Raw genomic sequence first — 72,089 nt, forward strand, 5'->3', positions numbered from 1 at the left:
ATAAGATTATATATAGGCGAAAGAAGTAGGTCGGTGGAGCTGCGACCAACGAGGGTGGGGGGTGCACCAGCCCCCCCTGGGAATGCCGCCCTACCTTGTGGCTACCTCGCTGCTTCCTTGACGTCCATTTCGAGTCTCCTGGATCACGTTTGTTCCAAAGAAGATCCTCGCGAAGGATTCATTCCGTTTGGATTCCGTTTGATATTCCTTTTCTATGAAACACTGAAATAGGAAAAAATAGCAATTTGCATGAGGCTTTCGATTAATAGGTTAGTCCCAAAATAATATAAAAGTTTATAATAAAGCCCATAAACATACAAAACAGATAATATAATAGCATGGAACAATTAAAAATTATAGATACGCTGGAGACGTATCACGCCACACCCCTCCCGATCAACAGGACCCCGTTTCGACCGTAGGAGGTCCAAGAGAAGTCCGTTTCTTCCGTTTTGCGGTACGCCAGACCCCTCGTGATGAACAGGATCCCGTTTCGACCGTGGCCGGTCGAACACAAGGCCGTTTCCTCCGTTCTGCGGTATGCCAGGCCTCGTTTCCATCGGCTATTCCATCCAAGCTGGTTGGCTCCCGATGAAAAGCACGCGTTCCGTTGCCTCCTGATGAACACGACGCATTCTGTTGCCTCCCCTTGAACATGACGACGACGCAGTTTCTCCGTTCCGACCCAGCCATGTACACGATCCCTGGCCGTATGTATGCGTGAGTAGGCGTTCGAGACCCCGCCCGTATGTACGTACGTGGCCGTATTTTTTGGCGTGTGGTTGTATGCACGTGTACACAGTTTAGACGGGACGACCTGAACTGCTACCTAGGGGGGGGGCTCTACTATGACATGTGCCGCTACTTACTCGGCCACGGTTCATCGTTGGAAAGCGACCGATCGACCAGTATGTACGTACATGTTCGCGACCAGAATGACAACGCTACGTACGCTTCGACCAGGTAGGTCCCGACTGCCAGGCACTTACTTGCGTGCGAAGATGTAGCTGGTGGGTCCTAGCAGTCATGGGGCGAATCATTTTTTTGCCCGTAATATGGACGCACTTCCTTGCATGCGAAGATGTAGCTGGTGGGTCCCAGCAGTCAGGGGAAACGTTTTTTTCGCGAAATACGGTGGCCCATCCGGTGGGTCCCTGCTGTCAGGTGGAGGAATCATTATTTTTTGCATAATAAGGAGGCACTTCCTTGATGCGGCCGTGGACCCAGCTGTCAGCCTCTCTATGTACAGTACTATTTCGATGGAAGCCGTTCCTTGACCACGTTGACCACACCGCGTCGAGAGCACCAGGGCAGTGGATTATGGCGAGGCCTAGGAAGGGGCCACGCGGAGCCGGGGAAGGCGCGACAGTGGATGCCCATGCGGAGAGGAGTATGAGGGTTCACTAGTTCAGCTGCGGTGTGAGGCTGCCGTCGCCGCAGGGCCTGGCCAGTGGTGGGAGTAGTAGGGGCGGTGAGGCCTCAACGACAGCATAGCCGGTCACTGGAGGCAGGAGCAGGCGGTCTCGCCGGCGCTAGTTTGGGCGGCTGGTGCAAGAAGAGCAATGATTAAAGAAGTAGCAGGACCGTTCAATTCAAATCCAACGGTCACTGCTGCTAGAATCATTTGTTGACTAAGTTGTCAAGCCTTGCGTACGCGTCAACTTAGTAGGCCCACAGGTCAGCCTCCCAACCAGTGCGCCCTAGATGTCAGTGGGAGGAATCATTTTTTCGCGTAATAAGGAGGGAGTTGATTGCGTGTGGCCAGGCCAGCAGAGGGAGTAGGGTGGGCCGGTGAAGCCTGCGCGACATCATAGCGGGCCATAAGAGGAGGGAGCAGGCAGTCCCGCCGACACTAGTTTAGGTGGCTGGAGCAGGAAGATCAGAGATTGAAGAAGCACGTCGGCCGTTGGATGGACATCCAACAGTCACTGCCGCTAGAATCATGTGTTGACTGACAAAGCCTTACATAAACAAGCCAGCCTCGAAATCTGTGGCGTGTACATCCCATTTGCTATTATTTTTATAATTTTTACTCATTTTGTAATTCATATGGAATTTATTGCAGCCCATTTTCCATTTTTAGAATTGCTGCCCATTTTCTGGTCAGTACTAGGGTTAAAAAATAGAAGTAAATATGTGCGAAATTTTGAAAATTCGCAAATTTCTGCAGGGGAACAAAATATTCTCAATCCCAAAATTAGTAGCCATACTAAAACAAAATTAAAAATAAATTAGTACTATGTCATGTTAAATCCAATGAAATATAAACTATCAGTGAAGAACAAAAACAAAAAAAGAAAGTAATTTCCCATTTACTATTATTTTTTTTGGAATTTTCAACCCCTTTGATATTACTTCCCTCCTCGTCCTGAAAGATTTGCAGCCCAGTAAGTCGGAGAAAACAAATAGGCCTAGCTTGGGTATTCTTCAAAAAGAAATATTGGGCTACCTATTTTCCCGAAGAAAAAACTACTAGGCTGGTGTCGGATTTCGGGTTCCAGCAAAACCCTTGAGGTTCGAACACTGGGGTGCACACGAAGATCTTTCCTCCCTCTAGCTCACGCCCTCACCGTGATCTCAACGCTCAGCACGTCAAACTCGCAGAACAAAGGGACACAAGATTTATACTAGTTCGGGCTACCGATGTGGTGTAATACCCTACACCAGTGTGGTGTGGTGGATTGCCTCTTGGGCTGAGGGTGAACAGTTACAAGGGAAGAACAGCCTCCTGAGGAGAGGTGCTCTTGTGCTTGGTGAGTTTGTGTGGTTGCCTTGGTGGAATGGAGCCAGTCTAAGATGAGATCCCCCTTCTATGGTGGTGGCTAGTCCTATATATAGAGGCTCGGGTCCTCTTCCCAAATGTTAGGCAGGAAGGGATCCCATAACGGCCAATTTGAAGAGGGACAACTAGTACAAGCTATCCTGACAAAAGATGGTCTTCGCCTGCCAAAGGCTCTGGTGGTGACGCCATCCTGCGCTCCACGGTGACCTCTGTCCTACCGTCCTACTAGTCTTGGTCTCATTGCACCAATATGGAAGCCTTTGCTTGACGCCTCGGGACACCGTGCCTGCGCTTGCCTCTTTAGCACCAAAGAGGAAACAAGGACACTGCACGAGCTGGCGCCTGCCTGGCCCTGGTCGTCATGGCTTGCGTCACAGGAACCTCGTGAGGTGCCCCTTGCCTTGATCTCTCTTCCCCTCGCGAGCCATCCTGGTGAGGCCGCCCCCGAGGAGGCCTTGCATCGTCCGCCTCGTGAGGCTTGGCCCCTCACGAGGGTCTTGAGTGTTTTGCTGGTGAAGATGGGCCAGACAGGGCCGCTGGTGGAGCCACGCCGTGGGCTGCAGATAGGCAAGTCTGGGGACACCCGTTCCCAGGACGCCGACAGTAACCCCCGAGCCCAAGGCACGCTCAGACTTGGCTTCGAGGCGAAGCTAAGGGGCAACTATGGAGCGCCGCCGGCCCCAACAACCTGTGGCCTCGCTTGACGCGTGGCGATTGATTGGAAGTAGGCATCTCCGCTTCCCCATGCCGCCTCGACAAGTACCCGACTTGACGAGTCCCTACTACATGTAGAAAAAAGGTCATTATTACCTTAGACCATGGAGGCCGGCGGTTGGCCTCCTCTTGGCTATAAAGGTGAAGGGAGGAGCGGAGCCCCCGCCACCCATCCCTTCCTTCACTCCTCCTGCTTCTTCCTCTTCCCTACTTCCTTGCTAGCAGCATGCTCATGGTGCTGACAAAGAGGTTCTCGGCCGCAGAGAAGGGGAAGGCCCGCTAGGAGGGGCCAGCGAAGAGGTTCTCAGTCGCAGAATAGGGCAAGGCCCACCAGGAGGGCCCCGGCTCTCCGCCACCCAAGAGGAGGCGTGGTCGCCACGCAAGCACGCCGCGACCCCCACCATGGCCCGCTCGCGACAGCGGTGGCGCCTCCCCGCATGGCTGGAGTCACCCAGGTCGTGGCAGTCCCGTCGATGAAGTGAGGTGTGCCATGGTTGCATGGCCTTCTCGGCCGCGCTTCCATTCGGCGGAGGTGATGCCGGAGTTCATCGTGTGGTCGGAGAACCCAGCTGGCACCTGGCTTCAGCTCCCACGCTTCTTCGCCGGTGAATTGCCGGCCACGGGTCCAGGCGGTCTCTGGCTGCAAGCGGATGACTATTGCAGCAAGGCTTCGTGGGTCACGGTGGAAGTCTCCGGCGCAGGCAACGCGGCCCTGGCCCGTGGCTGGCAGATGTTTGCCTGCGCGCGCGGCCTTGGCAGGCGGTGTGCCCTCCACTTCAAGTACGACGGCGACGCGACCCTCTACGTGCAGGCATTATGGGGAGATGGTTGACGCGTCGGGTGCTACCCCAAGGACAACAACGGCGACGAGGTGCTCGGCCTTGGTGATGGTCGTGACGAGGATGAAGGTGGACTCGTCCTCGGCGCTGGCCGCGGCTTGTCCAGCTACGACATCTCCTCCTCTAGCTCCAACTCCAGCAGCGGCTATTATGACCAGCTGCCACGCCCGTTTCAAGGGTGGCGGCGGGTCATCTCGTCGCAGCGCTCCAGTGAAGCGCGAGAAGGGGTCTGGCTGATCTCAGGAGAGCGCCATGGGCCCGTCATCGCGAAATGTTACGGGGGCACGCACCACTTTTGTTTTGTTCTTTCCTTCATGCATTTAAGAACAAACAAGTATGGGCCCTGGAGGGGCGTGTAATGAACCATGATTTCCAAGTCGCTATGTTATGTTTATCGTCCCTGCGTCGTGTTGTGGTACCAGCGTTTTATGTAGGCGTGTAGAGATAACTTAGCTTAATGTGTCTGAAGTAGTTTCCGCCTCATGAGGCATGCATTTCCTAGTGCCTGGCGAGGCCTCCTTTCCTCGGGAGGCATCTAGTAACTGCAAAAATTCATTAGGAAACTCTTATTCTTCCGAATCCTGGTCGCAAGCGCCACCGGCCACGACCCAGCGCTTCATATCGTAGTACCCGAGGGGCACGAAATGAGAGAGGTGCGCAAGCTTGCGGGCTCGGGCGAGGGTGCCTCGTGAAGAACATGAAAAACGCTCACGAGGGCACCTGTCCAGCCCCCTCGCGAGGCACGCGAAGGAGAGCATGGGCCAAAACAAAGATCCAAGGAAGAATAGAGGAAAAGGCGATCGAACCAAGAGGACAAGAAAAACCAGAATGCGAACTTCCATTAAGAAAAAGGGGCAAGCGAACTACGTAAAGCAAATGAAAAGCCATGTCCGGCACCTAGTCTAGTCTTCTCACCAGCGCAGAGCTAAGTGTTGTCACTAGGACGTGGGAGGGAGCCCGTGAGGCCCGAGGGCGGCACTCTTGAGAGTCTGGGGCGTGTACAGCCCCACTCATTATTACATGAGAGTGTCACGACTGGAGACCTTCACAGGCATGGGGCCTTGCTTCATGGGTAGAACTTCCAGAGGTGCTGGATGTTCCAGGCGTTCTGGATGGGGATCCCGTCCTGCATCTGCAGGCGTGCGACACCAGGCCTAGAGACACGGGCGATCCTAAACAGGCCCTCCCACATGGGCGAGAGCTTGTGCAGCCCTTCCCTGGAGAGCACCTGCCTCAGGACGAGATCACCCACCTCGAGCGTCCAGGAGCGGACGCTGCGACCGTGGTACCATCGCAACGCCTGCTAGTACCTTGCCGCTCGGAGCAAGGCTTCGCGGCAGCATTCCTTCCCCAGCACAAGGTACATCCTCCTCATGGCGTCCTGCTGCACCTTATCAAACGCCAGGACCCGCGCGGAGCGATGCTTGACCTCGTGACGGAGAACCGCTTCTACTCCGTAGATGATGAAGAACAGGGTCTCACATGTTGGCTTGGTGGCAGTGGTGCAGATGGACCACAACACTGACTGGAGCTGGTCGTGCCAGCCGTAGCCACAGGCCTCGAGCTTCTTCTTGAAGGTCCTGGTCTTGAGGCCTCTGAGGACCTCCACGTTGGCGCGTTTGGCTTGGCCATTGCTCCTGGGGTGTGCCACTGAAGCATAGCAGATATACGTTCCAAGGTTAGCATGGTGTGCCTTGAAAAGATTGCTAGTGAATTGCGAGCTGTAGTCAGTGATGATGCGATTAGGGACCCCGAACCGGCTCACGAGACCCTTGATGAACTTGACCGCAGATCCGGCCGGGATGGTGCGGACGGCTTTTACCTCCGCCCATTTGGTGAACTTGTCGATGGCGAGTAGAGGTAGCCGTAGCCCCCCAAGCGCTCGAGGGAACGGGCCTAAGATATCCAGCCCCCAGACTACAGACGGCCACAAGAGCATGATGGTCTGGAGGGCCTGAGCTGGCTGATGGATCTGCTTGGCATGGAATTGGCAGGCCTCGTAGGACTTCACCAGCCCGGTTGTGTCGCTGAGTGTTGTAGGCCAGTAGAACCCGCTGCGGAACGCCTTGCGGACGAGGGTTCGTGATGACGAGTGGTGCTCGTAGTCTCCGACGTGTATGTCAACCAACAGCTCGTTCCCTTATTCCGTGGAGATGCATCATAAGGAAACATCATTTGGCCGCTTCCTGTATAACTCACCATCCTGGATGCAGTATGCAGTAGCTTGTCGGGCCACGCGCTCCGCGTCCTCCTCCTTCTCCGGCAGTGTCCCTTTCGTCATGTATTCCTCGAGTTCCTTGGTCTAGCTCCCCTCCTGAGGCTCGAGTGCCAGGAGTAGGCGTGCTCCCGAGGTTGGGCCGTAGGCCGGGGTTCCTGAGGCTGGTGGTTGGGGGAGCTCATCTCGAGGTGGCGCCGGCACCAAAAGCAGAGGTGCTGCCGAAGAGCCGCTCTTCAAAGACGCCAGGCTCTTGGGGTTGTCGCTTGGACACCCTTTTGGCGATGTCGTCAGCCTCCTCGTTGGTGCCGCGGGGCACATGCTGCAACTCTAGTCCCAGGAAATGCTTTTGCATTTTGCGTACCTCCACAAGGTATGCCTCCATGTGCTCGTCCTTTGGCTCGTATACCTTGTTGGAGAAGTTGACGAGGAGTTGCGAGTCGCCCCTAATGGTGAGGCGCTTCACCCCTAGGGCCACCGCGGTATTGAGGCCAGCGATGAGGCCTTCGTACTCAGTGATGTTGACCTTCTCGCCCTGCTGGAAGCAAAGTGCACGACGTAGTAGAGGTTGTCCTGAGTAGGAGAGATGAGAACTGCTCCAGCACCTGCAGCCTGGTGCGCGAACGCGCTGTCAGGACCCCGATTCCATGTCACATCGATTTAGCCGGTAACACCTCATATCACATTGCGGCCTCACGCACGGTATCCCACGGGTGTCGCCTTACCATGGCCGGGGACCGTTTGCACCTTTTGGCACATGTATATGATAGTGTCGCTAGCATCCATATGACAAAGAACCCGGGCCGACATGGCTAGTCGTGAACCCAAAGCGACACAGACCTATGGAGACAGGCATACATGAATCACATCGAGCATGTCGGTCATCAGTGAGTGAATCCTGGCTGTAGCACTGGGCTAACAGGACTCCGGGGAACCCGAGCTGTAGCAGGCTAGGCAGGACTCCGGATGTCACCGCGTGACATTTCCCCGAAGGGACAGACATAGGAACGAAATGAAACACATGCTGGCCAGTCAAGTGTCCTGAACAGTAGTGCTGGGCTAGCAGGACTCCGGTGAACCGGGCTGTAGCGGAGTACTATGGCTCAAGGAACACTAGACTACATTTCCCCATAAGAAAGGCTGCCAAGGATAAATAGCTAGATTGTCGGATCCCACTCATACCAAGCATTTCAATCATACACACAATATGCCCGATATGAGTACATACAACATGGCATCACAACAAAACTCTACAACTCAAGTACTTTATTTAAAGGCTCCAGAGAGCCATACATAACATGTTCATACAGGTAGGGGTCACATGACCCGACACTCAAGTCATACAAGCATACAAGCACAAGCGGAAGTAAGTAGTCTGAGTACAGTCACTAGAAAGCAAGAAGGCTTCCGAAGCCTGTCTATCTACACAGGGCCCTCCATGGCCAGGATCGCCACCTGGGTGGCTAGTCACTCGTCGACATCAAGGTCTACGTAGAACCCATCGGAGGGGGCGGTGTTGTCGTCTGAAAACAGTAATTAAGCAAACATGAGTAAAAAGGTACTCAGCAAGTCTTACAACAGAACCTACTATACATGCTCATTCTCAAGAAGGTGGTGGGGTTATTGCAGCAAGCCAGCTTTGACTCTTGGCTAAGCTATCCTACGGAACTCCACTAGTAAAATAGTTTTCGCACAAGAGTCCACTACTCACCAACACAATACTCCACCAGGGATCCTCCCTCGTCATCCTACGAGAGGGCCATCCTCGGTACTCACACTTATCTTGAGTCTTTTAGTAGTAACCATTAACTTGTCTATGAACTATATAGGCAACCAAGTAGTCCTTACCGCGGACGCGGCTATTCAAATAGTTTATACCCTGCAGGGGTGTACTTCGTCACACATGTTTCCACCACTTAGCATCTACACACGACATGTGCTCGGCAGACTTCAAGCGAAAACCGACGTGGGTGTAGACCACGACCTGACTAACCGCACAAGTCTCTAGTCTAGGTTTATCGCCTATTCAGGTTCCATCCGCAAGGAAATCCGGCCGGGGTGTCCTCAACGGCCCCAAACGATGTGTACAGGGTCCCGAGACGCCAAACGGGCGCCCGGCATACCCGGCCACAGTGTATCTACCGCATCATAGCCCACCCCTAGGGTCAGCGCTACGCACGGCCGCCAACACATAACCTAGAAACACCAGAAACTAGTTGCAACTCCTGGACAGAGGGCGAGAGAGGTCAGTAAGTCGAGCGGGATCATATTTCAGTGCCTAATGTGTGGTAGTAGCTGAATCTTAAATCACGCATGCAGATCTCAGTTCTTATGGACGGCCTCAATGAAACAACCCACCATGTACTCCTACATGGCCTCTCATCGATACCTTTACCAACACATGTTCAACACATCCCTCATATTACCGACACAATCATCTCACTCTAGCCCATCACCCAGATGAACCAGACCTGACACAACTCTAAGCATAGCAGGCATAGCAAGGTAGGAATCACATACATGGCTCAATCAACTCCTACACATGCTAGTGGGTTTCATCTAATTACTGTGGCAATGACAGGGCATGCGGAGGATAAGGGTTCAACTACCGTAGCACACAGCAGTTTGAATCGCGTTGTCTTAATGTAGTAAACAAGAGCAGAAGCGAGAACATGGGTTTGTATCGGAATGATCAATGGGTTGCTTGCCTGTTGTAGTTGTAGTAGGGTACTGCCCTTCGGACGGATACTCGGGGTTATCCTCGGAGGCAGAACCTACCACAAAAGACACACCGGACATAATCAACACATGACAATATGCAACAATATGATGCATGCTATGACATGGCAAAATGAATGTGTCTTGGCCTAATGCAAGCTAAAACAGGATGGAATGAACTCATTTGAATCAAAGATTCAAATCTTAGCTCATTTAACATGGCCTTATTAGTACAGTACCTTATTCTACTTAAACAGCAACGTTAACTTGTTTTGTCATGCATGAAACCATTACAGATGGATAGATTGAATTTCTCTGATCATTTTCATATATAAATCTTTGCATTTGGAGCTATGGTTGATTTTCTATGATTTTTAGAAGTTTTGGCTATTTTCTGGAATTTCCTATTAAAGAATAAATCCAATAATTGAATTAATGTGTCAGCATGACATAGGTGTGACGTCAGCGGGTCAACTGGGTCGGCCAGGTCAAACCTGACTAGTGGGCCCTGTTTGTCAGTGACTCAGCTAATTAACAGAATTAAATTAACACTAATTAGCTGTCAGTGGGGCCTGGGCCCACATGTCAGTGACTAAACTAATTAAAATTAGTTAAAACTAATCCTAAACTAATTAGCAGACCGGCCCCACCGGTCCTAGACTCAGGAGGGGTCAACCTGGGCCCACATAGGGTCAAACAAGGTCAACTCGCCGGCGTCTAGCCGCCGGCGAGGCCAGACGTAGCGGAGCGGCACGGGATTTGCACTCTGGCGACCAAAAGGATGGCGGAGACTATCTACGTGATGCGGGGAGGAAACCGCGTCGAGTGGTGGCAGTGGGTGGAGCTGGGGTGGCCGGAAACATCGCCGACGACGAGTTTGGCGGTGGCCGGAGCTCGGGTGAAGATGAACTAGTCGCTAGGGGGCGCGAGGTTTGGTGCGTTAGCTCCTGGAGGTGCGGTAGGACTAGTGGACAGGGTGGCATGGCCATTGGGTGGCCGGAGTCTCGTCGGCGATGAGCTCCGCGGCGGTGCGTGCGGGTGATCTACATACAGTCGCTACGGCGCTCGAGAGAGAGAACGGAGAGGGTGGGGAGGTGGCTGAGCTCACGAGGGTCTCGTCGAGGTAGTCGGAGAGGTCGGGCATGAGCTGATGCAGCGGGAACGGCGAAGGGGATCTCCGGTGGCCGGAGTTGAGGACAAGCTCGGTGCAGCGTCTCCGGGGCAAGCGAGCACTTGGGGCTCGGCCTACTCGATGTAGTCGACGACGGCGAAGCTCATGGACATGATGGCGCGGCGCGAGGACGACGGAGGGCACGGCTATGACGACGGCGCGGGGACAGGAGTGTCGGCCATGGTGGAGAACGGCGAGGGGACAGAGACAGGGGGGACTGGCGTGTCCAGGGGCTTCGGGGTGCGACGTGGAGGCGTCCAGGGGCGTGGGTGTCAAGCAATTGACGCCATGGCCGCCTAGTGGGGAAGAAGCAACTGGCTGGCGCGGGCCAGCACAGTGCTGGGCCGCCAGGTGGGCCGGCGGGTGAGTTAGCTGGGCTGCACCAGGTAAGTTTCTCTCTCTCTCTCTTTTTTTTGATTTGTTTTCTTTTTCTGTTTTTCTGCAACTGTTGGGCTTTATTAAAAATAGCTAGGCATCTTTAAAAATCCTGAAAATAATCAGGGCTCTGTTTAGATTATTTCCAATAGCCCACACTTATTTCCAGAATTATTTGAGCATTTAAATTATTTTATAGCATTTAAATGCCCAAATTCAAATACTTATGATTTAATTCAAAAAATCCAGAATGTCCTAGAAAAGAGTGCACCATTTTTGCCAGGGTTTTAGCCCAATCCAGAAATGATGAACATTTTGTGAAGGGCATTTTGGGTTCATTGAAAATAATTTTAGTAAACCCTAGTTGTTTCCAGGGGGGTGCTGGGGGTTCTGCCATCCCCATTTCAAGTTTCTGTAGAAGTAGACATGATGCAACACTCTAATGCATGAACTAGCTAGGATGTGACAACTCACCCCCACTCAAAATAATCTCGTCCTGAGATTTAGGATCCTCCGGGACGAAGGTGGGGTACTCGAGTCGAAGACGATCCTCCCTTTCCCATGTGGCTTCTTTCTCGGGATGGTGTGACCATTGAACCTTGAGAAACTTGATGTTATGGCGTCGAGTGGTACGCTCGGCTTGATCAAGGATACGAATGGGATATTCCCGATATGAGAGGTTATCTTGTAGATCAAGTGTTTTGTGGTCCACTCTACGGATAGGATCTGCGAAGCAACGCGTGAGTTGAGAAACGTGGAATACATCGTGAACTCTGGAAAGTTGCGAAGGTAGTTCCAATTGGTAGGCAACTTCTCCTGGTTTGGCGAGAATGCGAAAGGGTCCAATGTAACAAGGAGCCAATTTGCCTTTGATACCGAAACAATGGGTTCCCTTTAACGGAGTAACCCGAAGGTAAGCCTTCTCGCCGACTTCATAAGTCATAAGCTTATGTCTATGATCATATTGGCTCTTTTGACGAGATTGAGCTATTTTCAATTTCATACGAATAACGCGAACCTGCTCTTCTGCTTCCTGAATCATATCCGGGCCAAAGAGTTGTCTTTCCCCGGTTTCTGACCAGTTAAGAGGCGTTCGACATTTTCGTCCATAGAGAACTTCGAAAGGAGCCTTGCCCAAGCTAGCTTGATAACTATTGTTGTAAGCAAACTCCGCGAATGGAAGGCATTTCTCCCAACCCATTCTGAACAAGATGACAGAGGCTCGGAGCATATCTTCCAGAATTGGATTGACTCGTTCTACTTGATTGAGGATGGAAGGCGGTGCTAAAAGAGAGACGAGTTCCCATAGCATTTTGGAAACTTTCGCAAAATCGAGAGGTGAAGAGACTCCCACGGGCTGAGTTAATTTCCAATGCAACACCATGAAGAGGCACTATTCATGAGATGTACAAGTCAGCTAGCTAGCTAGCGGTGATACTCTCACGAACAGGTAGGAAATGGGCTACCTTGGAAAGACGGTCGATCATGACGAATATGGCATTATTCCCTCTCTTGGTCCTGGGAAACCCAGTGATGAAATCCATACCGATTTTATCCCATTTCCACTCGGGAATAGCCAAAGGTTGAAGGGTGCCAGCAGGCCGTTGATGCTCTGCTTTAACACGACGACAGACATCGCAGCTAGCAATGTATTGAGCAATTTCTCTCTTCATCCTAGTCCACCAAAACCTCTGGCGTAGGTCTTGATACATCTTGGTACTACCAGGATGAATGGTGAGAGAAGAGTCATGAGCTTCCTTGAGAATCAACTGGCGTAGATGTTGTTTCTTGGGAACCACCAAGCGGTTCTCGAAGAAGACAACACCTCGCTCATCCATGGAAAAACATTTAGCAACTCCGCTAGCAATGTTTTCCTTAATCCGGAATATGCCCTTATCATGCTTCTGGGCAGCTATGATATGATCCATAAGATTAGGCTTCGCCACCAGGGTGGATAGGAATCCACGAGGAACAATGTGAAGATTAAGCTTACGAAATTCCTCATGGAGAAGTGGTTGACTTTGTTGTAACATCAGGTTGTTACAATAGGACTTACGACTTAGTGCATCAGCCATGACATTGGCTTTGCCCGGGGTGTAAGTTATTCCTAAGTCGTAATCCGAGATCAACTCGACCCAACGTCTTTGCCTGAGATTCAAATCTGGTTGGGTGAAGATATATTTCAAACTTTGGTGATCGGTGAAGATCTCGCAACGATTACCGAGGAGGTAATGTCGCCAAGTTTTAAGTGCATGGACTACAGCTGCAAGCTCTAGATCATGTGTGGGATAATTTTCACATGTGGGTGTAATTACCGTGAAGCATAGGCAATTACCTAACGATCTTGCATGAGTATGCAACCTAGTCCTTGTCATGAGGCGTCACAATAGATAATAAAGTGCTTGGAGAAATCTGATGGTACCAGCACGGGAGCAGATGTCAGGCGTCTTTTCAGTTCCTGAAAGCTGAACTCGCACTGTGGAGTCCACTCGAACTTTTTATCTTTCTTGAGGAGTTCAGTTAGAGGTTTAGCAACCTTGGAGAAATTCTCGACGAAGCGATGGCCTCAATGTCTGGCAGTAACTGAATCTTAAATCACGCATACAGATCTCAGTTCTTATGGACGGCCTCAATGAAACAACCCACCATGTACTCCTACATGGCCTCTCATCGATACCTTTACCAACACATGTTCAACACATCCCTCATATTACCGACATAATCATTTCACTCTAGCCCATCACCAAGATGAACTAGACCTGACACAACTCTAAGCATAGCAGGCATAGCAAGGTAGGAATCACATACATGGCTCAATCAACTCCTACACATGCTAGTGGGTTTCATCTAATTACTGTGGCAATGACAGGTCATGCAGAGGATAAGGGTTCAACTACCGTAGCACACAGCAGTTTGAATCCCGTTGTCTTAATGCAGTAAACAAGAGCAGAAGCGAGAACATGGGTTTGTATCGGAATGATCAACGGGTTGCTTGCCTGTTGTAGTGGTAGTAGGGTACTGCCCTTCAGACGGATACTCGGGGTTATCCTCGGAGGCAGAACCTACCACGAAAGACACACCGAACATAATCAACACATGACAATATGCAACAATATGATGCATGCTATGACATGGCAAAATGAATGTGTCTTGGCCTAATGCAAGCTAAAACAGGATGGAATGAACTCATTTGAATCAAAGATTCAAATGTTAGCTCATTTAACATGGCCTTATTAGTGCATTACCTTATTCTGCTTAAGCAGCAAGGTTAACTTGTTTTGTCATGCATGAAACCATTACAGATGGATAGACTGAATTTTTCTGATCATTTTTCATATATAAATCTTTGCATTTGGAGCTATGGTTGATTTTCTATGATTTTTAGAAGTTTTGGCTATTTTCTGGAATTTCCTATTAAAGAATAAATCCAGTAATTGAATTAATGCGTCAGCATGACATAGGTGTGACGTCAGTGGGTTAACTGGGTCGGCCAGGTAAAACCTGACTGGTGGGCCCTGTCTGTTAGTGACTCAGCTAATTAACAGAATTAAATTAACACTAATTAGCTGTCAGTGGGGCCTGGGACCACATGTCAGTGACTAAACTAATTAAAATTAGTTAAAACTAATCCTAAACTAATTAGCAGACCGACCCACCGGTCATAGACTCAGGGGGTTCAACCTAGGCCCACACAGGGTCAAACAGGGTCAACTCGCCGGCGTCTAGCCGCCGGCGAGGCCAGACGCGGCGGAGCGGCGCGGGATTTGCACTCCGGCGACCAAAAGGACGGCGGAGACTATCTACGTGATGCGGGGAGGAAACCGCGTCGAGTGGTGGCAGTGGGTTTAGCTGGGGTGGCCGGAAACGTCGCCGGCGACGAGTTTGGCGGCGGCCGGAGCTCAGGTGAAGATGAACTAGTCGCTACAGGGCACGTGGAGGCGCGAGGTTTGGTGCGTTGAACTCCTGGAGGTACGGTAGGACTAGTGGAGAGGGTGGCGTGGCCATTGGGTGGCCGGAGTCTCGTCGGCGACGAGCTCCGCGGCAGTGCGTGCGGGTGATCTACATGCAGTCGCTACGGGGCTCGAGAGATAGAACGGAGAGGGTGGGGAGGTGGCTGAGCTCATGGGGGTCTCATCGAGGCAGTCGGAGAGGTCGGGGATGAGCTGATGCAGCTGGGATGGCAAAGGAGATTTCCGGTGGCCGGAGTTGAGGACGAGCTCGGTGCAGCGTCTCCGGGGCGAGCGAAAGCTCGGGGCTCGGCCTACTCGATGTAGTCGACGACGGCGGAGCTCATGGACACGATGGGGCGACGCGAGGACGATGGAGGGCACGGCTACGATGACGGTGCGGCGATAGGAGCGTCAGCCATGGTGGAGAACAGCGAGGGGAGAGAGACAGGGGGAATGGCGTGTCCAGGGGCTTCGGGGTGCGACGTGGAGGCGTCTAGGCGCGCAGGGGCGTGGGCGGCAAGCAGGTGACGCCGTGGCGAGCTCGGGCACGCTGGCGTCTCCTCCCTGTCTGCCTGGCGGGGAAGAAGCAGCTGGCTGGCGCGGGCCAGCACAGTGCTGGGCCGCCAAGTGGGCCGGCGGGTGAGTTAGCTGGGCTGCGCCAGGTAAGTTTCTCTCTCTCTCTCTTTTTTTCTGATTTGTTTTCTTTTTCTATTTTTCTGCAACTGTTGGGCTTTATTAAAAATATCTAGGCATCTTTAAAAATCCTGAAAATAATCAGGGGCTCTGTTTAGATTATTTCCAACAGCCCACACTTATTTCAAGAATTATTTGAGCATTTAAATTTTTTTAGAGCATTTAAATGCCCAAATTCAAATACTTATGATTTAATTCAAAAAATCCAGAATGTCCTAGAAAAGAGTGCACCATTTTTGGGAGGGATTTTAGCCCAATCTTGAAATGATGAACATTTTGTGAAGGGCATTTTGGGTTCATTGAAAATAATTTTAGTAAACCCTAGTTGTTTCCAGGGGGGTGCTGGGGGTTCTGTCATCCCCATTTCAAGTTTCTGTAGAAGTAGACATGATGCAACACTCTAATGCATGAACTAGCTAGGATGTGACATGCGCCATCAAAATACATCATCCAGACATCTGGTGCTTCACTTCCTGGTGAGAGGGATCGGTCCTCGCCTGCTTCAAACCCTGGGGCATCAGTCCATTTTGCCACGAAGTCCGCGAACGCGGCCCCCTTGATGACCCTAGATGTGCTGAACTCCAGCAGGAATGCTTGCAGCTTGATGTTCCATTTGGCGACTCTTCCAGCAGAGTTGGGGCTCCTAAGTACCCTCTCCAGTGGGTAGGCCGAGATGACCATGATTGGGTGACCTTGGAATTAGTGTCATAGCTTTCGCGAGGCCACCAGAAGCGCGAGCAGGAGCTTCTGAGGCATGGGGTACCGTGCCCTTGCATCCCGCAGTATCGTGCTGACGAAATATACTGAGTGCTCGATGAGGGTGGGAACATCAAGCGAGCTTGTGCCTGCCGGTAGTTGGGGCGTCTCCTGAGATGATGGGACCTCAGGAGCCTGATCGCCTGCTGGGACCTCTGCTGGCCCGCGAACGCCGCCTTGCTGGGCCTGGTCACTCATCGGCATTGTTGCAGCCCTTGCAGTGCCCTCTAGGTCTTGTATCGCCTCGGCTTGTGGTGCGGCGCGGCGCGTCAGCCCCTTGGCCTGGCGCTCTTCCCGAACCGCCACTAGGGCTGCGCTAGCGGAGTAGGGGGTGGCGGCAAGGTAAAGCACTAGGGGCTTGAGAGGGCGAGGCGCCACCATCACCGAAGGACTGGTTAGGTATCTCTTGAGGTCTTGGAAGGCTTGGTCTGCTTCTGGGGTCCACTCGAATGGGCCCTTCTTCTTCATCAGCTTGAAGAATGGCAGGGCACGCTCTCCCAGCTTGGAGATGAAGCGCCCCAGCGAGGACACGCAGCCTGCAAGCTTCTGCATCTCCTCAAGAGTTTGTGGTGGGCTCATGTCTTCTATCGCCTTGACCTTCTTCGGGTTGGCCTCGATCCCCCTGTGGGACACTAGGAAGCCTAGCAACTTGCCGGAAGGGACACCAAACATGCACTTCTCCGCGTTGTGCTCCAAGTCCACCTGGCGCAGGCTCGCGAAGGTCTCCTCCAGGTCCTGAATCAAAGTTCTCGCCTCCCGAGGTTTTACCACAATGTCGTCGACATAGGCTTCAGCATTCCTCCCAAGCTGTTGACCCAGGGCGATGTGCATCAGCCGTTGGAAGGTCGCGCCTGCGTTGCGCAACCCGAACGGCATGTAGTGTAGAAGTACACCCCACACGGGGTCAGGAAGGCCGTCTTCTCCCCATCTTCCACTCCCATCTTGATCTGGTGATAACCTGAAAACGCGCCAAGGAAGCACAGCAGGTCGCATTCGGAAGTGGAGTCGACAATCTGAGCGATGCGCGGGAGCAGGAACGGGTCTTGGGGACAAGCCTTGTTAAGGTTGGTAAAGTCAACACACATGCACTCCTTCCCGCCTTTCTTCGATACGACGACGTGGTTCGCCAGCCACTCGGGGTACCGAACCTCGTGAATGACACACGCCGCCTCCAACTTGCGCGTTTCCTGGACGATGAAGGACTACTTCTCCATGGATTGTCGTTGTGTCGTCTACTTCACAGGGCGCACATTGGGGCACACCCTCAAGTGGTGCTCGATCACCCCTCTTGGGACCCCTACTAGCTGCTTGGGTTCCGAGGCAAACACATCCTTGTTCACGCACAAGAACCTCACTAGTGCCTCCATTTGATTTGGTTCGAGGTTGGTGCCTATGGTGAAGGTGGCTCCTGAGGACCCATCTTCCTCGACCAGCACCTGCTTGGTTTCGGCCTGATCTTGAGTGAACAACTACTTCTTCTTTGCTCGTGCGGCCTCCTTAGCCCCTGGGGTGGCCTCCTTGGCCAGTCGTGCCACCGCGGCGGTTTTGAGGGTGCACTTGAGCGCCGCTAGAGCCTCCTTGGTATCTCGAACTACGGCAAGGACGTCCTTGCTCCCGGGCATCTTCATGAGATTGTAGGCCGGATGGGTCGCCGCCATGAACTGAGCTAGGGCTGGGCATCCGAGGATGGCGTTGTACGGGAGGCCGATGCAGGCGATGTCAAAGTCGATCAGCTTGGTGCGGTAGTTATCGCAGGTGCCGAAGGTCACATGAAGGTGATCTTACCCAAGGGGCTGGTGGAGCCACCGCTGACCCCGGAGAAGGGCTTGCTGGGTCGGAGCCGTTGGAGTGGTACATGAAGAAGGCTGAAAGCCTCCGCTGAGAGCATGTTGAGACCGGCGCCGCCATCGATGAGGGTCTTGGTGACAGCTACGCTGCAGATTGTGGGCGTGCACATCATTGGGAGCACGCCCGAGCCGACGGTGGTGGCGGGGTGATCCCCCATGTCGAAGGTAAGGTCGTCCTTGGGCACCACCCAACCCGGGGGAGCTCCTTGCCGCGCAGATGCGGCGCCAATCTGGCGAAAGAACAGCTTGGTGTGACGGTTCGAGGGTGGTGTTTGCGAGCCACCAAGGAGGGCCGCGACGGCTAGGGGCGCCGGTGCCGTGAAGAGCGCGATGAAGAGACCGCACAGCTCCTCCCAGGAGGTCACCGAAGATCCTGGCAAGCTGAGCAGCCAGGCTTGTGGCACACTGGCCAGGGCCAAGGGGAACCAACTGGCCATGACCTGGTCGTCGCCTCCGGCTTCGAGGACGGCCTTCTCATACGCCTGCAGGAAGGTCGCCGGATCTGCCGCCCCATCATAGCGGGGTGGCATCTCTGGCTTGAACTTTTGCGGCCACCGCACCTGCTGCAGGGTGTGGGTAAAGGCCCGGACGCCCGTGGCGCACCTGCAGGCACCCGCCGACCTAACCAGAGGGGTGGCATCTGCCATGGAGCTGGACGAAGCAAGCGGAGAGGCGGAGATTCGGTGCACCGCCTACCTGGCGTGCCCAATGTCGGATTTAGGGTTCCGGCAGAACCCATGAGGTTCGAACACTCGGGTCCTCACCGCGATCTCAAGACTCAGCGCGTCGAACTCGCAGAACAAAGGGACACAAGATTTATACTGGTTCGGGACACCGATGTGGTGTAATACCCTACTCTAGTGTGGTGTGGTGGATTGCCTCTTGGGCTGAGGGTGAATAGTTACAAGGGAAGAACAACCTCCTGAAGAGAGGTGCTCTTGTGCTTGGTGAGTTTGTGTGGTTGCCTTGGTGGAATGGATCCGGTCCAAGAAGAGATCCCCCTTCTACGGTGGTGGCTAGTCCTATATATAGAGGCCCGGGTCCTCTTCCCAAATATTAGGCGGGAAGGGATCCCACAATGGCCAATTTGAAGGGGGACAGCTAATACAACCTATCCTGACAAAAGATGGTCTTCGCCTGCCAAAGGCTCTGGTGGTGACGCCGTCCTGGGTTCCACGGTGACCTCCGTCCTGCCGTCCTGCTGGTCTTGGTCCCATTGCACCGATATGGAAACCTTTGCTTGAAGCCTCGGGACACCGCGCCTGCGCTTGCCTCTTTAGCACCAAAGAGGAAACGAGGACACTGCCTGGGCTGGCGCCCGCCTGGCCCTGGTCGTCATGGCTTGCATCAGAGGAACCTCGCGGGGCGCCCCTTGCCTTGATCTCTCCGCCCCTCGCGAGCCAGCCTGGTGAGGCCACCACTGAGGAGGTCTTGCGTCATCCGCCTCGTGAGGCTTGGACCCTCGCAAGGGTCTTGAGTGTTTTGCTGGTGAAGATGGGCCATACAGGGTTGTTGGTGGAGCCACACCGTGGGCCGCAGGCAGGCAAGTCTGCGGACCCTCATTCCCAGGACGCCGACAGCTGGTCATGTTGTTAGACGGGCCACAAAGACCGCACAACCCAGTTTATAGCATGCTCCTCGAATTACTACTCAAAAAAAGTTGTGCAATTCTATCGTTAATTGGGCTATACGTTGAATATGATGAGGGTCCTAGATATTAGCAGGGCGGATTAGAGTAAAATATGAGTGGTGCATCTAAGTAGTAAAAGAGGCGCTTGCTTGTGTTCGGGAGTGGACCTGGTGGGTCTGTACTGTCATACTCACAACTACAGTCCTCTCCCAATTCACTATGTTAACAGGGCCGGATGGCGGCGCCGCGGCGAGCGCACCAAGGCGGTGGATAAAGTATTGTCGCCAATGTGCTGGGTTGGGTTGGACATTCTTATTGAAATATAAAAATGGTTTGGAACTATTTATGACGTTGACTACGATTTGCATGGGTGCGCTGGTTGCAGGAAGAAAATGGTGGGAGAAATAAGACTGGTCGCTATCTTTGCCTAAGAATAATATCGACTGAATGTAATGACACTATCATAGGAAATAATATCCTCCTGGTAAATCGTGAATTTAAAGAACTCGTGCATGAACATTTAGCTTTATTTATTTAGTTAGTTATTTAAATTTAGGGGACCATGAGCATGTACCTGGGCCGGATTCATGTGAGAGCCTCCCTTCCAGTTAATTATGGGCTCCTCTATTGGGCCTTCATCAGTGGGCCGCATGTTATCAACAAGTGGAAAATGTGTTTCGTACCAAAAATAGTATGCGGTATGTATGGTACAGGGCACTATAGGATCGGACCATGCAACGACTTCCAAAACATTGTGTTTGTCGTTCTAACAACACATTTATTCAACCAACAGATGAAATATACTACTGATTGTACATTGAAAACGGCAGCAGCGGCAACTAGGGCTGGGGGTGCAACAGAAGCAGTAAGCAGGCTAGAAGAGTAAAGACACGACTCTCTCTTCCAAACCAAACATCAGCTATCATTACAAAACGGTTACCAAAAAAGAACAAGTGTATGCATCAAACTAAATAAAGATCCTATGACACCAAGTGTACGCATCTAACTAACTGGCTCAGTTAGACATTACTATTTATTAAGATGTGGAGATTGGCTGACGGCTTGAACCAGATGGGTGCCTGACAGGGGAAACTCCAGCCAGCAGGTTGAAGTCTGATACTTGCGACCCTCTCTCCTACTTTGGGCTGCAGAGCATGACGACACATATCAGGGTATGGTGCATGTAGAGACGCATGGTATGATGTGTACACACAGTTTTGCCCGATGAACGAAACAGCGCTGCCATCATGATCCTCACCGTCGGTTATCTCCTGGTTAATCGGATAATTCAGTCCGAGAAACAGAGAGCATGTACCAAGGCTACTTACCAGCCTCTAGTTGAAAATTCTTGAAGGCACACAGAAGCTGGGATCCTGCTCAAAGACCTTGCAGTGACTGTGATTGTATTCCGTGAAACAACATGTCCAGTACGGGCAAACGGTCATCAATCGCTCGCCGTCGTCTGATCGAGCCAGGAACCACCTGCAACTGCCATGCCGCTTTTCTTTGAAAGGTTCTGGGATTAGGAAGGGTAGGGACACCAGGCGGCCTACAACATCATATCAAGTTGGTGTCAAATAAGAAAGGGCTCTGAATGTAGTCAATCTTAAGAACATCATGTTATGAGCATGAATATTTTTTCAATAAATGTGGACAGTAATATAAGCAAGCCATCATGATATCATAGGAAAGTAGCATATTGTTGTAACATCCGTTTGTAGCGATGACTGGAGTAGGCCAGCTATACGTCCAGCCATAGAAGGAGTCGATAGCGTAAATGAAGCCCTTGTGTTCAATGGAGGGTGTATGATCCTATGATGGACGTGCAGATTTATCCACTTACCGCAGTGACCTGTCAGATAGGCGAGACCGCAGTTGAAGAACGCAATTAGCTTAAAGTCTTTATAATTCGCAGATCTTGTGGGCACTTGGCAGATTACAACCTTGAGAAAATCAAACTAGGTATCATGTTGGCTACTGTATGATTCCAAGTATTTTGGGCCGTGGTGCCAAAGCATTGCAATGTTAATCGAAGGAAGGGGGATCAATCACCTGGTGTAGACATCCACGAGCATCCATCTGCCGCGACCGTCGACGAGCACCATCCAAGACGTGTAGGGGACCGCCGACCCAGTATATACCGTTAATGTAGTTGAGGGTGAAGGGGATCGGATCGCCGTCAAGGAGGTTGATGCTCGCCACCCTATTATTGTTATGCTGCATGACATGCCGTTTCTGATGATCAGGGGACATCAGCAAGCAAGGAGCTGGCTTGAAAAGCTCCGGCCTGAGGGCTTCGAGTAAATGGTACAGCCCCAAGAAGAATGCGGCGAGCGGCATGGTACTGAGATTGACCACACGCGAAACAATGAGATTGATTACCTCTGTGGGGAGCGAATTCCAGCCACTCTTTCGTCGGACACTGCTCGGTTCTGCCATTGTTACTGCTTGGGTTTTGGAGGAGGGGGAGGCGCCTTAGAGGGGTGGAAGATTGGATGAGATTATGTGCGGACAAAGATGGAGAAGCGAATATGTGTTGCGGGAAGTGGACAGGTGATGATGACTACAACATGCCGCTTGACTTACAAGACACATACCAGTAGCATAGGGTCATATCGATGCCAGACAACTTACTTGAGTGATCACAGTATGTAGGGTCATATCGATGCCAGACAACTTGCTTGAGTGATCACAATACTGGTACTCCGTACAGTACCTACGACTATGCCCTAACTTGCTTGAGTAGAGTAGTAGTGGAGTAGGACTCTGCTCTACTACTAGCACCGGAGGAGTAGTATATTCTATTCTAAAATAGTTACAAACTTCAATGCCTAACTGTGGAACGACTATGAACCGCCATCGACGCTAACTCCAATCCCCAGTTGTCGATGTACAAAAGTAGGGGTCCCTTTTTGCACCCCTTTACTTGTGTGCGGGCAGTCGTAGCCCCAAGCCCGTGGCCACACTTGGCGGGCCAGAAGAAGCCAAGGTTACTAGAGCCCTGCCCAAGACCAGGAGCATGACAAACTGAGGGGCGAGGTGAAACTCCCCTGGCGAGGTCCTTGCCGGGCGCGGCCTTCATGGCCCCGGCAAGAACCTTGCCGGGGTAACTTGCCCAACACCAGCAGAGCTGCCACCCTTGAGCCTAAGAGTTACGATGCCCTCAACCACATTGGAACCAAAGCTCAGGAGGTGCCTCCATGGTGGCATGCAGATCTATGTGAAGACCAACAACATACAAGACTAGATGAGAATCAGAAGACGAAGATCCTCGGCAAGATACTTGCTGAGGATACCCACGAGACCCCCCTGGCATGACCCTTGCCGGGGAGGCCCAGGACGCCGCGGCAAGACCATTGCCGAAGACATGCGCGGGGCCACGGCCAGGCCCATGCCTGCCAAGACTCCACCGTCATTCCCACACAACTGCCAGCCCACCAACTAGGCGAGCACCTGCGTGGCGACGTGTGGCTTCCAGGCCAACTCAGAAGCACCTGTGTGGTGGCATGCAGATCTTCGTGAAGACTCTGCCACCGCACGAACTCAGCAGCCAGCCAGCGTGGCACTACACGCCCCGTCAGTTCGGACGCGCGTCGAATCCAAGCGAGGCGGTGACAGCTGGGACGAGCTTCCTTGCCGTCCTCGATAAAGCAAGAAGGGCACGTCGGCAGCGGATTAAATGCATTTTACCTACGGTGCCAGGAGATAGTCTCAACTACTATACAACTTTCCACCTCTTGTGTGCCACTTTGGCAGCCCCTTTGACTATAGAAGGAGGCCTGCGGTGTATTGAGGAAGGATTCAGACTTTTTGGACCCTACACGCTTTGTAGCTAGTCCATGAACACCAGATAAACATAAACCAGCAAGAGTTCGGTATTACGCATCACTTGCAGCCTGAACCTGGATAATCCCCCCGTGTTGATCCCTCAAACCCGCTCTTTCCACAGCCCCGCGCCCGCCAACCATAGCAAAAGGGATTCTTCGTGATCCCGTAGGTGTCGTTTCCTCTGACATCTCTAGCGCGCTAGGTAGGGGGCGCATGGTGTGAAAATCTGGTTTGGAGGTTAGCACACCGACTTCTTCATCACCATGTCCCCCAAGAGAAAGGGGATCACAGCGATCGGCTCATCCGGGGCCGGCCCATCTGCGCCAACATGAGCAGGCGGCTGGGTGGTCACGGATGGGGCCGGAGACATGGCCCGCGAGCATCCACGACATTCTGGCGATCGGAGCCAGGCGAGCGGCGTCGTCCGAATCCGAGACGACGAGCCACACGCAGCTCGGTCCAGGGGCAGGGCCGTGCTGCCCACGGGCGGCGTGGCAGCCTCTGCGGCACCCTAGTTGGCACCCGCGCCGCACACTTCCTAGGCCGGGCGTGATGAGCAACACCATGATGCCGGAGCCCTTGGGCACCGCCGTGGAAAGAGCCCTATGCGCCACTCGCAGGACGAAACAGGCCGGCGTGCGAGCTCAGACGCCAGTGCAGGAGGCGTGCGACCGCGAGACCGCGACAGAGCCCCTTCTAACCTGGTTAGAAGTCGGAGCGCGTCACGGTCTACGCAGATTTCGTCGCCGCCTACGCCAGCAGAAGAGTTGGCGCGCGTGCAGCTGCTCCTCGACTTCCCCCATGCTGCGAAGAAGCTCGACGAGTGGAGGGCCATCATCCGAAGCCTTGTCGGCTTCGGAAACAAAGACGGGCTGCTCCCAACGGGACCCTCACACCAGCGTCTAGACGAGCCGGTGCATGCCGGCGGTGGGGGGCCAGAGATGCTGCGACCATGATAAACTCTCCCCCCCCCCCCCGCGTCCGTGTCAGCAGCCACCGGACCATCGAGCCGACGTCGGTGACAATGTTTCCACAGTGTCGTTTGACCCACGAACCCACCATGACCAACGTCAAGTCCTTCGGTAACGGGCCCAAGAAGACGCTCAAACTACCATTGAACGACGCCAGGAGACGCACCATTAGTTAGATCAGCGTGCGGGGCCTACCATGGACCACCCGACGCCAGGGGCCCTGGCGACATGCCTTATGAGGTGGGTTGTCCGGCCTTTACCCGAGAGCTACGACAATTTTAGTGGCCCTCCCACCGCACGTTCAAGCCCAATGTTGGCGAGAGGTACAATGGCAAAACCCACCCGTCGGAGTTCCTCAACATCTACACCATCGCGATGCAAGCTGCTGGAGCTCGCGATGACAAGGTGCTTGCCAATTACTTCCCGTTGGCACTCAAACCCAACATCATGTCATGGTTGATGCACTTTCCAGTGGATTCCATTTCTTCTTGGTCGGATTTGTGCCATGAGTTTGTTGGCACCTTCACTGGAGGCCACCAAGCTCATGGCCAGGCAAACAATTCGCATATCATCCCCCAAAAAGAAGGTGAAAACCTGCGCAAGTACATACAGAGGTTCAGCCGGGTGCAATACAACATCCCAGATTTTCATCCCGCTGCTGTCATCAGCGCATTCCATCAGAATGTGTGAAACCACAAGATGCGTGAAGAGTTGGTGATGAACATGGTCAAGGATGTGGCTGAACTTTACGTTCTGGTCGATAGATGTGCTCGAGCTGAAGAGGGGAGGAAGTACCCCGGCTAAGACGCCAGTGGGGAAACCGACTCCATAGACGAAGACAACGCCGCCCGACAAAGAAGGGCCGACGCTGCAACAGGAAATGTAAGGGCAAAACTATGCTTGCCGTTGAGGGATCTGGCGAGCCCGGCGCCGCCAAAAAGGCCAAAGCTGACGACCCCGGCAAGGAGGTTGCCGGGTGTGCCGACTATTTGGCCCTGGCGGCCTCTGGCAAGCCAGGAGGCTCCGACAAGCAGTACTGCAAGATCCACCCGACGCTCATTTGTTTTGGACTGAATCGTTTCACAAGCTTGACTACTGTTGTTTTTCTACTTTTACAAAAACGGCATCGTAATGTTAAAACGTGCATTTGCACGTACATAAGTAATAGTAGTACTCCCTCTGTATAGGTGTATAAGTCTACCCTCCTTCTTGGTCGCGGTGCACAACCAAAGATGACTTATTCACGTGGACGGAGAGAGTAGCACAGTCTGCAAGCATATATAGAGAGAGACGTGCAGTGCGATAGTATATAGTAAAGATTCTGCTATATGCACATACTTACAAAATGCGTACGGATACACAAGGTTTTCAAACATTCCCTTTTACATAATTAATTAAGGATGCTAATAACTCCTGAACGTTCAGGATTTATCATTTGCATCCCAAAACTAATGACATCGCCTTATGATACTAAATTATACTTCTACTAAAAGCCACAACGCTCGCAGGAGCGCTTGCGGTGCGCCACAAGTGCCCTCGTGCGCGGCCATTTCCCAGCGCGCCGACACAATGCCTCTTCCTCAGCCTTGCAACTCGCGAGGTGCTGATTGGCAGCTTGCCGGTGGGCGAGCGCGATCTCACCGGTGTGGTGATCCGGCGCCAATAGGTACTCCTCCTCGCTGGAAGCGTGCACCCGATCCATGTACCGCCAAGCGTAGATGAGGCTCTTGGGCCCGACTACACTCGGGGCTTTGGCATGGGCCAGAAGCATAGCAAGCATCATTAAAAAGGGATATTTCCAAAGAATCAATGGGATCATAACAATAATCATTGCATTCATCCTTCGGTAAATTCGAAAGGAAATTAAACAATGTATGAGTTGAAGAGTTACTCTCATTAGAAAGTGGGCATGGGTAGCTAATCCGCTCTTCGTCCTTTTGTTCTTCGCTCTCCTCACCATCTTTTTCATCCAATGAGCCCATAGTTTCATCAATCCCTTCTTCCATAGACACCTGCAGAATATTAGTCTCTTCTTGGACAGCGGAGGAGTCCTCAATATATGGTTTAACATAGGCATTAGAAGCATAATTATCATAACAATACTTAAGTATGGCAAAATTTTCAGATTTGTAAAGAGTAGCATCATACTTTCCAATCAATGAAGCAATTTCAGAAGCACCCTTAAAAGCAACAAATTGTTCAATTTGTTGAACATCATAGTAATTATAAACACCCTTAGCATACGTAGATACGATTCCATTATCACTAAACTCACATTGGTAGGGAAGGTGTTTCTTAGGGTCTTCAGAACAACAAGTAAAATCATATATTTCACATAAATTCCAAGCATAGCATTGCAAACGATGAATTTGATCCAGTAAAAGTTTCCCTTTTTGAGATAAGCAGTGTCGCACATAACAAGCATGCTCATCTAAAGATTCGCCCTCAACTAAGCTAGTTGGTGTTTCAAGACGAGCACATAGGGATCGAAGATGATCCAAGTAAAAAGCTTCAGAAGTGTGATAGATTTTGAGTGGTTCTTCAACCATTGGTTCAGTAGGTACCACTGATTTTTTTTGGTATTTTCGTTTCCTACCCATAACTAAAGATAGAAAACAAGAGCACAAAATAAAAACTACTTAGTGATAAAGCAAACAAGCACACACGAGAATATTCACCGCACGCTATAACTCCCCGACAATGGCGCCAGAAAAAGGTCTTGATAACCCACAAGTATAGGGGATCAATTGTAGCCTCTTTCGATAAGTAAGAGTGTCGAACCCAACGAGGAGCTAAAGTTAGAAGAAATATTCCCCCAAGTTCTATCGACCACTGATACAACTCTACGCACACTTAACGTTCGCTTTACCTAGAACAAGTATGAAACTAGAAGTACTTTGTAGGTGTAACGGGATAGGTTTGCAAAATATAAGGTGCACGTAAATAAAAACTAGGGGCTGTTTTAGGTAAATAAGAAATAAAGTTAGTATAGAGAGTGTGGAAAAGTGGTGGTAGGAGTTGCGACATTCTCCCTAAGCAATTGACTACTTTACTAGACCGATAGCAAGTTTTATGTGGGAGAGGCCACTTCTAGCATGTCATCCCTGACTTGGAATTCTATGCACTTATGATTGGAACTATTAGCAAGCATCCACAACTACTAACGTTCATTAAGGTAAAGCCCAACCATAGCATTAAGATATATTGGTCCCCCTTCAATCCCGTATGCATCAATTTCTATGATAGGTTGAAGCTTCTGTCACTCTTGCCCTCCAATACATTGTACTATCAACATACAACTAACCCTATGGTGTGATCCACGTGCACGCTCATATGATGGGCACCAAAGACAGCAACATAACCACAAGCAAATTAAACCAATCATAGCAATTCACCAATTACCGATAGGACAACAAAAATCTACTCAGACATCATAGGATGGCAACACCTCATTGGATAATTATATGAAGCATAAAGCACCATGTTCAAGTAGAGGGTACAGGGGGTTGCGGGACAGCGGACCGCTGTAGATAGATGGGGGAAGGTGATGAAGATGTTGGTGAATATGACAGAGGTGTTGGTGCAGATCGTTGTCGCGATGATGGCGCCGACGGTGTTCCGGTGCCACCGGGAGAGAGGGGGAGACAGCCCTGTTCTTCTACTTCTTCCTTGACCTTCTCCCTAGATGGGAGAAGGGTTTCCCCTCTGGTCCATGGCCTCCATGGCGGCGGACGGCCGAGAGACCCTCCGAGATTGGATCTGTCTCTCTGTCTCTCTCTGTTTCTGCGTTCCTGATTCCGGCCTTTCACCGTTTCTTATATTCCCGAAGATCCGTAACTCCGATTGGGCTGAAATTTTAATACGATTTGTATCTCAATATTGGATTTCTTGTGGCGAAAGAAGGGCACCAACCGCCTTACGGGGTGGCCTCGAGGGTTAGAGGCGCGTGCCCTGCCTCGTGGCCCCTTCGGGCATTGTCTTGCGTTGATTCTTCTTCCCAAAAGTCACATATATTCCAAAAAAATCTTCGTAAGTTTTTATCCCGTTTGGACTCCGTTTGATATGGATTTTCTACGAAACAAAAAACATGCAACAAACAGGAACTGGCACTAGGCATTGGATCAATATGTTAGTCCCACAAATAGTATAAAAAGTTGCCAAAAGTATATGAAAGTTGTATAATATTGGCATGCAACAATCAAAAATTATAGATACGACGGAGACATATCAATGAGTTCATCGTCATCTATACACGTGGATCCGCGGCGGTGAAAGCATGCCTTGCTCGCTTCCTACGCATGTTCAACAGTTCAAAGGATGAGTGGGTCGCTGGGCTGGATGTTGAGTACACCACAGTCCTGGAAAGAGAGAAGATTCTAAAGGAGGCAGAGAAGAAGAAGCACGCCGTGATCCATGTTTGCATACATAACATGTGCTTGGTCTACCACATATGCCATGCCGACGTTGAGTGCCAGGATTGTAGACTTTAGGAATGACAGGGTTGTCTTGGGTCGGATAGGCCTCGTTGTAGGCCAGCGCTTCAATCCCCAGAAGGCAAGCCTGGTGTCCTCCTCTAAGCCTTCAATGCTGAACCTGGCAGCAGCCATGCTTGATTCTTCATACGCTAAACTGAAGAAACCTCACCACGAGTTTCATCATACATGGGAGTCAAAGACATTAGATGAAGATCACATCCTATACACAGCAATGGATGCCTACCTTTGTTTAAATATCTACAAGGGTTGGATGAAGAAGCAGATCCCAGTGTCCGCTTGAAGCAAATAAGTGTCAGCTAAGAGGAAGAGGAAGAGGAACGAGGACGAAGTCGAGGACGTGGACTCGGCCTCCGAGTAAGGTGGAAGCGTCGTCGCTCATGCTGGTTCTACTGAAGTGTCAAGCAGACTAGTTGCTTAGTTTTATTTCAGGGGTGTGTTGTGTTGAGCCCCCAGCAGAACTATGTTTATGTTCTTTCTCGTTATTTGAACTCTTTAGTACGTACCATAGTACTAGTACTATGTCTTACTACTGTTCTTCTTGTAGTTGGTACTACTCCTCGTATCTTCGTGTTCCTACTGTAGTTAATACGTTCATACTAGTAGTATAATTTGGGTCAGTCAATTTGTGAAAGAAGTTCGACGGAGCGAAGGAAGAAGACTGCAGAAAAGCTACCCCAGTATCTATATTAGGGTGGCAGGGAGCCCATGATCTATCTTATGAGTGTTGGGTGTGGAATGCAATTCGCCGAAAAAATGGATCTTGCCCAGGGTTAAATGGATGGTAGGGTGGGGGGGAGCATGGCGGTGGTAGGAGGTTCAAGGGAGGGCTGGGCGGGGCGGTGGTGGTAGGTGTCGGCGTTCTGGGAACGGGGGTCCGCAGACTTGCCTGCCTGTGGCCCGCGGCATGGCTCCACCAGCGGCCCTATACAGCCCGTCTTCACCAGCAAACACTCAAGACCCTCGCGAGGGGCCAAGCCTCGCGAGGCGGACGACGCAAGACCTCCTCAGGGGTGGCCTCACCGGGCTGGCTCGTGAGGGGTGGACAGATCAAGGCAAGGGACACCTCGCGTGGTTTGTGTGACGCAAGCCATGATGACCGGGGCCAGGCGGGCGCCAGCACGTGTAGTGTCCTCGTTTCCTCTTTGGTGCTAAAGAGGAAACGTAGGCGAGGAGTCCCGAGGCATCAGGCAAAGATTTCCATATCGGTGCAATAAGACCAAGACCAGCAGGACCACAGGACGGAGGTTACCGTGGAGCCCAAGACGGCGTCACCACCAGAGCCTTTGGCAAACGAAGACTACTTTTGTCAGGATAGCTTGTACTAGTTGTCCCCCTTCAAATTGGCCGTTGTGGGATCCCTTCCCTCCTAATACTTGGGAAGAGGACCCGGGCCTCTATATATAGGACTAGCCACCACCATAGGTGGGGGCAACCTCATTTTGGACCAGATACATTCCACCAAAGCCACCACACTTACCAAGCACAAGAGCACCTCTCCTTAGGAGGTTGTTCTTCCCTTGTAATTGTTCATCCTCATCCCAAGAGGCAATCCACCACACCACACTGGAGTAGGGTATTACACCACATCGGTGGCCCGGACCAGTATAAACTCTTGTGTCTTGTGTTCTTTGGGTTCGTCGAGCTAGGCCGTGAGATCATGGTGTGTCAACGCGGAGCTGACACGTGGTTCCGTCGACCAATGAGAATTTTACACATGGAAAATCAGCATTGGTCATGGCTGTTAGCGGGTTATCGGATCCAAAACCGGACCCGATACCTTAACGGCGACCCGTTACAGTGGATGCCACGTGTCGGTCACCCTTGACGAACGCACTTCCATGACATGGCATTTATCGTCGTGGAAGTGAACACTTCTGTGATGATAATTTTGGTAATTTCATGGAACACTTCTATAATAGCACAAGTATGACTATCTTGATTCTGTCATAAAATCGTCATGGATGCACATGCATGACAGAAGACGTGACCTACTGTGACAAACACGTATCGTCATGGAAGTGTATTTTTTTGTAGTGATAGATATGTCTAGCAAGGAATCAAGACTTAACACACAAAAATAACATAGGAAAAGATTCATATCATACAAGATGCTCCAAGCAAAACACATAGTATGTGATGAATAAAAATATAGCTTCGATTAAAATACCGATGGTCGTTAGAAGAAAGAGGGGATGCCACTCGGGGGCATCCCCAAGCTTAGTTGCTTGGTCTCATTTGGATAATAGCGGGGGATGACGGGGCATCGCCAAGCTTAGGCTCTTCTTACTCCTTATTCCTTCGTCCATCGTAAGATAACCCAAAACTTGAAAACTTAAATCACACAAAACTCAACAAAACCTTCGTGAGATCCGTTAGTATAAGAAAATAAATCACTACTATATGTGATGTATCAAACCAATTCATATTTTGTTCTTGCATTATAGATACTCTATTCCAACTTTTCTATGGCAAAACGCATTAAAGAATACCATACAGCCATCAAAACAAGCACACAACGCAAAGAAAACAGAATCTGTCAAACACAGAACAGTCTGTAGAAATCTGGGTGTTTTGAATACTTCTGTAACTCCAAAATTCTGAAACAATAGGACGTTCTGGGAAATTAAGGAATGGGTATTTTCTCGCTCTTTGTTTAAAAACGAGAATTGTTTTCATGAACGCAAAAGTTTATGTTTTTTCAGCAAGATCAAACAACTATCACCCAAGAAGATCCCAAAGGTTTTACTTGGCACAAACACTAATTAAAACACAAAAAACACAATCATAATAGTATCATAATTGTTCTAACACTCAATAAGTGGAAGCAAAAAGCAAAAATAAATTTTATTCATTGGGTTGCCTCCCAACAAGCGCTATAGTTTTATGCCCTTAGCTAGGCATAAAGCAAGGATCTACGTTTTGTCATCCTTCTTCTTAATCCCCTTAGAGGTATTTTCATCATGGGTTTTTTTAAAAACAACATTAAACATATTATCCATAGAAATCTTAGAATTATTAAGTTTCCCATTAACACAACCACGTCGATTTCCGGCAACAATCCAAGAATAATGTTGATTAACATTATTTAAAACTTGTTGAATTACATCTAGGATTGGGACTTCCTTTTTAAGGTTCTCATCAAAGATCTTATTGTCCCCAGGAAAATGTCATAACGCATAATCACTATTGTAAAGAATTTCATCTATCACGGGCTTTTCACGATTCATACCATAAAAATCAAAGATCTCCCTAGCTTCCCATATGATATAGTCAAACTCATTCATAAGAACCAGAGTGTCTAACTTTTTAGCCTTCGGATTCTTTATAACAGGGAGCTCAAAAAACAACCTCTACAAAGTAGGATGAGTACGGATAAATTTACTATCAAGTTTCAGAACTAGTGCTGAAATAGCATCCGTATAAGATCTAGTTGTTTTAAGTATAGGAGCATCATCAAGACTTAAATTTCCAACACAATTGAAAAATTCTTGGATTCATTCCTTTCCCATTACATTCCCTTGCCCCAAGATAAAAGTTTTAGCATCCAGATTGCCCGTACGTCCAGCTTTAGGAGTTAGGCCATCATCTGTTGGTGCAATACCAAAATCACTCATGATTGCAAGCAAAAGATAGATCTGACGAAAAAATGGCAAACGGAAAAGAGGGGCGAGTAAAACGGCAAATTTTTGTGAAGTGGGGGAGAGGAAAACGAGAGGCAAATGGCAATGAATATAAATTGCAAGGAGATGAGATTTGTGATTAGGAACCTAGTATATGTTGAAGATCCTCCCCGGCAACGACGCCAGAAATTCCTTTTGATGTCGCTTGAAGCTACGTCGGTATTTCCCCAAAGAGGAAGGGATGATGCAGCACAGCGGCGGTAGGTATTTCCCTTAGAAATGAAACCAAGGTTATCGATCCAATAGGAGAACCAAGCAACACAATATAAACAGCACCTGCACACAAATAACAACTACTCGCAACCCGACGTGTAAAAGGGGTTGTCAATCCCTTTCGGGCAGCGGCGCCCAAAGATGGGCAAACGGACATGAGAGAGTTGTAAATATTGATAGATCAATGTCAAATAAAATAAATTGCAGCAAGGTATTTTTGTATTTTTGGTTTCATAGATCTGAAAATAAAATGCAATTAAAATAGATTGTGAAGGAAAATAATATGAGAAAGAGACCCGAGGGCTGTGGGTGTCACTAGTGGCTTCTCTCGAGAAAAATAGCAAACGGTGGGTAAACAAATTACTATTGGGCAATTGATAGAACTTCTAATACTCATGATGATATCCAGGCAATCATCATTACAAATGCATCACGTCCAAGATTAGTAGACCGACTCCTGCCTGCATCTACTACTATTACTCCACACATCGGCCGCTATCCAACATGCATCTAGTGTAATAAGTTCATGGAGAAATGGAGTAATGCAATAAGAATGATGACATGATGTAGACAAGATTTATTTATGTAGAAATAGACCCCATTGTTTTATCCTTAGTAGAAACGATACATATGTGTCGGTTCCCCTTCTGTCACTGGGATCGGGCAGCGTAAGATCGAACCCACTACAAAGCACCACTTCCCATTGCAAGATAAATAGATCAAGTTGGCCAAACAAAACCCAAATATCGGAGAAGAAATACGAGTCTATAAGCAATCATGCATAAAAGAGATAAAAGAAACTCAAATACTTTCATGGATATAAAAAGATAGATCTGATCATAAATTCAAAGTTCATCCGATCCCAACAAACACACCGCAAAAAGAGTTACATCATATGGATCTCCAACAGACCATTGTATTGAGAATCAAACGCGAGAGAGGAAGCCATCTATCTGCTAACTACGGGCCTGAAGGTCTACAAAGAACTACTCACGCATCATCGGAGAGGCACCAATGGAGGTGGTGAACCCCATCTGTGATGGTGTCTAGATTGGATCTGGTGGTTCTAGACTCTGCGGCGGCTGGAATTGATTTTCGTCGACTCCCCCAGGGTTTCTGGAATATTGGGGTATTTATAGAGCAAAGAGGCGGTCTGGGGGGCACCCGAGGTGGGCACAACTCACCAGGGCGCGCCTGGGCCTCCTGTCATGCCCTGGTGGGTTATGCTCTCCTCGGAGCACCCCCAGGCGCAGGATTGGCCCATTAGGTGTCTTCTGGTCCATAAAAAATCTCCGTAAAGTTTTGTGGCATTTGGACTCCGTTTTGCATTGATATTCTATGATGTAAAAAAGAAGCAAAAAAAGCAACTAGCACTTGGCACTATGTCAATAGGTTAGTACCAAAAAATGATATAAAATGAATATAAAACATCCAAGATTGATAATATAACAACATGGAACAATAAAAAATTATAGATACGTCGGAGACATATCAGGAAGGCACTCCTCCACTCGTCGACGTCGATCTCCTCATCCTCGGGGCCCACCTCGATGCCCTCCACACCGCCGTCGCCGCCGCCTTTGACCTCTTCATCGGAGGAGAGGACGATAACCTCGCCGCCCTCCGCACCGCTGTCCTCACCGCCTTCGACCTCCGTGCCGGCAAAGATCGCCCGCTCCACCTCCACGAGCTCCGGGTGCTGTCGGCGGAGCTCTTGCATGTAGGCATCGTCGGCGGCCTCGGCCTCGAGGCGCTCCCACGCCTCGCGGTCCTCCCGCGCTATAGCCGATCTCACCACCCCTGGCTCCGGCGGAACGAGGTTGACCGGACATGTGCCATAGGGGAAATTGAGCCTAGCCGCCATTCCGTGGTAGCGGACCTGCAAGCGGTCGTACTCCATGGCCGTGAGCTCGGCCATGTGGAAACTACCGAGCCAGTGTCGGGTGTGGGTCTCCCAATCTATAATCTCAGCGAGCCACATCCCCGACCGCCGCTGCCGGACCCCGAGGTAGGACCTCATCAGCCACTGGGTCCAAGGGAGGACGGGGAAGTCCTCAAACCGGCATAGGGGCACAACGGCGGGCGGATCGGCAGACCGGCGACGACGGATTGAGCTTGCTGAGGACGACAGGGACACCTCGGCGGCCACCTCACCGGCGTCGGGCCAAAAGGCCATGATAAACCTATTTTTCGACATTGGCTCCTCGAGCTCCTCGGCATACAGGCAGAGGTTGAGGATGGAGGCGCCGGCGATGGCGGCGACCTACCAATGCTTTCGGGGGTGGTGTGTGTCTGTGTGAGCAGAGGTTTTGGGGAGTGTGTGGTGTGTGTGGAGGGGGGCAAGGAGGTGTTTGAGGAAATATTGCGGCAACTAAAAATTTTACTAGGTGGGAGTAACAAGGTGGGGCTACTGAAAATTTGGATCAAGGGTGAGCATATATTTTTGAGATTGCAAAGGATGCAGAGGCGGGAGTAAAATGCCGGGGCTACTAAATATTTGAATCAAGGGACTGAAGCAGAGTGGGAGTATCAGACATCGCACATGGTCCGCACATACTAATCGTGTGCTATCAAGCATTAAAACCTTCCAGGCGGTAGATATTTTCAAGATTACGAGGCAGTAATGCTGTGGACTGTAGCGGACACACATTCTCGCGTAATCCATAGGCGTACTATACAGCGACGGTGCTCCAGGATATTTTGTACTGCATCCCACGCGGTTGGTGATAATAAACTATGTGGGATCTACTTGATTTGAATTACATAATGGGGTCACAACAGCAATGGACGGTGTTCGAATTGCTAGACCTTTTATCTGCTTATGTCCATGGGTTTATGTTATGTCCCATGCAAGAAATGGGTATGAATTTTGAACACCACGGCACCTTTGGGGAGGAAACGATAACCGTTGCCTCTTATTGCTTTCAAAAAATTTCTAGTGTCAACATAGAACAACATGAGGGTTGTGTTAAGTTTTGGAATTTTTTGGGGTTCGTTTGGACATTTTTAGACATTAATAGGGTTTTCCAGGCATTTTAAGTGCATAATTCAAATTTGAAACACATGCACATGCTCCGGTGCATATAAATTGGATGAAAAAGCAAATATGTGTCCTTGGGTGCATGCATAGGTCCCATGCATGAAATGGGAATGAATTTCAAACACCAGGGCACTTTTGATTGGTGGCAAAACATTGAGATACCTTGTTTTTAAATTCTAGTAAATCCAAAACTCGTCTGAAATTCATGAAACTTGGCATGGTATCATGGAGCGGCATCAATATGTCGTGGTAAAATTTTTGTCCCATTTGGGGCAGGTTTGGGTATAAGCTTATCACAAACCAGAGCTTCTCACAAAAAGCCTGGTGGTTTCGATAGGGAACGTGCCACCTATGGGGACGATACGATATCCATTGCCTCTTATTGCTTTCAAAAAATTTCTAGTGTCAACATAGAACAACAAGAGTGTTGTGTTAAGTTTTGGAATTTTTCGGGGCTTGTTTGGACATTTTTATACATTAACTGGGTTTTCTGGGCAATTTATGTGCATAATTGAAATTTGAAATACATGCACATGCTCCAGTGCATATAAATTGGTTGAAAAGTCAAATATGTGTCCTTGGGAGCATGCATAGGTCCCATGCAAGAAATGGGAATGAATTTCAAACACCACGACCCTGTTGATTGCCGGCAAAACATTGAGATACCTGGTTTTTAAATTCTAGTAAATCCAAAACTCGTCTAAAATTCATGAAACTTATTATGGTACCATGGAGAGGCATCAACATGTCATGGTAAAAATTTTGTCCCATTTGGGGCAGGTTTGGGTACAAGCTTCTCACAAACCAGAGTTTCTCACAGCAAGCCTGGTTGTTTTGGTAGGGAACGTGCCACCTTTGGGGATGGAATGATATCCGTTGCCTCTTATTGCTTTCAAAAAAAAATTTAGTGTCAACATAGAACAACAGGAGTGCTATGTTAAGTTTTGGAATTTTTGGGGGCTCGATTTGACATTTTTATACATTAACTGGGTTTTCTAGGCATTTTACGTGCATAATTCAAATTTGAAATACATGCACATGCTCGAGTGCATATAAATTGGTTGAAAAATCGAATATGTGTCCTTGGGTGCATGCTTAGGTCCCATGCAAGCAATGTGAATAAATTTAAAACACCAGGGCACTGTTGATTGCCGGCAAAACATTGAGATACCTGGTTTTTAAATTCAAGTAAATCCAAAACTCATCTGATATTTATGAAACTTGGCATGATATCATGGAGCGGCATCAACTTGCCGTGGTAAAAAAATTCTCCCATTTGGGGCAGGTTTGGGTATAAGCTTCTGATACGTCCATTTTGCATCATGCTTTTATATCGATATTTATTGCATTATGGGCTGTTATTACACATTATGTCACAATACTTATGCTTATTCTCTCTTATTTTACAAGGTTTACATAAAGAGGGAGAATGCCGGCAGCAGGGATTCTGGGCTGGAAAAGGAGCAAATATTAGAGACCTATTCTGCACAGCTCCAAAAGTCCTGAAACTTCACGAAAGATGTTTTCAGAATATATAAAAAATAGTCAGCGGAAGTAATTCACTAGGTGGGCCACACCCTGCCCACCAGGGTGGGGGCGCGCCCTACCCCCCTGGGCGCGCCCCCTACCTCATGGGCCCCCTAGTGGCCCTCCGGTGGCCATCTTCTGCTATATGAAGTCTTTCGATGGGAAAAAAATCATAAGCCATCATCTCGGACGAACACCGCCACCACGAGGCCGAACCTTGGCGGAACCAATCTAGGGCTCTGGCGGAGCTGTTCTGCCGGGGAAACTTCCCTCCCGGAGGGGGAAATCATCGCCATCGTCAGCACCAACGCTCCTCTCATCGGAAGAGGGCTATCTCCATCAACATCTTCATCAGCACCATCTCCTCTCAAAACCCTAGTTCATATATTGTATCCAATTCTTTTCTCCAAGTCCGGGATTGGTACTAGTAGGTTTCTAGTAGTGTTAATTACTCCTTGTAGTTGATGCTAGTTGGTTTAATTGGTAGAAGATCATTTGTTCAGATCCTATATGCATATTAATAGCCCTCTGATTATGAACATGTTTATGCTTTGTGAGTAGTTACTTTTGTTCCTGAGGACATGGGAGAAGTCTTGCTATTAGTAGTCATGTGAATTTGGTATTCGTTCGATATTTTGATGAGATGTATGTTGTCTCTCCTCTAGTGGTGTTATGTGAACGTCGACTACATGACACTTCACCATTGTTTGGGCCTAGAGGAAGGCATTGGGGAGTAATAAGTAGATGATGGGTTGCTAGAGTGACAGAAGCTTCAAGCCTAGTTTATGCGTTGCTTCGTAAGGGGCTAATTTGGATCCATATGTTTCATGCTATGGTTAGGTTTACCTTAATACTTTTGTTGTAGTTGCGGATGCTTGCAATAGAGGTTAATCATAAGTGGGATGATTGTCCAAGTAAGGGTAGTACCCAAGCACCGGTCCACCCACATACTAAATTATCAAAGTACCAAACGCGAATCATATAAGCGTGATGAAAACTAGCTTGACGATATTCCCATGTGTCCTCGGGAGCGCTTTTCTCTATATAAGAGTTTGCCCCGGCTTGTCGTTTGCTACAAAAAGGATTGGGCCACCTTGCTGCACTTTATTTACTTTTGTTACTTGTTGCTCGTTACAAATTATCCTATCACAAAACAATCTGTTACCACTTATTTCAGTAATTGCAGATAATACCTTGCTGGAAACCGCTTATCCTTTCCTTCTGCTCCTTGTTGGGTTCGACACTCTTACTTATCGAAAGGACTACGATAGATCCCCTATACTTGTGGGTCATCAGCTTCTCACAATAAGCCTGGTGGTTTCGGTAGTGAACGTGCCACCTTTGGAGACGAAACTATATCCGTTGCCTCTTATTGCTTTCAAAAAATTTATAGTGTCAACATAGAACAACAGGAGTGCTATGTTAAGTTTTGGAATTTTTAGGGGCTCGTTTGGACATTATTATACATTAAGTGGGTTTTCTAGGCATTTTATGTGGATAATTCAAATTTGAAATACATGCACAGTGCATATAAATTGGTTGGAAAATCAAATATGTGTCCTTGGGTGCATGCTTAGGTCCCATCCAAGAAATGGGAATTAATAGCAAACACCAGGGTACTGTTGATTGCCGGCAAAATGTTGAGATACCTGGTTTTTAAATTCTAGTAAATCCAAAACTCGTCTGAAATTCATGAAACTTTGCATGGTATCATGGAGTGGCATCAACATGTCATGGTAAAATTTTTGTCCCATTTGGGGCAGGTTTGGGTATAAGCTTCTCACAAACCAGAGCTTCTCACCACAAGCCTGGTGGTTTCGGTAGGGAGCGTGCCACCTTTGGGGATGAAACAATATCCGTTGCCTCTTTTTGCTTTCAAAAAATTTATAGTGTCAACATAGAACAACAGGAGTGCTGTGTTAAGTTTTGGAATTTTTCGGGGCTCGTTTGGACATTTTTATACATTAACTGGGTTTTCTAGGTATTTTATGTGCATAATTCAAATTTCAAATACATGCACATGCTCCAGTGCATATAAATTGGTTGAAAAATCAAATATGTGTCCTTGGGTGCATGCTTAATTAGGTCCCATGCAAGAAATGGGAATGAATTTCAAACACCTGGGCATTGTTGATTGCTGGGAAATCGTTGAGATACCTGGTTTTTAAATTCTAGTAAATCCAAAACTCGTTTGGTGGGCAGGTTGACCGGCAAGTGTGCAAGCTGTTCAACGCAGGATTTGTGCATCTCTTCAACGCAAATGGTTTAGTTAAGCAGTAAAGCGGTAGAAAATAAACCAAACATTATACATGTTGCCACACGCCCCGTGTGCCATGCAAGCAGGCGTGAGTTGACGGTACACATGCGAGCAGTCCGTCGTGCAGGCATACCGGGAGGTGTGCGAGTAGCTGTGTGAAGTGATGGTAGGAATGGAAGAAGTCCGCGGTGCAGGCTCACCGGGAGGCATGACAGCTTTTGACCGCAGCCTGCCTCGCTCCCACTGGTCCGTATTAATTGCGCGCCCGAGCTGCCGACCATAATAGACGGCCGCACCCCCGGTCCACAGTGGTCACCAACATCTGGACTCTGGACTGTATGACAAAGCCGCCGAAGTGCACCATCGGAGGGAGTGGCAATGCAGGGGCTGGTGAAGCACCCGTGCAACGCGTGAAGCTTGGCACAGAGGTCTCCATCGCTGCCGATGAGGTCTCGCGTGGGCAGTAGCATGACCTTGACTTTGTCGGCGCCGTCATGCCCCTCTGGTGGCCCTCCGGTGGCCATCTTCTACTATATGAAGTATTTCGATGGGAAAAAAATCATAAGCCATCTTCTCGAACGAAACTCCGCCGCCACGAGGAGGAACCTTGGTGGAACCAATCTAGGGCTCTGGCGGAGCTGTTCTGCCAGGGAAACTTCCCTCCCAGAGGGGGAAATCATCGCCATCGTCGTCACCAACGCTCGTCTCATCAGGAGAGGGCAATCTCCATCAACATCTTTATCAGCACCATCTCCTCTCAAAACCCTAGTTCATCTCTTCTATCCAATTCTTGTCTCCAAGTCCGGGATTGGTGCAAGTAGGTTGCTAGTAGTGTTAATTACTCCTTGTAGTTGAGGCTAATTGGTTTAGTTGGTGGAAGATCATACGTTCAGATCCTATATGCATATTAATACACCTCTGATTATGAACATGTTTATGCTTTGTGAGTAGTTACTTTTGTTCCTGAGGACATGGGAGAAGTCTTGCTATTAGTAGTCATGTGCATTTGGTATTCGTTCGATATTTTGATGAGATGTATGTTGTCTCTCCTCTAGTGGTGTTATGTGAACGTCGACTACATGACACTTCACCATTGTTTGGGCATAGAGGAAGGCATTGGGGAGTAATAAGTAGACGATGGGTTGCTAGATTGATAGAATCTTAAACCCTAGTTTATGCGTTGCTTCGTAAAAGGCTGATTTGGATCCATATGTTTCATGCTATGGTTAGGTTTACCTTAATACTTTTGTTGTAGTTGCGGATGCTTGCAATAGAGGTTAATCATAAGTGGGATGCTTGTCCATGTAAGGGCGGTACCCAAGCACCCGTCCACGCACATACTAAATTATCAAAGTACCGAACGAGAATCATATAAGCATGATGAAAACTAGCTTGACGATATTCCCATGTGTCCTCGGGAGCGCTTTTCTCTATATAAGAGTTTGTCCAGGCTTGTCCTTTGCTACAAAAAGGATTGGGCCACCTTGCTGCACTTTATTTACTTTTGTTACTTGTTGCTCGTTACAAATTATCCTATCACAAAACTATCTGTTACCACTTATTTCAGTACTTGCAGAGAATACCTTGCTGGAAACCACTTATCATTTTCTTCTGCTCCTCATTGGGTTCGACACTCTTACTTATCGAAAGGACTATGATAGATCCCCTATACTTGTGGATCATCAAGACTCTTTTCTGGCACCGTTGCCGGGGAGTGAAGCGCCTTTGGTAGGTGGAATTTGGTAAGGAAAAATTTATATAGTGTGCTGAAATTTACTATCACTTGTTACTATGGAAAGTAATCCTCTGAGGGGCTTGTTCGGGGTATCTTCACTCCGACCAGTAGAGCAAAGAGTTTCTCCTCAACCTACTGAACCTACTGAAAATGAAAATGTCTGCTTTGAAATTCCTTTGGGTATGATAGAAAAACTGCTAGCTAATCCTTTTTTAGGAGATGTTACAAGAAATCCTGATAAGCATCTAATATATGTGGATGAAGTTTGTGGATTATTTAGGCTTGCAGGTGTACCCGGAGATGTTGTTAAGAAGAAGGTCTTCCCTTTATCTTTGAAGAGAGATGCATCGACATGGTATAGGCTATGTGATGATATGGGGTCTTGGAATTACAAATGATTGAAATTGGAATTTCATCAGAAGTTTTATCCTATGCATCTTGTTCGTCGTGATCGCAATTATATATATAATTTTTGGCCTCGCGAAGGAGAAAGCATCGCTCAAGCTTGGGGGAGGCTTAAATCAATGTTATATTCATGCCCCAATCATGAGCTCTCAAGAGAAATGATTATTCAAAATTTATATGCTTGGCTTTCTGATAGCAATCGCACCATGCTTGATACTTCTTGTGCTGGCTCTTTTATGATGAAGACTATTGAATTCAAATGGGATTTATTGGAAAGAATTAAACGCAACTCTGAATATTGGGACCTCGACAAAGGTAAGGAGTTAGGTATGACACCTAGTTTTGGTTGTGTTAAATATTTTATGGATACCGATATTTTTCGTAAATTTAGCACTAAATATGGACTTGACTCTGAGATAGTAGCTTCTTTCTGTGAATCTTTTTCTACTTATGTTCATCTCCCCAAGGAGAAGTGGTTTAAATATCATCCTCCCATAGAAGTAAAAGTATCTACACCTATTAAAGTTGAAGAAAAGATTGTCACTTATAATGATCCTATTGTTCCTACTTCATATGTTGAGGAACCACCTTTTCCTGTTAGGATAAAGGATCATGCTAAAGCTTCAACTGTGGTTCGTAAAAGCAATATTAAAACATATACACCTCCAGAGAAAGTTAAAGTTGAACCTAATATTGCTATTGTTAAAGATCTCTTGTCTGATAATATTGATGGGCATGTTATTTATTTCCGTGATGAAACTGCTAGAATTGCTAAACCCTGTGCTAAAGATAAACCTAGACCTATGGTAGGCATGCTTGTTATTTCTGTTAAAATAGGAGATCATTGTTATCATGGCTTATGTGATATGGGTGCTAGTGCTAGCGCAATACCTCATTCCTTATAAAAGAAATTATGCATGATATTGCACCTGCTGAGATAGAAGATATTGATGTCACAATTAAACTTGCTAATAGAGATACTATTTCACCAATGGGAATTGTTAGAGATGTTGAAGTCTTGTGTGGGAAAACTAAATATCATGCTGATTTTCTTGTCCTTGGTTCCCCACAAGATAGCTTTTGTCCCATTATATTTGGTAGACCCTTCCTGAACACTGTTAATGCTACCATAGATTGCAAAAGGGATGTTCTTACTATTGGTTTAGATGATATGACTCATGAATTTAATTTCTCTAAATTTAGTAGACAAGACCATGAAGAAGAATTACCTAGTAAGGATGAAATTATTAGTCTTGCTTCTATTGCCGTACCTCCTAGTGATCCTATAGAACAATATTTGCTAGACCATGAAAATGACATGTTTATGAATGAAAGAAGGGAAATAGATGAAGTATTCTTTAAACAGGAACCTATTCTGAAAAACAATTTGCCTGTTGAAATCCTAGGGGATCCTCCTCCACCCAAGGGTGATCCCATGTTTGAGCTTAAACCGTTACCTGATACTCTTAAATATGCTTATCTTGATGAGAAAAAGATATATCATGTTATTATTAGTGCTAACCTTTCAGAGCATGAGGAAGAGAGATTATTGAAACCTCTGAAGAAGCACCGTGCTGTTATCAGGTATACTCTTCATGACCTTAAGGGAATTAGTCCCACTCTATGTCAACATAAAATTAATTTGGAAGAAGATGCTAAACCAGTTCGTGATCATCAACGACGGCTTAATCCTAAAATTAAAGAAGTGGTAAGAAAGGAAATACTAAAGCTCCTTGAGGCAGGTATAATCTATCCCGTTGCTGATAGTCAGTGGGTAAGTCCTATCCATTGTGTCCTTAAGAAGGGAGGTATTACTGTTGTTCCTAATGATAAAGATGAATTGATTCCTCAAAGAATTATTACAAGTTATAGGATGGTAGTTGATTTCTGCAAATTAAATAAGGCAACTAAAAAGGATCATTACCCCTTACCTTTTATCGATCAAATGCTAGAAAGATTATGCAAGCATACACATTTTTGCTTTCTAGATGGTTATTCTGGTTTCTCTCAAATACCTGTGTCAGCCAAAGATCAATCAAAGACTACTTTTACATGCCCTTTTGGTACTTTTTCTTATAGACGTATGCCTTTTGGTCTATGTAATGCACCTGCTACCTTTCAAAGATGCATGATGGCTATATTCTCTGACTTTTGTGAAAAGATTTGTGAGGTTTTCATGGACGATTTCTTCGTCTATGGATCTTCTTTTGATGATTTCTTGAGCAACCTTGATCGAGTTTTGCAAAGATGTGAAGAAACTAATCTTGTCTTGAATTGGGAAAAGTGTCATTTTATGGTTAATGAAGCTATTGTCTTGGGGCACAAAGTTTTTGAAAGAGGTATTGAAGTTGATAAAGCCAAGGTTGATGCTATTGAAAAGATACCATGTCCCAAGGACATGAAAGGTATTAGAAGTTTCCTTGGTCATGCCAGATTTTATAGGAGGTTCATTAAGGACTTCTCAAAAACTTCTCGGCCTCTCACTAATTTATTAAAAAAAGATATACCATTTGTTTTTGATGATGATTGTGTAGAAGCATTTGAAATATTTAAGAAAGCATTGATCTCTGCACCTATTGTTCAGCCACCTGATTGGAATTTACCCTTTGAAATTATGTGTGATGCTAGTGATTATGCTGTAGGTGTTGTTCTAGGGCAAAGAGTTGATAAGAAATTAAATGTTATTCGATATGCTAGTAAACCCTAGAGAATGCTCAAAGAAATTATGCTACTACTGAAAAAGAATTCTTAGCAGTTGTATTTGCTTGTGATAAGTTCAGACCTTATATTGTTGATTCTAAAGTAACTATTCACACTGATCATATTGCTATTAAATATCTCATGGAAAAGAAAGATGCTAAACCTAAACTTATTACATGGGTTCTCTTGCTACAAGAATTTGACTTACATATTGTTGATAGAAAGGGAGTTGAGAACCCCGTTGCAGACAACTTGTCTAGGTTAGAAAATGTGCTTGATGACCCACTTCCTATTGATGATAGCTTTCCTGATGAGCAATTAAATGTCATAAATGCTTCTCATACTGCTCCATGGTATGCTGATTATGCTAATTACATTGTTGCTAAGTTTATACCACCTAGTTTCACATACCAGCAAAAGAAAAAGTTCTTCTATTATTTGAGGCATTACTTTTGGGATGACCCACATCTTTATAAAGAAGGAGTAGATGGTGTTATTAGACGTTGTGTACCTGAGCATGAACAGGAACTGATCATACGCAAGTGTCACTCCGAAGAATTTGGAGGACACCAGGCTGGAGTTAGAACTGTACATAAGGTATTGCAATCTAGTTTTTATTGGCCTACTCTCTTCAAGGATGCCCGTAAGTTTGTCTTATCTTGTGATGAATGTCAAAGAATTGGTAATATTAGTAGACGTCAAGAAATTCCTATGAACTATTCACTCGTTGTTGAACCATTTGATGTTTGGGGCTTTGATTATATGGGGCCTTTTCCTTCCTCTAATGTATATACACATATTTTAGTTGCTGCTGATTACGTTACTAAGTGGGTAGAAGCTATTCCAACTAGTAGTGCTGATCATAACACTTCTATTAAAATGCTTAAAGAAGTTATTTTTCCAAGATTTGGAGTCCCTAGATATTTAATGACTAATGGTGGTTCACATTTTATTCATGGTGCTTTCCGTAAAATGCTTGCTAAATATGATGTTAATCATAGAATTGCATCTCCTTATCACCCATAGTCTAGTGGTCAAGTAGAATTGAGTAATAGAGAGCTAAAATTAATTTTTCAAAAGACTGTTAATAGATCTAGAAAAAATTGGTCCAAGAAACTTGATGATGCATTATGCGCCTATAGAACTGCATATAAAAATCCTATGGGTATGTCTTCGTATAAAATGGTTTATGGAAAAGCATGTCACTTACCTCTCGAACTAGAACACAAGGCATATTGGGCTATTAAAGAACTCAATTATGATTTCAAACTTGCCGGTGAGAAGAGGTTATTTGATATTAGATCACTTGATGAATGGAGAACCCAAGCCTATGAAAATGCCAAGTTGTTTAAAGAAAAAGTTAAAAGATGGCATGACAAAAGAATACAAAAGCGTGAGTTTAATGTAGGTGATTATGTATTTCTATACAACTCTCATTTAAGATTTTTTGTAGGAAAACTTCTCTCTAAATGGGAAGGTCCTTACGTTATCGAGGAGGTCTATCATTCCGGTGCCATAAAAACCAACAACTTCGAAGGCACAAATCCGAAGGTGGTGAACGGTCAAAGAATCAAACATTATATCTCAGGTAATCCCATAAATGTTGAAACAATGTTATTGAAACCGTAACCCCGGAGGAATACATAAGGGACACTTTCCAGAACGTTTCAGACTCCGAAAAGGAATAGGTATGTGGTACGGTAAGTAAACCGACTCCAAAACAGTTTTTAAGGCAATATTTCTCCGTTTTGGAATATTTAGAAAAATAGAAAAATATGAAGCAGTCCGGGAAGGACACGAGGGCTCCATGAGGGTGGAGGGTGCGCCCTAACCCCCTAGGCGCGCCCCCTACCTCGTGGGCACTTCGTGTGCTCTCCGGACTCCGTTTTCTTACACGACATGTATTTTGGTCAGTAAAAATTCATTATATAATTCCCCGGAGATTTTGACTCCCGTATCACGCAATTATCCTCAGTTTTGTGTTTCGAGTTGTTGCTGCTGCAGATTAGAGCAAGATGTCTTTGCAAGAGTCAGTCGGGGAGAGCCGGGTGTCTCACCCTGCACCGAGATCAATGACAAACAACAATGTTGACCTCTTTGGGCCAGCAACGGAGGAAGAGATGGAGGCCGAATTGAAGAGGATAGATGCCATGGAAGAGGATCAAGAAGTCACTTCCCGCTTCTGAGCTGGATTCACAATGGGAGAACTGCAGAGCTCGGCTATTCCAAACTCGGTTATCCCTTCCAATATTAGATTTCTTTCTTATGAGAATATGAAAAAGAGTGTCACTGGTTCTCCTGCAGCTATGCAGCACCCTTGGGTGCAGGGAGCTTTGGCTGTTACAGGAAAACTCCAAAAGGAAATAATGGACCTAAAGCAGCAAGTCAATTAGCTCGAGGAGGAGAATCGTATCCTGAGAGGCATCATCGCCAAGAACATCACATCACTACCCACGAAAAGAGAGACATAATCACCTGGGTATGGGCACTCCCCTTGGCAACTGCCAAGCTTGGGGGAGTGCCCCAGTATCGTATCACCATCACTTTTATCTTTACCGGTTTTCTTAGTTCGATCCTTTTAGTAATATCTTGATCTAGTAGAATAAAAGTTCTTAGTGTGATCTAGTTGTGAGTTTTGCTTTATAATCCTTCTATGTAATCGAGTCCGTGAGCTATATAATAAATATTAGTGTTGAGTCAAGGGCTTGATTCTTTTGCCATGATCCTAAGTGAATAAAAGAAAAGAGAAGAAATAAAAAGAACCAAAGAGATCATATGGATCTCATGGAGAGTAATGAGCTCAGATAGAAAGAGTATGATGAATAAAAGTTGTTGAGAGTTGACAAACCTAGTTTTGGTCATCGTTGCAATTAATAAGAAGTAATAAAGAAAGAGAGGTCTTCACATATAGATATACTATCTTGGACATATTTTATGATTGTGAGCACCAATTAAAATATGACATGCTAAAGAGTTGATGTTGGACAAGGAAGACAACGTAATGGGTTATGTTTTCGTATATCTGAGATAAATTATATTGTCATGGATCATCCAACATGGTTTAGCTTGCCTTTCCCCCTCGTGATAGCCAAATTCATCACCCCAAGTAGAGATACTACTTGTGCTTCCAAATACCCTTGAACCAGTTTTGCCATCAGAGTCCACCATACCTACCTATGGATTGAGTAAGATCCTCTAATTAAATTGTCATCGGTGAAAGCAATAAAAATTTCTCTCTAAATATGTATGACTTATTAGTGTGGGATAAATAAGCTTTATACGATCGTGTGATATGGAAGAAATAAAAGCGATAGACTGCATAATAAAGGTCCATATCACAAGTGGCAATATAAAGTGACGTTCTTTCACATTGAGATTTTGTGCATCCAACTATAAAAGCGCATGACAACCTCTGCTTCCCTCTGCGAAGGGCCTATCTTTTACTTTTATCTCTTACCCTGCATAAGAGTCATGGTGATCTTCAGCTTTCCTTTTTACATTTTATCCTTTGGCAAGCACAGTATGTTGGAAAGATCCTGGTATATATGGCTAATTTGATGTGAGTTTTCATGAACTATTACTGTTGACATTACCCTTGAGGTAAGACATTGGGAGGCAAAACTATAATCCCCTATCTTTCTCTATGTTCGATTGAAACTTCATACCCATAAGTATTGCGTGAGTGTCAGCAATTGTGCAAGACTATATGATAGTTGAGTATGTGGACTTGCTGAAAAGATCTTATATATTGACTCTTTCCTATGTTATGATAAATTGCAATTGCTCCAATGACTGAGATTATAGTTTGTTAGTTTTCAATGAAGTTTACTATTCATACTTGAAATTGTGATTGAATTATTACTCTAGCATAAGAAATTATATGACAAGAATTATATAAGTTGTTGTTCTAAGAATGATCATGATGCCCTCATGTCCGTATTTTATTTTTATCGACACCTCTATCTCTAAACATGTGGACATATTTTTCGATTTCGGCTTTCGCTTGAGGACAAGCGAGGTCTAAGCTTGGGGGAGTTGATACGTCCATTTTGCATCATGCTTTTATATCGATATTAATTGCATTATGGTCTGTTATTACACATTATGTCACAATACTTATGCTTATTCTCTCTTATTTTACAAGGTTTACATAAAGAGGGAGAATGCCAGCAGCTAGGATTCTGGGCCGGAAAAGGAGCAAATATTAGAGACCTATTCTGCACAGCTCCAAAAGTCCTGAAAGTTCACGAAAGATGTTTTCAGAATATATAAAAAATAGTCAGCGGAAGTAATTCACTAGGTGGGCCCCCTACCTCGTGGGCCCCCTGGTGGCCCTCCGGTGGCCATCTTCTGCTATATGAAGTCTTTCGATGGGAAAAAAATCATAAGCCATCATCTCGGACGAAACACCGCCGGCACGAGGCCGAACCTTGGCAGAACCAATCTAGGGCTCTGGTGGAGCTGTTCTGCCGAGGAAACTTCCCTCCCGGAGGGGGAAATCATCGCCATCGTCATCACCAACGCTCCTCTCATCGGGATAGGGCTATCTCCATCAACATCTTCATCAACACCATCTCCTCTCAAAACCCTAGTTCATATATTGTATCCAATTCTTTTCTCCAAGTCCGGGATTGGTGCTAGTAGGTTGCTAGTAGTGTTAATTACTCCTTGTAGTTGATGCTAGTTGGTTTAATTGGTACAAGATCATTTGTTCAGATCCTATATGCATATTAATAGCCCTCTTATTATGAACATGTTTATGCTTTGTGAGTAGTTACTTTTGTTCCTGAGGACATGGGAGAAGTCTTGCTATTAGTAGTCATGTGAATTTGGTATTCGTTCGATATTTTGATGAGATGTATGTTGTCTCTCCTCTAGTGGTGTTATGTGAACGTCGACTACATGAAACTTCACCATTGTTTGGGCCTAGAGGAAGGCATTGGGGAGTAATAAGTAGATGATGGGTTGCTAGAGTGACAGAAGCTTCAACCCTAGTTTATGCGTTGCTTCGTAAGGGGCTGATTTGGATCCATATGTTTCATGCTATGGTTAGGTTTACCTTAATATTTTTGTTGTAGTTGCGAATGCTTGCAATAGAGGTTAATCATAAGTGGGATGATTGTCCAAGTAAGGGTAGTACCCAAGCACCGGTCCACCCACATACTAAATTATCAAAGTACCAAACGCGAATCATATAAGCGTGATGAAAACTAGCTTGATGACATTCCCATGTGTCCTCGGGATCGCTTTTCTCTATATAAGAGTTTGCCCAGGCTTGTCCTTTGCTACAAAAAGGATTGGGCCACCTTGCTGCACTTTATTTACTTTTGTTACTTGTTGCTCGTTACAAATTATCCTATCACAAAACAATCTGTTACCACTTATTTCAGTAATTGCAGAGAATACCTTGCTGGAAACCGCTTATCATTTCCTTCTGCTCCTCATTGGTGTCGACACTCTTACTTATCGAAAGGACTATGATAGATCCCCTATACTTGTGGGTCATCAGCTTCTCACAATAAGCCTGGTGGTTTCGGTAGGGAACGTGCCACCTTTGGAGACGAAACTATATCCGTTGCCTCTTATTGCTTTCAAAAAATTTATAGTGTCAACATAGAACAACAGGAGTGCTATGTTAAGTTTCGGAATTTTTCGGGGCTCGTTTGGACATTATTATACATTAACTGGGTTTTCTAAGCATTTTATGTGGATAATTCAAATTTGAAATACATGCACAGTGCATATAAATTGGTGGAAAATCAAATATGTGTCCTTGGGTGCATGCTTAGGTCCCATCCAAGAAATGGGAATGAATATCAAACACCAGGGTACTGTTGATTGTTGGCAAAATGTTGAGATACCTGGGTTTTAAATTCTTGTAAATCCAAAACTCGTCTGAAATTCATGAAACTTTGCATGGTATCATGGAGTGGCATCAACATGTCATGGTAAAATTTTTGTCCCATTTGGGGCAGGTTTGGGTATAAGCTTCTCACAAACCAGAGCTTCTCACCACAAGCCTGGTGGTTTCGGTAGGGAGCCTGCCACCTTTGGGGATGAAACGATATCCGTTGCCTCTTTTTGCTTTCAAAAAATTTATAGTGTCAACATAGAATAACATGAGTGCTGTGTTAAGTTTTGGAATTTTTTGGGGCTCGTTTGGACATTTTTATACATTAACCGGGTTTTCTAGGTATTTTATGTGCATAATTCAAATTTCAAATACATGCACATGCTCCAGTGCATATAAATTGGTTGAAAAATCAAATATGTGTCCTTGGGTGCATGCTTAATTAGGTCCCATGCAAGAAATGGGAATGAATTTCAAACACCTGGGCACTGTTGATTGCTGGCAGATCATTGAGATACCTGGTTTTTAAATTCTAGTAAATCCAAAACTCGTTCGGTGGGAAGGTTCACCGGCAAGCGTGCAAGCTGTTCAACGCAGGATTTGTGCATCTCTTCAACGCAAACGGTTTAGTTAAGAAGTAAAGCGGTAGAAAATAAACCAAACATTATACGTGTTGCCACATGCCCCGTGTGCCATGCAAGCAGGCGTGAGTTGGCGGTACACATGCGAGCAGTCCGTCGTGCAGGCATACCGGGAGGTGTGCGAGTAGCTATGTGAAATGATGGTAGGAATGGCAGAAGTCCGCGGTGCAGGCTCACCGGGAGGCATGACAGCTTTTGACCGCAGCCTGCCTCGCTCCCACTGGTCCGTATTAATTGTGCGCCCGAGCCGCCGACCATAATAGACGGCCGCACCCCCGGTCCACAGTGGTCACCAACGTCTGGACTCTAGAGTGTATGACAATGCCGCCGAAGCGCACCATCGGAGGGAGTGGCGACGCAGGGGCTGGTGAAGCACCCGTGCAACGCGTGAGCTTGGCACAGAGGTCTCCATCGCCGCCGATGAGGTCTCGCGTGGGAAGTAGCATGACCTTGACTTTGTCGGCGCCGTCGTGCCCCCCAGCCGGAGCCGGAGGTCAACAGCAAATCTGGCAACGACTGCGACTCCTACGGAAAACAAATTAGTCATCTATATACCCATCTATATACCCAATGTTGTCCGTATAGAGTTAGTGATTAATGGTCTGTTCTGTACAAATGAGTTTTGCTAATAATCCGACTAGGGTTAGCTTGCGTGCTAATAATTCATGGTCAGTTCTTCTGAATTGATTTTGAATATCCTACATATATGGTTGTGCCTTTTTTCTTCCTGATCTCGAGAATTGATTTCGAATGTCCTAGATGTCATACCATTTTTTATTTTAGATTGGTATGTACACAGAGGAGGCTCCGGCCAGTGCCGCCGCCGGATGTAGATCTTGGACCCGGCTGTGCAACCAGAAGCACCCCCTGGACCTGAGGAACCAGTAGAATCTCCGGCGGACCGCATCAGCGATCTCTCGGATGACATCCTTGGGGAGATCATCTCCCTTCTCCCCACCAAGGATGGCTGCCGCACACAAGTCCTCGCATCTTGGTGGCGCACCGCGGCTCTTAATCTCGACTGTCATCAGCTATCTCTCGATGATGATTCTGAACTCCCTAGAGCCATCATCTCCTCCCACCAGGGCTCCGCTCAACGCATCTGCATCACGTCATGCTACCTGCTAGACATATCCTGCATGGTGGCCGTCTGGCTGACATCTCGTCAATTTGATAAACTCCGGCAGCTTGAGTTCTACCATGACTATGTATGTAACATACCATGAACCAATGTATCTGTGCCCTCACCACCGATGTCCATCACGTGGTTTTCCTCCTCTCTCTCCACACCACCCCCTTTGCCCGGTGCCATCTAGCAGACAATCTGCTACAAATGCTTCGACTCCCAATGCTAAAAAAACATGTGCTTGTGGTGGTTGATTTGTCGGAGGCTGCACTACGCAGCATCATCCACTCTAGCTGCCCTGCCCTAGAGCGCTTGCTGCTTGTTTTTGCAATGGAAATTCATATCTGTTGTCTCAAAATAAAGTCGCCCCACCTTGTAAGCATTGGAATTTGTTTTTTTGGACATGATCTCATCATCAAAGATGCCCTTTCACTTCAAAGGTTGCTCCTTGATTCTGGTATAATACCTTCACAAATAACTATAGTCTCTGCGCCTAAACTAGAGACCTTGGGTGCAATTCATCATCCTTTTAGATGATTCAAGATGGTGTTTGGCTCCACACCTATTGAGGTACTATATATTATTTATGTAAACTTTTGTAATTTCTCTTTTTCATTTGTGCACATAAGTTAAGTATCACCTTGGAGTACACTTTTTGTACTAATATTATGTTCTATGCTCAATGAAGAACTTGTCCATCCTATCAGTGGTGGTGGATTCTGTAAAGACCTTACATATAAGTATGTGGTGTTTTGATCTGAACACGATTATTGGCTTGTTGCAATGCTTTCCATGTCTGGAGAATTTGTATATAAAGGTGATGATTTCACGCACAATAAAAGCCCATATATAATGTACTATAATTAATCGATCAGCTATCACTCTTTCAACGTAATCTTTTTTAGACATTAACTATTTTCAATCTTCATCTCTATTTAGGCACTAACACATGGCGAAAAAGGTATAACCAATCGATGGTTCAAGAAGCACCGGGATTTTCTCAGATCTCATGCATCCAAAAATGCAAATACTAGCTTTGTCACATTCTTCATGTTGAATGCGAGGGCACTATTGTCCGTCAGGATTAAGTTTTTTGACAAGAAATTTCTTACGGCTGCAAGTGTTGAACATCATAAAAAGAAGTTTCAGGTGGACCTAAGGGCTTCTGATTGTGCTCGGATTCTATTAAGAACCGCTTGTCATCATGTACCAATACAATTTCTGGCTGGGGATCTTGATTTTATGGATCAGACCAATCCATTTGTTTGTGACTGCTGTAACCTTTGGTTGAGTTAGATATCATTGTCCTGTTCAATCTAGATTTTATCTAAACCTGGTGAGCCATTAATCCTCATGGTTTTGTACTATTTGTAAGCTGGAGTTAGATATTTTTCCCTTTTCAACTCGGTTTTGACCCATATTTTCTTTCATACTGGGCCAATGGCTTTCCATTTCTTTAATTAAGACATAAATATTATAAGCATTCACAACATAGGTAAAGAACATCACTCTCGCGGGATCCTCGAGATCTTTGTTCATTACAGAACCCGCAGGTTCTTAGCGCCCACCAGCACCCACAAACTTATTTTCAGGTAGCACACCAAATGGGTTGTAATTCTTAATAAGAAAAGTTGCATGGTAGTGATAGATTTGGATTTTTCATTTGGGACCCACGAGGAAAAAGCCTATCCAGGGCGGTGCCGACTCGACAGTTAACATTGAGAAACCTGATTTTAAAATTACTATAAATCCAAACTCGCCTCAAAATCATGAAACTTGGCATGTTGTTATGACATAGCACCAACATGTTGTGGTAAAAAATTAGTCCAATTTGGGACAAGTTTTGGTACAAACTTCTTACAAACCGGTGGTTCCCTCAAAAAGGCTCATGGTTCCGAGAGGGACCTTTCACCTATGTGTGTGAAATGACATATGCTTCTCTTCCTGCCTTGATTTATTTTACAGAGGCAACGTGTAACTATATATGGTAGTGTTGTTAAAAATATGAAATTATTCACGGTTTGTTTTGCCTTTTTATACATTATTTGAGTTTCCAATGCATTTTGGAACGTAATTTTGTGTGTGCGAAGGTTATGTGTGTACTAGCCACATATGTAATTTGATGTTCAATCTATTTATGGAATCAAGTCCTTATAAGTTGTAAGTACATATGTTGTTGTTCTGTGTGTAATGACATCGCACACAGAACATACCGTGGAACCCGTCGGTGACGATTTCATCAATCGCTGATAATTGTATACCACCAAGCGTTTCCCAACAACAAACACGGCTTACTACCAGTAATCGTTTGTGTTATTATCGGTCTTCGCACACATTTCTGATTACAGAATGTTTGCCGTGTATCACACACATCTTGTCATATTGAAACGCTTCTGTTCTCTTGGCTCAAAGAAAACAGTTCATCGAGTGAACCGCATGCCGTATATCGCAAACACCTTGATCTGGTCGACCATTTCTTTTGTGTTGCCTAATCACAAACAGTTCATCCCGAGTGAACCGTATGTTGTATATCGCACACACCTTCATCTGGCTGCTCGTTTTTTGTTACTCATCATCGCAAACAGAACTGAACTGAACCATATGCCCTGCATCGCACACGCAACTAAAATCTGAAAAGTGTTTGATGCATCCGTCATCACAAACGTTTTGCACCTTTTTTGACGGGTTTTTTTACAGCACTGTTTACAATTACTGCATCGCACATAGTTTCGTCGAAGGGTCTCTGGTCGTAGTGTCCCGTTAGCAGCATCCTGTAGTAGAAAAATAATATGGAAGTAACGGCAATGGTGGCAAAAGTAACAGTAGCAGTTTTGTAGTGATTGTAACAGCAGTAGCAACGGATGTAACTTAGGAATGATCAATATGTGAAAAGCTCGTAGGAAATGGATCCGCAATGATAACGATATGATATGAAAAAATGGTATCCCACTAGCCCTTTCTGAGACCGCAAAACATAAATGCAGAGCACCCCTGAAGATCAAGGTCTGACTAGACATTATAATTCACGTACTTTTTATAAGATGATGATGACTCAGTAATAAAATTGAATAGATAGGCCCTTCATAGAGGGAAGCAGGGATTTGTGATACGTCTCCAATGTATCTATAATTTTTTATTGTTCCATGCTCTTATATTATCTATTTTGGATGTTTTATATGCATTAATATGTTATTTTATATTATTTTGGGACTAACCTATTAACCTAGAGCCCACTCCCAGTTTTTGTTTCTTCCTTGTTTTTGAGCTTCATGGAAAATGAATACCAAATGGGGTCCAAATGGAATAAAACCTTCGCGATGGAGACTTGGAGTGCAAGTCAGAAAAGCCACGAGGCGGCCACAAAGGGTGGAGGGTGCACCCCCTACCTTGTGGGCTCCTCGGTGACCCCCTAACCTAGATCTTCCTCCTATATATTCACATATATTCCCAAACCACCAAAAGCATCCATGAAAACACTTTTCCACTGCCGGAACCTTCTGTTCCCGTGAGATCCCATCTTGGGGCCTTTTCTGGCATCCTGCCGGAGGGAGATTCGATCACGGAGGCCTTCTACATCAACTCTATTGCCCTTCAGATGAAGCATGACTAGTTTACCTCAGACCTACGAGTCCATAGCTAGTAGCTAGATGGCTTCTTCTCTCTCTTTGATTCTCAATAACATGTTCTCCTCCATGTTCTTGGAGATCTATCCGATGTAATCTTCTTTTGCGGTGCATTTGTCGTGATCTGATGAATTGTGGATTTATGATCAGCTTATCTATGAATATTATTTGAATATTCTCTAAATTCTTTTATGCATGATTCGATATCTTTGTAATTGTCTTCGAACTATCAGTTCGGTTTGGCGAACTAGATTGGTTTTTCTTCCAATGTGAGAAGTGCTTAGCTTTGGGTTCAATCTTGCGGTGTCCTTTTGTGACGCCCCAAGACCGCCGCTCCAGATGCCTTCCATGTTTTGTGTGTCAGCTCTGTTATTATTTGTTTCCTACATTTCATCATGTCATCATCTGCATTGCATCCTCATTTTTTTCAAAACTTGCACCCGTCCTGGTCTCCCCGTTCCTTTCGTTGTCCTTCTTAGCCGAGACACACTTGCACGCGCCCGCGGCACGTCCGAAATATTATTTTATAAGTGACAGGAAAATGTTATCGGAATGGGAGGAAAGTTGGCGTGTAGTCTTGTTATAGTGTAGGCAGACCGCGTGCCCAGTTTCATCGTATTCGAAGTCCGTTTGATGCCCCAACGGATAACTATAGAGGCATTATATCCGGTTAGACGTCAGATGTTTTTGGTCTCCAGAAACAGTTGCCGGGCATCATTTCTCTTCTCTCATCTCAGCCTAACTCCTCTACACAGCCCTCCTAGCCGATCCACCCCGTCGCCGCCACTTGGTGCATCCCCACTGGCTGGCGATCTCGAGCGCTCCCTGCTCCTGCGCCCCGCCGCCTAGTGCCTTCGCTGGACCGAGCCCACCTCCAGCTCAACCGCCTGGCCCCCCGCCGGTGACCACCGTCACCAGGTGAGCCGCCCGACCTCGCCGCCCACCTTTTCCCTGCCTCACCCGACCTTTCTCTCTTCCTGCAGGTCACCGTGAACCATCGAGTTGTTGACCTCGCCACCGGCCCCGCCTCTGGGCAAATCTGGGCAGGCGCACCGGAGGACTGTCCCGCGCCGTGATACGTCTCCATTGTATCTACTTTTCCATACACTTGTGCCCTTGTTTTGGACACTAACTTCTATGATTTGAATGGAACTAACCCGAACTAATGCTGTTTTCAGTAGAATTACCATGATGTTGTTTTATGTGCAGAAAACAAATATTCTCGGAATGACCTGAAACTCCACGGAACATCTTAGAAAAAACAATAAAAAATCCTCGCCAAAGATGAAGACCAGGGGGGCCACACCCTTCTCACGAGGGTGGGGGGTGCCCCCCCAGGGCGCGCCCCCCTACCTCGTGGGCCCACTGTTGCCTCTCCGACTCCAACTCCACCTCCATATATTGAGTTTCGATGAGAAAAAAATAAGAGAGAAGAAATCACCGCGTTTTATGATACGGAGCCGCCGCCAAGCCCTAAAACCTCTCGGGAGGGCTGATCTGGAGTCCGTTCGGGGCTCCGGAGAGGGGGATTCATCGTCGTCGTCATCATCAACCATCCTCCATCACCAATTTCATGATGATCACCGCCGTGCGTGAGTAATTCCATCGTAGGCTTGCTAGATGGTGATGAGTTGGATGAGATTTCTCATGTAATCGAGTTAGTTTTGTTAGGGTTTGATCCCTAGTATCCATTATGTTCTGAGATTGATGTTGCTATGACTTTGCTATGCTTAATGCTTGTCACTAGGGCCCGAGTGCCATGATTTCAGATCTGAACCTATTATGTTTTCATGAATATATGTGAGTTCATGATCCTATCTTGCAAGTCTATAGTCACCTACTATGTGTTATGATCCGGCAACCCCGAAGTGACAATAAACGGGACCACTCCCGGTGATGACCATAGTTTGAGGAGTTCATGTATTCACTATGTGCTAATGCTTTGTTCCGGTTCTCTATTAAAAGGAGGCCTTAATATCCCTTAGTTTCCAATAGGACCCCGCTGCCACGGGAGGTTAGAATAAAAGATGTCATGCAAGTTCTTTTCTATAAGCACATATGACTATATACGGAATACATGCCTACATTACATTGATGAATTGGAGCTAGTTCTGTGTCACCCTATGTTATGACTGTTACATGATGAACCGCATCCGGCATAATTATCCATCACTGATCCGGTGCCTACGAGTTTTCCATATACTGGTTTACGCTTATTTACTTTCCCACTGCTACTGTTACAATCACTACAAAATACAAAAAACATTACTTTTGCTGTCTTTGCTTTTGTTGCCGCCACCACCACTATCATATTACTTTGCTACTAAACACTTTGCTGCAGATACTAAGTTTCCAGGTGTGGTTGAATTGACAACTCAGCTGCTAATACTTGAGAATATTCTTTGGCTCCCCTTGTGTCGAATCAATAAATATGGGTTGAATACTCTACCCTCGAAAGCTGTTGCGATCCCCTATAATTGTGGGTTATCAAGACTAATTTCTGGCGCCGTTGCCGGGGAGCATAGCTCTATTCCTTGAGTCACTTGGGATTTATATCTGCTGGACACTATGAAGAACTTGAGAGATCCAGAAACCAAGATCTATCCCTCAACTACGAGGGGAGGTAAGGAACTGCCATCTAGCTCTGCACTTGATTCACCTTCTGTTATGAGTAAGTTTGCGACACCTACATCTGCTTCTGTGGCAGTGACTAAAAGTACAATAGTAATTTTGGACCAAGTTCCATTTTGTGCAAAGCTCAATTGCTATTTTAAAATACATGCAAATAGTATTATAAAAACTAAAACAGAAAAGAAAGATTGCAAATAAAAGAAACGCACTATGCACTTACCATGCTCAGCACATATAGTGCCAGGCCCAGCCCACCGCTCCAGCGGTCGCCTTCTTCATCATCGTGGCAGCATCGTGCATGCCCACGGCCGATCCCACCGATGGATCGACGCCACTGAGGCGCTACAGGGCGCCAGAGGGGGGATAAGGCCGTCCCAGTGCCCTCTGGAACCCTAGATCCCCCAGATCCCCTCTCCCTCGCCCGCTCTCTTCCTCCCCATGCATCGCCGAGCCGTTGTCGCCATGGTTTTGCTCGACGCCGTGGCCAACGTCGACCCTGCGCTCCGAGGTCTAGTCCATGAGCTTCGTCTACCTCCCCTACATCGTCCACGCCTCCCCCCATGCGAGCTCGACGCCACTACAGCGAGTGGTGTGGAAGCTTATTCATCCTCCGGCCACCACTATTCGCCGCTCCGATTCGCTGCCGTCACTCCACCCCGGCTTCGCCCCAGCAGCACCTCATCCTCACTATGAGTGCGTGCTCCTTCTCCCCCTTTCCCGAGCTCGATTTTGAGCTCGCACGCGTAGTTGCGCCGTGCACGTACCCCCACCACCGCCGATGAGCTCCGCTGACGCATCCACGACCGTCATGGGCCTCGCCCAAGCCCAGGATCATGCTCCTCGTGCTCCCAGGAGCATGTAACCCATGCGCACGCGCCTCCTAGCGCCCCGTAGCCCCATCTCGTCGACCACCCGAACGCCTCTGCTACTAACCTGGTCGGTGGCCTCGTTCGTGGTAACCATCTGATCCAGCCCCACTGTCTTTCGCTTGCGCACGAGCACAAGGACCCAACGTGTTCCTCTGCGGGCTTTGTCGTGCCCAGCTTCGCCGGTTCCATCGATGCCCGAAGTCTGGCATCCGCTGCCGTGCTCACCGCCGTCACCTCCGTCCACCTCGGGCCTCGCAACCACTTCGGTTGGATGCGACGCTATCTTCCCATCCAAACGCACTAAGCCACGTGGGAAACGGACGCCCGTAGGCGAATTCTGACAACCCCCCTGGATGCTCCGCCGTGGTTTCGGCTCGCCAGAGCTCTATCCGGCGCCACTTCAACGTGGACGGCCTGCCCCACACGCAGGGCCACTGACTAGTGGGTCCCCGGGGCCCGCTAGCCAGGTTGACTGGGTCAACCATGTTTACTTGGCAGCCCTCGCATCTAACATGTGGGCCCCCGTGATTAATCAAAGTAATTTGAATTAAATATGCTCTACCAACTAATATAGACACTGACACGTGGGCCCCATCTAACTAATTAACTTAGTTAGTTTAATGAAGCCTCTATTAGCCCCACTATTTATGATAGGTGGGACCCAGCTGAAAGGTTTGACCTGGAACAGCTGGGGTTGACTACTGACGTTTTGCTGACGTCATGATGATGTCATAAATACTTTTGATTAAATTAAGTTTCTAATTCCTAAAAATGAATTAAAAGTTTGAAAATTTATAGATAATAAACTGTAACTCGGATTAAAATACTTTGCACATGAAAGTTACTCAGAACAACGAGACAAATTCGAATACATAGTCCGTTTGTTCGCCACACGTCCCTAGCATAGCGAACATGCAACCGTCCCCCTCCGGTTCGCCTGCCCGAAAATGCCAAACAACGAGAAAACTTTCCCGGTTGTTTTCCCCCTTCGTCGGTAACCCCTAGTACTGCGTTAGGTCACCCCTAGCACCGTGTATTGCCATGTTATGCTTTGTGATGCTTTGATTGCTCTATTATTTATTGTGTTCCCCCTCCGTTACTTCTTTCCGGTAGACCCCGAGACTGCAGTCGATATCCCCGTGATTGACTACATCGACGACCAGCCATCATTCTTGCCAGAGCAACCAGGCAAGCCCCCCCCCCTTGATCAACCCGATATCGCCTATTCCTTCTCTACTGCTTGCATTGGAGTAGTGTAGCATGTTACTGCTTTCCGTTAATCCTATTCCGATGCATAGCCTGTTTTTGCTACTACTACAATCCTAATTGCTTAGTATAGGATGCTAGTTTATCATCAGTGGCCCTACATTCTTTTCTGTCTGCCATGCTATATTTATCAGGCCGTGATCACTCGGGAGGTGATCGCGGGTATATACTTATATACATAATATATGATACATGTGGTGACTAAAGTCAGGTTGGCTCGTAGAGTACCCGCGAGTGATTCCGGTGTGTTGGCTGAAAGGACATGTGGTTCCATCCTGGTAGTGGTGGACCTGGGTTCCCGACGGCCCCCGACTGTTACTTTGTGGCAGAGCGACAGGGCAGGTTGAGACCACCTAGGTGAGAGGTCGGCCTGGCCCTGGTCGGCGTCCGCGGTTACATCAATTAACACGCTTAACAAGATCACGGTCAAATCGGGATCATCTCAGTCTACTTGACACGGACGTGATACCTATATTTCATAATCATTGCCATATATATCGTCATAACTTTGCGCTTTTCTATCAATTGCTCAACAATAATTTGGTTGCCCACCGTATTATTTGCTATCTTGAGAGAAGCCACTAGTGAAACCTATGGCCCCCCGGGTCTATTTTCCATCAAATAACTTTTCTGATATACTATTTTGCAATCTTTTACTTTCCGATCTATAACCCAAAAACCCAAAAATATTTACTTTGTCTATTGTTTAGTTTCATCTATCTCTATCAGATCTCACCTTTGCAAGTGACCGTGAAGGGATTGACAACCCCTTTATTGTGTTTCGTGCAAGTTGTTTGATTGGTTGTGCAGGTATTGGTGAGTTGTGCCTTGTCTCCTACTATATTGATACCTTGGTTCTCTAACTGAGGGAAATACTTATCTCTACTTTGCTGCATCACCCTTTCCTCTTCAAGGGAAAAACCAATGCAAGCTCAAGAAGTAGCAATTTGTAGAGGTGCCAGAGCTTGGAGCTTTTAAAACAGAGATGAATATATTTTTGAGCGGTATGCTTTCACTGTCAACATGACAACCAAGAGATCTCAGTATCTTGCATGCTAGATACATTATAGGCCGTTCCAAAACAGAATGGTAAAGTTTTTACTCCCCTGCACCAACAATCAAAGTCCACGGCTAGCCGAATCCACGGGTACCGTCAATACCAACAACAGTCCTGGGGGAGTTTTGTTTTACGATTATATTTTGATTCGATTTTGAGCATGGAATTGGGCACCCCAATACCAACCACTTTCTCGTGAATGACAAGTGAATAAACAATCATCGTGAGAATGACCCACCTAGCATGGAAGAAACTGACAACCCTTGTTAGTACAAGTGAAGGCTAGCAAAAGATTGATGAGCGACACTCTAGAGAGCGAGAACAGTCATAAACATGCATTGCGATTAACCAACATTGAGTGCAAGCATGAGTAGGATATAAATCACCATGAACATAAATATCATGGAGTCTATGTTGATTTTGATTGAACTACATGTGTGAACATGTGCCAAGTCAAGGCACTTAAGTCATTCAAAGGAGGATACCATCGTATCATACTACATCATTGCCATTTTAAAAACAAGTTGGCACGCAAGGTAAATTATTATCAACTTATAGCTAATTAGGCATGGCATGAGTAACTATAATCTCTAATTGTCATTGCAAACATGTTTCATTCATAATGGGCTGGATCAAGAACGTTGAGCTAATCATATTTACAAAAACAAAATAGGTTGAGTTCGTACCATCTTTTCTCCATCTCAATCATTTCATCCTATATCGTCATTATTGCCTTTCACTTGCACGACCGAACGATGTGAATAATAATAAGATGCATGTGCATTGGACTAAGCTGGAATCAGTAAACATTTATTCAAAGAAGAAGACAAGGTAATATGGGATCTTTGTTGGATCAAGAATAGTGCATGTGAGGGCCACTCAGCATTTTCGTCGTGGTCTTCTCCTTAGGACCCAAGGAAATAGAAAATAATTTCAAAGAAACACACTGAAATATTTTTTGAGTTTTTTTTCTGAAGGAAGTAAAACAAGAACGAGAAAAACTATTTAACAGGAAAGCTTCCCACAAGCAAAAGAAGAACGAGAAATCTTTTTGTGTTTTCTTTTAATACTACTACTAAATAAACTAGAAAGAAAAACTAAAAAGAAGCGAGAACTATTTTTTTGGATTTTCTCAAAGTTTTTCAAACACACAAGAATAAAGGAAGAAAAATAAATTAAGATGGATAATACGATGAAAAAGTATGAACACCGACAACTTAAATGAGTGTGTGAACATGAATGTAACAACGGTGAGAAATACGTACTCTCCCAAGCTTAGGCTTTTGGCCTAAGTTGGTGTAGGGCCACGACTTGAAATAAACCTCTCCTTGATACTCCGGAGGGTCCCGAGGGTTCCACTGGTTGGCGAGCTCCTATGGCTCCCACTGAAAAACATGCTCCTGATACGGATCAGGAACTGGTACTGGCTCAGGTGCTAGGGGTTGTGAAAGACCCCAAAATCAATAGATGTCCTAGGGCATAATAGTTTACCTGCCTGAATAAATATTGAACAAAGAAGGTGCAGGAAGAGCAATAGTCTCACAAGTACCCTGACTAAATACTAGGTTGTAGAGGAGTCGTTTGTCACCATCTTTCTTAATAAAATTGTGTGCTACCATACTATTATAGTTCAAATATTGAGTTGGTAGAAGAATCTCCTCCTCATCATCATGCCTAATGGGATTCTCAAAACGTGTAGCAAGGCGGGAGGCATAGATACCTCCAAAGATAGGACCCTTCGTGAGGTTTGTGTTTAACTGCCGAGCAACAATGGCGCGCAAACTAAAAAGTTCTATCACAAAATAGAGGATGGCACAAAATAGCAAGGTTAGGGGCACTAAGGCCTCCACTCTCCCCACGACCAATCAAACATCTCCTAGCAAATAGTGAATAATAGTGTAAAACAGGAAAAATGTAAGCTAGCCACTCTCTCTTCCAACACCCCTCTCTCTTCCCCTATGGTAGTTTTAGAAATAAAGTCTTCCACGTCTCTAGGACGTGGTTCACTAACGCTGCCCAGATAATGTAACTTGCAAGCCTCACAAAAATCATAAAGCATAATCTCCTTATGCTCATCATGTAAATAAAACTCTATCGTGGGTGGTGACTTCCTAGAATGAAAGTGAAAATTTTGCATGAAGGTATTAGTGAGTAGAAGGTATTGTTCACACTTATCTTGGAGGAAGGCGGTGAGGCCCACATTCTCCACCAAATAATAGAAAACATTATAAATTCCAGCATCCCTCAAGAATACATCACTTGGCCACTCACACGGTCGAACCTCCGCGACGCGAAGAAGGTTGTACTTGGGATTCTTCTTCTCCTCATTCTCATTTCCATCTGGATGCTAGCTTGAAGAACCCCTTAACCACCTCTTCATGGTTTTTCTTTTCTTTGAAAATCTCTAAAAAAATAGTGCGTGAAAATAAATGTGAACAAACTCAATAAGATTGATAGCAACTACTGCCACAAGTTTCTAGAGGCTATATCATGCAACAAAACTACTTTGGACCATATAAATTAGACATGCAAGCTCAAGAACAAGGTCACTACAGCAGCAAAAATTTGCAATACATAAAGTACTAGAACAAAAACTAATTGGACCATTGGAGGAGTCACATACCGATGAAAAGTCCCCGAAACAGCTTCAGAAACCGAGTTCCGAGCAAGGTGATAAAAAATCGTAGCAAAATAAGCAAGAACACGGGTTTGAGCAATGGTGGGATTTAATCTGGAGCAAGACGAAGTGAATGGGTGATGGAGTAAGTGAGGGGGACCCAAGTGGGACCCACAAGCCTCGTTGGCGCGCCCAGGGGGTGGGCACGCCCTGTGGGCTTATGGCCCACTACTGCTGCCCTGATGTGTTTTCAGTGCCAAAAATTCTTAAATATTCTGGAAAAAACCATACCAAATTTTCATGGCATTTGGAGAACTATTTTTGGGACATTTTGTATTGCACGGATAATTCAGAAAACACACAAATAATAGTATTTTTGCTTTATTTACTCTAAATAACAGAAAGTAGAAAGTGGGTCCAGAAAGTTGTGTTTACTAAATTCATCCATCGCATGACTATCAAAAGGAATCCATTAGCAAGGTTGATCAAGTCTTATTAACAAACTTCTTCCGAATGACATGAAACCGGAGAACCTTTGTATAACACTAGGTTACCTCAACGGGCACATGCATGTCCCCAACAATAAGAATATCTTATTTCATTTTGACAGTAGGAATAGGGAATTCAAAACATCCAATAGCAATAGTTAAAATTTTTCCAATAGAATTGATGCTATTAACTTGAGGTTGTTTCTTCAGAAAGTGTACGGTATGCTCATTACCATTAACATGAAAAGTGACATTGCCCTTATTGCAATCAATAACAGCCCCTGCAGTATTCAAAAAGGTTCACTAGAATGATCGACATACTGTCGTCCTGGGGGATATCAAGAATAACAAAGTGCATTAAGATAGTAACATTTGCAAGCACGACATGTACATCCTCACAAATACCGATATTTATAGCAGTTGATTTATCGGCCATTTGCAAAGAGATTTGAGTTGGTGTCAACTTATTCAAATCAAGTATATGATCTAAAGAGAAGGGCATCACACTAACACTAGCTCCCACATAAAGCAGTTTTAACGTAGTTTCTTTTAATGGATCATGGTATAGTTGGTATTCTTGGATCTCCAAGTTTCTTTGGTATTCCACCCTTAAAAGTGTAATTAGCAAGCATGGTGGAAATTTCAGCTTCCGATATCTTTCTTTTATTTGTAACAATATCCTTCATATACTTAGCATAAGGAGACATTTTCAGAATATCAGTCAAACACATACGCAAAAACACAGGTCTAAGCATTTCAACAAAGCGCTCAAAATCTGAGTCATCCTTTTCCTTGGATGGTTTTGGAGGAAAGGGCATGGGTTTCTGAACCCATGGTTCTCTTTCTTTGCCATGTTTTCTAGCAATGAAGTCTCTCTTATCATATATTTTATTCTTTGGTTGTGGGTTATCATGATCAACGACACGTTCTATCTCCGCATCATTATCATTACTAGGTTGAGCATCAACATGAACATCATCATTAAAATTATCGCTAGGTTCATGTTCATCACTAGATTGTGTTTCAGCATTAGAAATAGAAATATCATTTGGATTCTCAAGTGTGTCTATAACAGGTTAACTAGAAGCATGCAAAGTCCGACCACCTTTCTTTTTATTTTTAGAAGGACTAGGTGCATCAATATTAATTCTCTGAGAGTCTTGTTCTACTCTCTTAGGATGGCCCTCGGGATAGAAAGGTTACTGAGTCATTTTACCTCCTCTAGTCAAAACTCTAACAGCATGATCATGGTTCTTATTATTCAACTCATTCAACAAATCATTTTGTTCCTTGAGAACTTGTTCTACTTGAGTTTTTACCATGGAAGCATGCTTACTAATAATCTTGAGATCATTAACAGTTCTATACATATAGTCACCCAAGCAGTCAAGCATATAAGCATTACGTTTCAATTATCTACTAACATATGCATTGAAGCTTTCTTGTTTAATAATAAAGTTATCAAAATCATCCAAGCATTGACTAGCAGACTTATTATGAGGAATATCACCTTCACCAAATCTATAGAGAGAATTTTCCTCTACTACCTCTGCCCGGTTATCAAGACCATGTATTTCTTCAATAGGTGGTAAATTCATAACATCTTCAGCTTTAATACATTTTCCTTCATAGATTCTTTGCCTATTGCATATCTTTAGGACTGAGAAATAGAATACCTCTTTTCTTCGGAGTTGGATTAGGAGGTGGTTCGGGAAGAGTCCAATCATTATGATGACTTAATATATTATTCGATAGCACTTCAGCGTGTTCAACAGTTCGATCCCTGAAAACACAACCAGCACAATTATCTATGTGGTCCCTAGAAGCATCGGTTAGTCCATTATAAAAGATATCAAGTATTTTGTTTTTCTTGAGAGGATAATCAGGCAAAGCATTAACTAATTGGAGAAGCCTCCCCCAAGCTTGTGGGAGACTCTCTTCTTCAATTTGCACAAAGTTAAATATTTCCTGTAAGGCAGCTTGTTTCTTATGAGCAGGAAATTATTTTTCAGAGAAGTAGTAAATCATATCCTAAGGACTACGCACACAACCAGGAGCAAGAGAATTAAACCATAACTTAGCATCACCCTTTACCGAGAAAGGAAACAACTTAAGAATATAGTAATAGCGATTTTTTTCCTCATGGGCAAATAGGGTAGTGTCTATGTCATTCAATTTAGTAGGATGTGCCACAACAATTTTAGATTCATAGCCATGGAAAGGATCAGATTCAACCAAGGAAATTAACTCAGGATTGATAGAGAATTTGTAATCCTTATCATTAACAAAGGTAGGTGAAGTACAAAACTTAGGATCATATTGCATTCTAGCATTCGAGGATTTTTCTTTTCACTTGCATAACAATTTCTTAAGATCATCTCTATCCTTACAAGCAAGAATGTCGCTACCTCTACATTGATAACATAACCCTCAGGCATAACTGGCAATTCATATCTAGCAGAGCTAGGTCTAACAGGTGTTTCAAAGTGTTCAGTTTCAATAATTTCATCAGTTTAAGAAATATCATCATCTTCAGCATTCACAATATTTTTAGCTCTAGCAAGTTGTTCATCAAGAAATTCACCCAGTGGCACAGTATTATCAAGCAAAGTAGTAGCATCATTAGCATCATGCATAGAATAAGTAGAATCATCAATAACATGTGTCATATCATAATCAATAGCAGGTGTAGGTGTCGCAAGTTTACTCAAAACAGACGGTGAATCGAGTGTAGAGCTAGATGATAGTTCCTTACCTCCTCTCGTAGTAGAGGGAAAAATCTTGGTTCTGGTATCTTTTAGATTCCCCATAGTGATCAACAGATATAAATCCCAAGTGACTCAGAGAATAGAGCTATGCTCCCCGGCAACGGCGCCCGAAAAAGGTCTTGATAACCCACAAGTATAGGGGATCGCATCAGTTTTCGAGGGTAGAATATTCAACCTAAATTTATTGATTCGACACAAGGAGAGCCAAAGAATATTCACGATGCTGAGTTGTATATTCAACCACACCTGAAAGACTTAATATCTTCAGCAAAGTGTTTAGTAGCAAAGTAATATGGAAGTAAAGGTAACGGTGGCAAAAGTAATAGTAGCAATTTTGTAGTGATTGTACCAGTAGTAGCAACGAAAGTAACTTAGCAAAGATCAATATGTGAAAAGCTCGTAGGCAATGGATCGGCAATGATAATTGTGTCGGATGATATTCATCATATACTAGTTATTACCTAGGGTGACATAGAAGTAGCTCCAATTCATCAATATAATGTAGGCATGTATTCTGTATATAGTCATACGTGCTTATGGAAAAGAACTTGCATGACATCTTTTGTCTTACCTTCCCGTGGCAGCGGGGTCCTAATGGAAACTAAGGGATATTAAGGCCTCCTTTTAATACAGAACTGGACCAAAGCATTACCACTTTGTGAATACATGAACTCCTCAAACTACATCAATCACCAGAAAGAATCCCAATTATTGTCACCTTGGGGTATGCGGATCATAACTCAGAATAGGTGCCTACAACTTGCAAGATAGGATCAAAAACACAAATATATTCATGAAAGCATAATAGGTTCAGATCTGAAATCATGGCACTCGGGCCCTAGTGACAAGCATTAAGCATATCAATGTTATATCAACATCAATATCAGAACATAGTGGATACTAGGGATTAAACCCTAACAAAAATAACTCGAGTACATGATACATCTCGTCCAACCCATCACCGTCCAGCAAGCCTACGATGGAATTACTCACGCACGGCGGTCAGCATCATGAAATTGGTAATGAAGGAAGGTTGGTGATGATGATGGTGACGAACCCCCCTCTCCGGAGCCCCGAACGGACTTCAGATCAGCCCTCCCGATGAAGAACAGGAGGTGGCGGCAGCTCCATATCATAAAACGCGATGAATCATTCTCTCTGATTTTTTTCGTGAATAGGTACTTATAGAGTTCAAATTAGGGTCAGAGGAGCTCCATGGGGCCCACAAGCCTACAGGGCACGCCCCAGGGCGGTGGGCATGCCTCCAGGTCTTGTGGCCTCAGGGTGGCCCCCTCCGGTTGATTCTTGTGCCAGTATATTTTATATATTCCAAAAATATTCTCCATAAATTTTCAGGTCATTCCGGGAACTTCTATTTCTGCAAAAAAAAACACCATGGCAATTCTACTGAAAACAATGTCAGTCCGTGTTAGTTCCATTCAAATCATGCAAATTGGAGCCCAAAACAAGGGCAAAAGAGTTTGCAAAAGTAGATACGATGGAGACCTATCAACAACGGGGCCTCCCTCCGTCGCGGATTGGAGGCGTGGCTGTGACGGTGGATCTTGAGCAGGCGCCTCGGGACAACGTGTGTGTGGCCATGGCGCCGGTCGCACATCGATGTGACCTCCTCTACTTTTGGTTGTCTTCATCATCTATACAAATGGTATCTTGTCGGTGGGTATTCCCTCGTGGTGGCTTCCCGACGGTGGATCAAGTGAACGTGGAGATGGTGGCCTAGCTGCTGAAGTGGGTGAGCATGCCACCATTGTCGGCAGCGCCTGTGGGTGTCATTTTCCTCATTGGAGGCGATGGTGGAGGCATCCCTCGCTCCATTATTTCTGAGGGAAACCTCAGATCTGGAGGAGGCTACCATTGAAGGTGGTGTCCGTGGGCGTTGTAGCCCTCGTAGGAGGTGTTGTGGGACCTCCTGGATCGGATGATGGTGACTTCTTCATCGTCACCCGCATGGGGGCATCATCTTCGGAGACATTCATCTACTAGACGGACGTGTGGATGACTTGGTGTTTGGGCGTCAGTAGTTGGTGGAGCGGTGCTTCATCCTACACATCGATGGCGGTGGAGCTTGGCGGCGTGACTCAGTGGAGACTCCGCGTCCGATGGGTGGCGATGGACTCATCCAGGAGGACGACGTTATCTTTCTATGATGGTGGCGTTGATGGCAGAGAGGCTTGGCAAGGTCAATGTGTCAGTATCTAATCTGAGGATGGATCGATGGATGATGGAGGTGACGGCCCTTGCAGCATGCGCATGTGGCACCCACTGAAAGTGTGGCGGACCGGTGTGTAACCCAGTCCAGGTATTGTGGCTTGGATGGGGCATCCAACATTAGATGTTAGGTGTTGGTGCCATGTCTATTGGTATTAGGCTCGGACATTCGGCACCCTTTCATCACGGGGATAGGATTAGAGACAGCTATTGTCAAGATGGTGGCCTCAGGCTTCCTGATGTATTATCTTGTAAGGGATTTGTGAATAATTAATAGAATGGTTGCAGGCATCGCCCAGATGCAGAGGCTGGGGATACATCCTCCTTTTCAAAAAATAGTATCAGGCTCAGCTCTGATGTATGTATGTATTGATATGTTCTGAGGACTTTTTTCATGCAAATAGTATCAGGCTCAGCTCTGATGGGTGTATATTATCACGATATTTACACATCAGTTATCATGGTACGTTTATTTGGGATAAAGTTACTGTTGTGTTTATGCACAAGTTACCACGCCTGCGGTCCAGATTTTACCATGATATTAATACATACAAAATCAAGGGTATGTTTCCAAACAACTTCCTCCAACCTGGGTCAAAGTTACGATGGTGTTTGTACGTGCCTTATCAAGTCTACGGTGTGTATATTACCATTCTATTTATGTGGAGGTTATCGGGAGGGAACTATGTTTTGAACAACTTCCTCTCACCCCCCTGGGTCAAAGTTACTATGGTGTTTGTGCATGATTTACCACATATATAGTGCAAAAAATATCATGCTATTTACACGGAAGTTGTCAGGGTTACATTTGTAAACACCCCCACTTGCAAGTTACCGTCGGTGTTTCTCTATGATTTATCAGTTATGTTGTGTGTATGTTACCATGTTATATATACATAATTTACTATGGGTATGTTTTGAACGTATTTTTGCCATAGTAAAAAGTTACCATGGTGTTTGTGCGTAAGTCAGGCATGTGATTCATATATTACCATACTATTTACACTGAAATGACCGAGACATGTTTTTAACGACTTCTCCCCTAGATTGAAAAGGTTATTGTGGTGTTTGTACCTAATTTATCAGGTCTACGGTGCATATATTACCATGTTGTTTTCACAGAAGTTACCCAGGATATGGTTTCAACAACTATTTTTTCTCTGGGTCAAAGTTACCTTAGTGTTTGTGCTAGCATGCGTGCAGTGTGTATATTACCATGCTATTCAGAGATAAGTTACCGTGGGTATGATATCAACAACTATTTTTCTTTGGGTCAAAGTTATCGCTCTGTTTGTGCATAAGTTACCGTGATGTATATATAGTACCACGCCAAAAAAATTACCGCGGTATTTCTACATGCGTTATCAGGTCGTCAGTGTGTATATTACCATGTTATTTAAACTGAAATTACCGAAATGTATGTTTGTCGGGCCTGTGGGACTGGCGGTACCCAGGCCCGTCTGTCAGGGGCCTAGTGCACGATGCCTGCCAGGAAGCCCAAGGAAAGGCCCACTAGCCAACTTCACGAGCAAGACGCCCTGCGAGGCCCCGGCCTCATGAGGCCTACGTCAGAGGGCACCCCAGGCGGGATCGAGGCGTCGCCAAGAGCCTTAGGAGGCCTCCTCGTGAGGCGGTCCCCTGAGGCTGCCTCCTGAGGACCCTTGTGGAGGTGAACAAGTCAAAAGTTGCTCAAACTGGTCGTGCAGCCCTACGTCTTCACATGGGTGATATGCGCGATGATGAACGGCACCAGAGGCCGCGCCAGTAGGTGCGAATGAGGAGGCTTTCCTCTTTCATGCGAAGGGAGCAAGGTCAGCCACCAGTTTCCAAAGCAATCCCCAAAGGTTTCCAGGTCGGTGCAAGAAGACCAAGACGACGGGCACGTCAGGGCGGAGGTCATCGCCGAGCCCACTTGTGCGTCATGGACTGTAGCTTTGCAGGCGAAGACCATCTATTGTCAGGATAGACTGCACTCCTGCGATCCTTCAAATCGATGTTTTTGTGTTAACACTTCCCGCCAATGTTTTTGGGGAAGAACATCGATTCGTGTATAAGAAGGGGGAAGGGTGCTGCTTTAGAGGGGTCAACCATTCTCTCCCTTGAACACTTGTATTCTTCGTCCCTCACGAGGCAATCCAACCACAAAGCAGGAGTAGGGTCTTACACTGCGAGGTGGCCCGAACCTTGGTAGACTACCGTGTCCATAGCCGTCAGTGCTCGCTCGCTCTCGCCGTAGCCTCCTGTGGTTGTAGTAGAAAGGGGTAGGGCGTGAGGAACAAGCGCACCCCAGAGTTCAAATCTCAGAGTCCCCGGAGCCCAGATTATATCATTTGGCGCGCCAGGTAGGGGTGCGTTGTTGTTCTTTCACTTCGATCCGACCC

Source organism: Triticum aestivum, chromosome 6A, assembly GCF_018294505.1.
Source record: "Triticum aestivum cultivar Chinese Spring chromosome 6A, IWGSC CS RefSeq v2.1, whole genome shotgun sequence".
Lineage (NCBI taxonomy): Eukaryota > Viridiplantae > Streptophyta > Magnoliopsida > Poales > Poaceae > Triticum > Triticum aestivum.